Source organism: Capsicum annuum, chromosome 8, assembly GCF_002878395.1.
Source record: "Capsicum annuum cultivar UCD-10X-F1 chromosome 8, UCD10Xv1.1, whole genome shotgun sequence".
In the NCBI taxonomy this organism is placed as follows: Eukaryota; Viridiplantae; Streptophyta; class Magnoliopsida; order Solanales; family Solanaceae; genus Capsicum; species Capsicum annuum.
This window is the reverse complement of record NC_061118.1, coordinates 147,014,623-147,086,711: the sequence shown is the minus strand read 5'-3', so window position 1 is coordinate 147,086,711 and position 72,089 is coordinate 147,014,623. Positions and strand designations below refer to the sequence as shown.

Below are 72,089 nucleotides of genomic sequence, written 5' to 3'. Positions count from 1 at the left end.
TCATTTATTTAAAAAATATAATCAATGCCACAAAAGTTTGGACAAGAAGAGTAACATATATTATTTGAAAACTATATAAAAATTATTATAAATTATAATATTTAACAACTTAAAATATCTAAAAAATAATTAATATGTTATATATTTTTTAAAAATATAAAAGAATATATTAATCACAATAATTAACAACATAAAAAATTTAAAAGATTTAAAATATTTGGCTGACTCCCGTAATTATATCAATGACACTTAAATTGGAATAGAAAAAAAAGAAATTATAAATTTCAATAATTTAAAGGGATAATACCCACGAAAATACCTGAAGTTTGGTTGGATTACCTGTTGACACCTAAATTTTGCCCTCCACGACTAAATTTAATCCCGAGTTTCTTCAGTTTTTAATAAACCAAAATAATCATTTCATCCAAATAAAAAAAAAACTTAAAATATTTTTCGTACATGATTTTGTCATTTTAAGTAGCGATTATATACTCTCGTGTTCAGTTATACAAGATTATATAATTTGTTACTTAAATATTTATTTTACAAAATATCGGATTTAATTAAGGCTTATCTTGAAAATAAATTCAAATGATTAAAATCTTAATTTAAATATAATTTATTCTCAAAAATAATTTATTTGGATAAATATGCATTCATTTTATTAAATCAAGCTCGGGATAAAAAAAAGGAATTAAGTCATATCGAATTTTAATTTAATTTAGCCAATCTATAGATTTGACCATGATTGAAAATTGGTCATAATTGCAATGCAATTCGTCAATTAATTTTAATTTGGTCAAAATAAATAAATATGGCTAAATTTTAAATTCCAATTGGGGTTATATTTTAAATAACCCCAAAATTCTCAAGAACTGTCATAACTTTTACCCAATTCCCAACAAAAAATAAATTCAAATTGTACTATCCCCCCAACTTTGTCCTTTTTCAATTTTGAAATTCAAATATTGTACTACATTGTTACCCCCCCTCCCCCACATTATCTTACACCTCACCTTATCTTTAATTTTTACATTCCAAAAACCCCCTAAATGCTTTTTCTCCCACATTGGTAGATGATAAGAAATAAATCTCTATCCTTTCCTATAAATACTTTTCTCCCACATTGGTGGAAAAGGAAAAAAAATACCTCATTCTCTCCTATAAATACTACCACTACTTTGGTAGAGAGGGGGGGGGGGGGGGAGAATGAAGAAAAAAAAAGGTTAGAAAGGTGAAAAAATCCTTTTGAGCAAAAATAGTTATTTTTATTTAGTAAAAATTTTTTGTTTCATAAAGTTGATCAGCTAATCAAAACTTTTGAGTTGCCGGCGACGTTCTTCATTGGTGGTTGATTCCAACGAAGCTCGTAGTCTCGCTTTGCTGCCCCTAAAAGGTAAACACACCTTTTTTTTTTTTTTAATTTTTATTTTTATTATCGTTTTTCTCTTCATTTTTTTTCTTCTTCGTAGTTCGTAGATATAATTTTATTTGTTGGAATTGTATGTTGTAGATGGCCTTGAAGGCCCTAGGACGTTGTGGTGTCGATATTCTAATTATTTTCATGTTTATGATATAAAATGAGCTAGCAATAGTTGTATGTGTCTTTTTTTACTGCATTCTTTGATTATTTTGGATAAAGTTTCTATCTTTACTTAAAAGATGTATTTATGCTTTTTTTAAACTCATTGTTGTTGGATACATTTGTTCTTAGTATATAAAGTTATTTTCTTTATGTTTAGAAGAATAGTTAATGTTGAATGTTTTGCCTTTTCACCTTATTCTTTGATTAGTTGAATAAAGTTTAGATCTTTACTTGAAAAACGATACCCATGTCTTGTTTAAACTTATTGTTGGTAGATATATTTGTTTTTAGCATGTAAAGTTATTTCCTTTATGTTGAAAAGAATAGATAATATTGATTGTTTCTCTTTTCTTACTTTATTCTTTGATTATTTTGGATAAAGTTTAGATCTTTACTTGAAAAACAATACCCATGTCTTGTTTAAACTTATCGTTGGTAGATATGTTTTTTTTTAGCATGTAAAGTTATTTATTTTATGTTGGCAGAATAGTTATTATTATTTGTTGCGCCTTAGTAAAAATAGTAATTAGTTAAGTTAAGAATTTGTCATTTGCTTACTAATTATTTTAATGGATTTCAAAACCCTCATATAAGATATGAAGTGCTAGCTTTATTTTTCATCTAAGATGTTTATTCTTCTTTGTTCGCATGTTGTCTTTTCAAAATGACAAGAAAGTTATAATTTTTGCGTCTAAATAAAATTATTTGGATATTTTTGACTCATGCATAGTATGATTGTGAAACTTTTGCTTTGCATTTTTTATTTGTTGACTCTCATTCTTGTGCAAGTGTGCTTATTCTTGTCATTCAAAAATTGGTTCTTGATAGTTTCTTTTACTTTGAAATATGTCACTTTTATGCCTTGAACATATATTAATTTCTTTATCTTTTCTTTGCATGCAAAAAAAATATATCTCGAGTTCAAATGGACTCCTCTCCTCCTGCATTTCGTAATGGATAAATGAGGCTCACCCCTTCGAGTTAAATTCGAAGTTTAAACCCAAGGTCCATTACATGGCGTGCGGGTGCTGAAAGATAGACAAAGAAGGAAAATGGGTCAAAACCCATTGATAAGGTCACTAAAAGACTTGAAAAGTCTCAATTTTTATTATTGTCTTCTTTTTATTTATTCATTTAGTCATTTATTTATTCATTTATTTCGGCCTCGAAGCCAAAGTTGTATTTAATACAGGTGGAGCAAGACTCGAGCCAAATGCTCAAAAAATAGTTTAGGACAGGTGAAATAGGTTGGAAGCCCAACTAGACTAGAACAGATCTCGTTGATTTGGGCCTAATGGCCTAAATCCTTTACTTTCTCCTCCCTTCCTCTTTTATGTGTTTATTTGTTTATTAGTTTTGTTTAGACTTAGTTCAAATCCCTACTAAGTCGCCTAAATCTATTTTACACAAGTTTTTTTTTTTTTTTGAAAAAATCAAATCACTATTTTAACAAATTAATTTTTTCGAAGTTAATCAAAAGAGATTTTAAAATAGTCCAGATAACCGCAAGTTAGCGGATGTTTTAGGTGCCTAACACTTCCTAAAACGTTAATAGGAACCGCTTATCTAGAATCTCTAACTTAAAACGATTTCCCTGTTTTGAATCGTTTAAAGTATTTATAAAGGTTTCTTAATTCTTTTTCAAAATTAAGTGGCGACTCTCAAAAAGTCAAAATTTCGTCAAAACAGAAATGGCGACTCTGTTGGGGACCTAACTAGGTTCTAACTAAATGTTTTATCTCGTCTTTGATTAACTGTTTATGTGTTTATGTGTTTCGATTATGTAAAGTTTAATTATCGCATCTCATGACATTTCCTGCATCTTATAAACTGTTTTGGAGTTTCGTGGAAGTCCCAGCCCTTGTTGTTCAATTCCAAAATGTGTTGGAAATACGAACAGCATGAGCCTAGGACGACCCTTGAGAACCAATGTCCAAGCCCACTGTGGACACCGAGGATAGAACGAAACCAAAACCCTATTTCATGTATGAGCCTAGGACGACCCAATACCTGAGCGGGGTACTGGGCCCATTAGAAAACCTGCCCTGCGTCTATTGACCCTGAGTCAATTATAGACGAACCATATTTATGTGTTGAAGAAAATGTATTCCTGTCTAATTCAATCCATTATCCTTTGGGGGTCAGGAAAAAGCTTGATTTGCTTACTTTTGTAAGAAGAATTGAAGCAAGATAAGCAAGAAATTGATCGATTTGAGAGGTTGCATCTAAGGCACAGTTTGAACGTCAACGGATGTCATCAATAAAAGAAGTAGACGAAGCTAAGAAGGCAAAGGTTGATAGAAGAAGCACTCGAGAATTAGTATTTTCTATCCCCTGTGTGGGAACGTGTCTTATTTCATGTTATTTAACTTTTCCTAAAGATTGTATCCTTATTTTGTTATCGTTTGTAAGCACTTATGCCCTTTTCGTGTCTATATAAGTTGGAGGTTAATGGATTGACTTCGAGGAATCATATAGTTTCTTCAAAAATCGTTAGGCCTGAACCCTTGGCTCAAAAGGGTCACCCTAGCCAGGATACGCGTTATTATAACGTTTTTGTGTGATATAACTATTTCATGTGCGTATGTTTGAATCAAAGGCAAGTTTATCCACTATGTCCTATGGACGAACTTGGCTATGACTCAAACAACTCTATGTGGTTATTTCATGTCAAATATTTTTCATTATTTATCATATACGGAAACTAACACATCTACCTTTGAGTTGTTAAACTTTACAGATAATAGAAATTACTCTGTGTTGATATAAGCTGACAGAACATCCCTACTTCACCCGATCGAAAGCGCACAAAATCTCATCCTCTGACCATCATCCAGAAATGACAGGAAATGATGAAGAAAGCGCACTGACTATCCGAAATAATGTGATAGCGGAACAGAATGAGATGATTGCGGAACTTGCAAAAAAGTTAGAAATACTTCTGGAGGAAATAAATCAAACTCAAGATTTGGCTAACTTGGCCATCACCGTCAATGCCCCTGCTTCGGGGGGACACGGGAATCCACTCCAAATTCCTCCCCTCAGCACCCCTATTCTCGGGGATCAGCCGAATAACGTATCGTCCGTCTCTGCTCCTCCATTCATCCAAAATACCAATCATGAAAATAACCCAGATGCCTACCATCCGCAAAATCCATCTCTAACCCCACAAAATCCGTCTCCAAATACATTCCCAAATCCTCAAAACACATTTTCAAATCAACAAAATGCAATCCCAAATCCGCAAGATTCACTCCCAAACCTCCAAAATATATCAAATCTACCTTCAAATCCACCAAATTCATTTTCAAATCCTCAAAATCCTTCTCATATTCCGCCAAACTACTCGCAAGGTCCACGGAACCTTCCCATTTTCCAAAATGTCCTCCCCACTTACCAACTAAATTCCCCTCATCCGCAAAATTAAGCCTCCCTTCCAAATCCTACTCACGCCATTATATCCCCTGATATCTATAATCCCCTTCCTCATCTCGAGATATACCATTACGAGGAGAAGGAGAAAGAGTGGAGGACCGAGCATGAACTGAAGTTGCTAGCTATGAATGAAGAGATCATGAGGATCAAAGAGTCTTATGGAGCCAGGGACCACGACGGTTTGGGGTATGATGACTTATGTGTTCACCCGGGAGTAGACCTACCAGATGGGTACAAAGTCCCTAAGTTTGAAATGTTTGACGGTACCAAAACCCCAATGGCATATCTGAGAAGGTACTGTGAGTAACTGGTAGGGATAGGGAAGAACGAGGCATTATTGATGCGCCTATTCAGCCGAGGTTTAAGCGGTGAAGCCTTAGAGTGGTTTATATCTTATGAGCCAAAAAGATGGATTGGTTGGAAAGCATTGGCCAAGGGTTTCCTTGACAGGTTCGCATTCAACATTGAATTAGTCCCGGACCGATATTCACTAGATCGGACAAAACAGAAGAATGATGAGATTTTTCGAGACTATGTTTTTCATTGGAAAAAAGAGGCTGCTAAAGTACAACCTCCCATGTCTGAGGAAGAAATGGTATCAGTTTTCTCTTGTGCACAGGAAGGAGAATTTTATACTAGGATGGTATCCGTGGTCCGAGCAACTTTCACAGATTTAGTAAAGATTGGGGAATCATTAGAGGAAGGCATCCGAACAGGAAAAATTGCCAAAACCCCAACATCATCTGAATTTTTTGTATTTCCAAAGAAGAAAAGAGAGGATGCGACTGCGGTCTCTACTAATTCTGTTGATAAGTTAAAGAGGAAATTCAAGCCTAGAAATATTCTTTCCTCATCATCATCACCAAGTTTTCAGCCTACATTCTACGCTCAACCCCAATGTCAAGCTCCAAATCCAAATATTTTACCCCAGTACCAAGTTCCACAACTAAATCATCAGCCTCATACTCAAGCTACTTTTCTAAATAACCAAATAAACGTCCAAACGTCTCCAAATTATCATCAAGTACCTCCCCCCATAAATAAGAATCATTATAACCTTCCACGTCCAAAATTTGAAAAGAAACCTCCCCGAAACTTCACGCTGCTAGCTGAAAGTCGTACCCAGCTCTTCGAAAAATTAATGAAAGCTGGTTATTTGCAACCGATCCAGCCAAAGCCTATCGATCCCAACTCCCGGTTTAATCATCCCGATCAAAATTGTGCCTATCATTCAGGAGCAGCTGGGTACAGTACCGAGGATTGTATTAACTTAAAACATAAGATCCAAGATTTGATCGATCAGAAGGTCATCACACTTCAGTCGCCGACACCAAATGTTAACAGTAATTCGTTGCCTAACCATGGGGGGACTACAGTTAACATGATTGAAATAGAGGGTGAATGGGCGTCTAGCAAGGCCATCACTAAGGTAAATCCAGAAGGACTCAGAAGAATGGAGGAGGTGAAAAAGATAGACAAAGTTGCGGCCGCCTTAAGTAAGAATTAGGAAAGAATTATCAAGCCTGTTATGGTCCCAGAAAAAGCTTTTAAGCATGGAATAGGGTACCAACCAAAAAAGGAAGATGAGATCAAAGATAATTCAAAGGAGAGTCTGTTTAGGCCCTTGCCGCTCTCGTACCAGTCATTTCCCATACATGAGATATCAAATGATGATGGTCTTGGGGATGGGATAGGAGACCTATTCGAATTATGCAATGCTCTACCAGATCATTTTCCAAAGTCTGATGGGATGAAGAAGGTTGCACATGGAGAGGCTTTACAAGATTGGGCTTCCACTCTGCTCCTAATTCATCGCCCATCACGATAGATGAAAGGGAAATTACTAATAGTTTTTAAATTTGGTGATGATCCGGAGGAGGCCCCGTGATCCACCCTTTTATGTCTGAAATTTTTATTTAGTGTTTTACAACTTTCAAAAAGGCATGGGCCTATATTTGTGTGGCTCATAAGCCATAGTTTTTATTTATTTTTCCAAAAAGCCTCCCTTTATTTAAGAAGTTATTTTTTAAATATGATTATCTAGCATGGTTTATTTTGGTAGCAATAGTTTAAAAATCTGCCAATGTCATGTCATGTCAAGGGTCAGACAAATAAGGCAAAGGAAATAATGATGAACAGAAAATGTGATGAAGAGCGGTTAGTAGTAGATATAGAGGAATGTGAAAATCAAAAGAAGCCCAACCTGGAGGAGCCCTAATCCTACCTGAGATGGATGGTCAAGAGTGGACCAAACCAATCAATTCTGATATGGTAAGGAGATATCATGCTTGAAAGATGTTATAGTTTTGTTTCTTGGCTTATTTGTAATCGCCTTTATAACAGTATCAATTTTATGATGTGTAATCGCCTAGAACCCTTTCCTTTTATGTACGAACTACGTTTGACCTGAATTTTCAATAATGAGATACGTAGGCGGCCTATGTCGGCTTCGGTCAACCCCTTAGAAAAATTTACCATTTTCTTTTATGTACGAACTACGTTTGACCTGAATTCTCAAGAATGGGATACGTAGGCGGCCTATGTTGGTTTCGGTCAACCCCTTAGGAAAACTTATCCTTTCTTTTTATGTACGAATTACGTTTGACCTGAATTCCCAAGAAAGGGATACGTAGGCGGCCTATGTCAGCTTCGGTTAACCCCTTAGGATAATTTATCGTTTCTCTTTATGTACGAACTACGTTTGACCTGAATTCTCAAGAATGAGATACGCAGGCAGCCTATGTTGGCTTCGGTCAACCCCTTAGGAAAATTTACCCTTTCCTTTTATGTACGAACTACGTTTGACCTAAATTCCCAAGAATGGGATACGTAGGCGGCCTATGTCGGCTTCGGTCAACCCCTTAGGAAAATCTATCCTTTATTTTTATGTACGAATTACGTTTGACCTGAATTCCCAAGAAAGGAATACGTAGGCGGCCTATGTCGGCTTCGGTCAACCCCTTAGGATAATTTATCGTTTCTCTTTATGTACGAACTACGTTTGATCTGAATTTCCAAGAAAGGGATACGTAGGCGGCCTATGTCGGCTTTGGTCAACCCCTTAGGATAATTTATCGTTTCTCTTTATGTATGAACTACGTGATGACCTGAATTTCCAACAAAAAGGATACATAGGCGGCCTATGTCGGCTTCGGTCAACCCATTAGATTTTTCTATATATATCCGTAGCGTAGGCCTGAACTAGGTTTGACCTGATTCCTATTTCAACGGGATACGTAGGCGCCCCAACGGCTCGGTCATATAACCCTAGGAAATGGAAACTGGGGCAGAATTTTCAAGAAGAAATCTCGAAAATTCACAAGAGAAGATCGACATCCAACAAAGAGAATGAAGATCAACAAAGACTTCAGATCCACTCAGATTGGTATTATCTCAAACAAGTTTAAGCTGGGGCAGAAATTTTAGGGAAGACCTCAAAATTTCCACCAAATGCCGGAACATATTCCAAATTCCCCAGCACCAGAGGTTAAAGCTTTGGAAATCACCAACTGTAACAAAGTCTGGGTAGACTCAATTTTTGGCTATGATAGAACTACTTGAAGAAACCATCCATCGGATATAGTCAGAACCGCGAGGAAGACGTTCATTGAGCTAGTACATGACATGACTGACAGAAATTTTCTAAAATTTTACAGAAGTTTTCAAAATTATTTTCAAAATTTAAGACTATTTTCAAAAATCTTACGACTCACTTACTTAGTACTTGCCTAGACATCATTTGAGATAGAGTGTCAGGGTGGAAGTCTCAATATGGTGGAATGCCCAAGAGATGGCAAGAAGCAAATCCTTTACTTTCTCCTCCCTTCCTCTTTTATGTGTTTATTTGTTTATTAGTTTTGTTTAGACTTAGTTAAAATCCCTACTAAGTCGCCTAAATCTATTTTACACAAGTCTTTTTTTTTTTTGAAAAAATCAAATCACTATTTCAACAAATTAATCTTTTCGAAGTTAATTAAAAGACGATTTTCAAACAGTTCGGATAACCGCAAGTTAGCGGACGTTTTAGGTGCCTAACACTTTCCTAAAACGTTAATAGGAACCGCTTATCTAGAATCTCTAACTTAAAACAATTTCCCTGTTTTGAATCGTTTAAAGTATTTATAAAAGTTTCTTAATTCCTTTTCAAAATTAAGTGGCGACTCTCAAAAAGTAAAAATTTCGTCAAAACATTACCAGTTGAGCATACTGAACTTTGCGGGGGTCCTATTACCCCCCAGACTTTTTTTTTTGTATTTTAATGGCATATATCTGCCACTTGACACACTGCGTGTGATTAACGCGCATTGAGCGCGTGAATAGTGTTAAAAACGTTTTAATTTTTTTTTTGCCAAACAACCCCTTAATTTTATAATTATTTAAATTTTTATATTTTTATTTATTTTTTCATTCTTTTTTCTTTTTAATGGAACTCGAAAAATCATGAATTTTTTTTTCATGTATGGAACTCGGAATCTTTCCGAATTAATAGAAAGATTAATGGTTATAATTAATGGAAAGATTTTTTCGAATCTTTCGAGTTCCATTTATAATTTGAACTCAAAATTATAAATGGATTCGAACTCGGAATTATAATTCGGAAAGATTAATGGTTATAAATAATGGAAGATTTCGAATTAAATTTCATGTATGGAACTCGGAAAATTCCTTAATAGTTATAATTTAATGGAACTCGCTGATTGAAACTCAATGAATGATTCGGAAGATTCAAACTCAAAAACTCGCTAATTTAATCCCGAGTTCCATTAATGGAAATTGAATCTTCCGAGTTCCATTAACGGAAGATTGAATAGCTTCATGGACATTGAATCTTCCGAGCTCCATTAACAGAAGATTGAATAGCTTCATACATGAAATTAAATTTTTTGAATCTTCCGAGTTTCATTAATGAATTTTTCGAATCTTCCGAGTTCCATTAATGGATGTTGAATCATGAAATTAAATTTTCCGAATCTTTCGAGTTCCATTAATGAATTTTTCGAATCTTCCGAGTTCCATTAATGGAAATTGAATCTTCCATTGTTCAATTAGCGAGTTTCATTGAATCTTCCATTAATGGAACTCGCTAATTGAATCTTCCGAGTTTCAATGGAAAATTAATGGAAGATTCCATTCAATTATTTGAAAAATCTTTCTTCATAAATTCAATGGAATCATTTGGAATATTTAATATGGTTGTAATTGTAAAAAAATATTGAAACGTGATAAAATGGAGAAGAAACGACGCGTGTACTACACTTTTCACGGAAAAAACTGGGTATACGTTTTGAGGGGGGACTAATTCCACTTTAAAAAAGTTTGGGGGGAAATTAATTTCAATTAAAAAAGTATAGGGGGTAATAGTACCCCCGCAAAGTTCAATATGCTCCACTGGAAATTTGGTTAAACTTCAGGTATTTTCGTGGGTATTATCCCTAATTAAAAACTTAAATTATTTTACAAATATAATTGACTATCCATCGCACAAAAGTTTGGACAAGGAAAGTAATATGTATTATTTAAAAATTACATAAAAGACATTCTAAATTACAATAGTTAACTAACTTAAAATATTTTATTGTATATTTGATAATTATTATGTGAAAAGTAATATAAAAAATCACAATAATTAACAACTGTAAATATTTTTTAAAAAAATATAAAAATTTTGATTGTCTCTCGAAATTATATGGGTGTGATATTACAACTTAAAATATTCTTATAGAAATTTCACTAATCAAAATATAATAATATATATATATATACCTAACTAAGAATTTATTAATCAAACAAATAAAGATTTTAATTAAATGATGAAATTATATATAACATAAAAATTTTAAGGATCAACAATGGACCGTGCTTAGCACGGCATAGCCACCTAGTCTATGTATAATTGAGTTTGAAGTAGCTTCAAAATTTCAAATCCAGAAAGCATGAATGAGAGAATGCACTCATATCTAACCGATCAGTTTATATTTTGTAAAGTTGAAAACTTAGATTTGAAATCTCAAATCATTCTTTTTTTTTAGAATTTGGGATTTCATCTTCACGAGATGAATTCGCATGTAAAAGAATTAATCTCATTTTATGATTTTAAATCATGAGCTGGAATTATATGTCCAAAAACTAGTTAATTATATTTATGATTAATATCTCGAACAATTAATACTTCATTTCTTGCATTTTTGTAGAGTTCATTATATTAGCTCGTTCAAAATAGGGTACAATTACAATCATATTGATAAATATTATATTTGATTTGATTTCAACAATTTTAAGATCGAATATATTAATTTGATTTTGAGAAATAACTGATCCATACCAATGCTTGAACATCCCAAGGTACGGTTATAGTGGACAGTACAATTGTCCGCGAGTCAGCATGTTAGCATAGTGCATGAATACATCTCACCGCCCAATTTAAGCTTGAGTTGATTATTGATCCGCCTATTTATCAATTTAATTTATTTTAATCTAATTTAATTCAATTCATTCAATTAGGCTTATATGTAGCGCAAATTGACTCATTAAAAAATCTTGTCAAGCTATTTTATAGTATCTTTTTACTTTAACATTATATAATCATAATAAAACAAAAAAAATAATCGTACTAAATACTTAAAAAAGTAAATAAATCAATTAAAAATTAGCAAAAATTGTATTTTGGTACAACTCATTTTGACTCAAATAAACTTTCACCCATTGAATCTTGACCCATTTATTGTGTATAATATATAATCATAACCCCCAAAAAAAAATAAATTTTTTTTACTAGATACTAAAAAAATTAAATAAATCAATTAAGAATTAGCAAAAATTGCACTACAACTCCTCAGACTTTGACTGATTGAATCTCGAGCCATTTATTGTGTGACCTATTTTGACCCGTCCAAATTACCCAATAATCCCAATTGCCACCCTTCCCATACACTACAAATACCCCGTACGATTATTCACAATCAAAACCCTCAATTGAGCTTTATCTTTTCCAAAAATCTGCCATGGCGAATCTGTACAAAAAAACCATGAGCATGGAAGAGAGCCTTAAGCGAATGGAGTTGCAGCTTCAGTCGTTTGTTGCCGACAACATGAAACGGCTCGAAAAGCTTGAAAAAGACCACAACCACCAAGTCACCTCCATCATGCATGCTTCCCTAAAATTTCCAGAATTTGACCTTCGAAACCTCAACTTCTGGATAAGGCGATGCAACAGCTTCTTCGAACTCTGTCAGATTCCAGATCATCAGAAAATGGGGTATGTTTCGCTCAACATTAAGGGAAGAGCTGAATGCTAGTATGCATGTTACGTTTCAGAACAACGAGGGTCGGTTGGTGTGACGTGGGAGAAGTTCTGTGTGGACATATGTCGCCGGTTTCGTTCTGAATCCATGGACGTAATGGACAAATTTGCCAGTGTTAAACAGACCGGAGATATGACTGTTGAACAATACCTAGAAGAGTTTGAGGAGGCTATGGCCGCTGTGGTTTCTGCTTATCCCGATATACAGGAAGAGTACTATGTGTCCCGTTTTATTGCAGGATTGAATCGGCTTATTAGGGTTATGATGGGTGTTACAACCCCTACAACCATCATTGATGCCTTTTTACAAGCAAAGCAACTGCAGGCTGATTAGCTTTACTTTTTTTTTTTTTTTCCGTTTATGTGAAGTTTAGAGTAACTGCAGGTTGAGTGTTAGAAGCTGATCTTTGTTTATTTACTTTATTTTGTAATAGGTGATGTCTTTTGAACACTTGGTGTTAAATCAATTAGATTATGACTGTTGATGGACAACTATTTTTTTTTTTTTTAGTTAATTTGGAATTGCAAATTTACCTTGCTCATATGACACTTTTGGCCGTTGGTGTAGTTTATCTTTTGGTTGGTGAGGTAAATCATTAATAAACCAACAAGAAGGTAAACTACACAAGTTGTATATGGGCTGCCAGTATAGTTCTCAATCAAACAGGGAGTGACAATTGAGACTTGAGAGAAACAATGGGCAACCTGGTGCACTAAAGCTCTCACTGTGCGTGGGTCTGGGGACCGACAACCCATTTTGACTTCTTTTTACATAAGTGTCATGATCATTTAGCTAGTGTGTAAAGTGCTTTTGATGTGAGGAATGTTGATAGAAAACACTTAGAGAGCAAAGTTGAGTTGAGAACTTATGTTGTCGACTGAATTTTGGTATTCTATCCTACAAGGGTCAACTTTGAATGTGTGTAACTTCTGGAATATATGGAAGTTTGGAGCTCAAGACCCACCAAATGGAAGATAATTGAGTCCTCTTTCCAATACCCCCAATTTTGCCTTAATCCGATACCCTAGCGAAAAGTTATGAGCATTTTCGCGAGCGAACCAGTGAGGGTGAGCGATAAGGGCATGGCACGCCCTCTGTGTTCCGCAATAAGAGCGTGGCATGCCCTGTATACTCCGCATTATGGGGGTGGCTTTGTGATAAATAGCCAAGACATAGTGTATAATGCTCTCTATGATGATGTTGACTTTGTCAACTACACATTCACCGTCTTCTCCAATTGACCAGCTATACTGGTCCATGTTGCCCGATTAGAGATGAATGCAATAATGGAGCACTATAGGCTGAGTTAATACTGTCACAGTAAAAGCTACAAGAATGAGTAGAATGCACTGGGGAACTGTAAATGATTGAGCAAATATTTTCCCTATAACTACATTTTACTGTACATATTTGGAATTCTCAAGTCTGAAGCCAAGTGCTATGAATATTTCTTGGCAAATACTGATTGTTGATTGATTACCGTACCCCATAGTTAATTTTTTGTTCATTTGGGAATTGTGATTTTACCTTGCTCATGACTCTTTTGGCTATTGGTGCAGTTTATATTTTTGATAATTGGGGTAAATCACTATCAAAGCAACTAGAAAGTAACTATACGTGGTCATTTTGTACACGTACTAAAATATCCCGAAATTGTAGTCCTGAACTAAATTATTCCATCTGGGAGATCAAATAAAATAAACCCAAGTTGAACGGGATAAGGTGGGATGTCCATGATTTAATCTGAAATTAAATTTATGTTGTGTTTGGTTGACAGTGTACATTTATCCCTACATGTACAAGTTGTATATGGATTGCCATTATAGTTCTCAATCAAACAAGGAGTGACAATTGAGACTTGAGAGAGAGGACTGTTTCTCGGTAAATGTATGAAACAGCCTTTGTCTGCTGATACAATTCAACAACATTGAGCAAAGAGTTTAATTTATGCATCAGCTAGAACCCATTTTCTCCATCTCAGCCTTTTGAAGTTTGTCTAAAATCAAGTAGAGAATGATGACTATTGGTGGGCACTGATTTTTTGTTCAGTTGGAATTGTGATTTTATGTCGCGCATGACACTTTTGGCTGCCGATATAGTTGATCTTTTGATAGGCAATGTAAATCATTAATAAAGCAGCAGGAAAGTAAACTACTATAAATTTACAAGTTGTATATGGGGCTGCCAGTACAGTTCTCAATCAAACAGGGAGTGACAATTGAGACTTGAGAGAGAGAATTGGCAGCCCAATGCATTGAACCTCCCGCTGTGCACGAGATCTGGGGACAGACGACACCTTTCTGACTTTGATGTCCACATCGACCAACTCTGAAGACATTTTCTCTTTTAATTTCTCAAAGGAGGAGTGTGAATTTCTATAACACGTCTGTGCTTTATGGGATGCCAATATTGTGCGTGGATGATGGGAGCGGAGCAGGAGCTTCCAAAATCTTATCACTAGTTTTCAAGTATGCTTCACAACTCATTAGTTGACAATTTATTTATGTTACAAAAACAATTATCTCCATGATACAGTTACTTGACAAAGTGTTTTGACTCGGTAAGACTATATACAAGATGCTACAATTTTCCTCATTACTATATCCATTCTCCTCTTCCAAAGTATAAAATAGGTTGAACAATCTCTACCTCGTATAGTTTTGTCAAGATCACATTCTTCAGGATAACTTATACTAGGTTTTAATGGGATAGAACAAATCTGAAATGGGGTCGAGCTCTTGTAATAGATTTGTAATTTGGCAGGTCTGGGGAAAGAGAAGACTCAAAGGAGGGGTATGAATGCTTGCTTGGAAATCAAATTCTTGAGCTTTATTATTACCCATCTAAATATTACTTTTGCTTCTATGTCGCACAGCTCATAGCTCCATGCTTGTGGAAATTGTGAAGCCAATAATTACCAACTCATTTCAACCCAACTTATTTCAATTCATTAACAACTAGGCATCAAAGATTAAGGAGAATTAGTCTCCTTAAATATCACAACTTACACATCCTTTACTTAGTTTAGATATAGTAGGAATCTAAATCTAAGAAGCCTATCGATCAGTTACGCTCATAATAAGGAGATGTAAAATATATCACGGTTCACGGAGGGACACTTTCCAAAAATGAAAGAGAAATAAATGAAATGTATAACTGCTTTCTCAGTGTGGAATTAAGACCCTAAGCCCAAAAGCTACATCCACAAATATTTTCACACAACAACTACAGAATCTTTGTACGATATGAATTTGTAAAAGCAATATGAGTGGAATATAGTTCAACATGTAAAGTTTGTAAATGGATTTTTGAAAGTTTATCCCGGGACTGTTATTTTACCCTGAAATTATACCGGGATTAGTTATGCTGGGATTAGTTGTTCTGGGATAAGTTATCCTGATATTATTTTTTAGTGGTTGTTTGGTTTGTGATACTAAAAATAATATATAGCGCATTGTTTGTAAAATATATTATTTGTTTACAAAAATACCCCTCACTTTAATTAACTTATTAATTATTTTTACGTTTGTCTTCCTATGATTTTTCTATGTGTTTAGTTATGTGCCAATACATAAGCTTTAAAACAAAATAAGATTCCATGTCATCCGACGAATATTTCTATTGTCAAAAGCAAACTTCAGTTTTAAACCAAAAGATGTCGATGTGTTATCTAAATGAAAAATGCTACAGGGGTGAAGTTAGTCGCCGAAAGTCAGTCTACTAGCAGAGTGAAGAAGAAAATGACAAGCAGATCGCAACGAATGGCCATTGACATGATTATTATTTCTAAAACTTGAGCTCATGTATTTGAAAATTAGATTAGGAAGAAAAAAAAAATACAAAAATATAGAAGAAAAAAATATATTTGAAAACTAGATTAAAAATATAAAAAGTGAAAATCAAAGGGTTTGGGGGTAGTTTTGTCATTTTATAATTTTATTCAAGGATAAATTAAGGTGGGATAATTTATACCACAAAATGTGTGTGATAACTTATCCCGGTACCATTATTAATTTTGAGATAATTTATCTCGAGTATTACCAACCAAACGATGCTTGAAATTACCCCCAACTGAAGTTTTGCATCGTTTGGTTGTTAATACTTTTGGTTCAAAACTGAAGTTTGCTTTTGACAATAGAAATATCCGTAGGATGGCATGAAATCTTATTTTGTTTTAAATCTTATGTATTGACACATAACTGAACACATAGAAAAATCATAGGAATACAAACATAAAAATAATTCATAAGTTAACTAAAGTGAGGGGTACTTTTGTAAACAAACAATATATTTTTATAAACAATCCACTACATATTATTTTTATTACCACAAATCAAACAATTAATAAAAAATAACACTAGGATAACTCGGGGATAACTAATCCCAGCATAACTTATTTTCAAACCAAACGACCTCACGGTATAAGTGATGGACTTGGATATTATTTTTGTTGCAACTTTCAGAAGTGGAGATGAAGAAAGTCTCTATAGACTGAGAAATTGCAAAGTGCGTGCCCACGTGAACTCTAAAATGGTGTGATTCATAGAGATATTCTGAAATCTGTTCACTTGATTCATTTCAAGATGGTTCCAATAAGTCGTTGAAAACCAGTACGAACAATAATAGTCTTGAAACATCAGTTCTAAATTGCTGAAAGGATATCTGGTGTAGGGTCTAATAAAACTCTAGGCTGAAACAAGAAATTCTAACCTTCAAGCAGAGTTTCACCAACTTATGAGTGATGATTACTCTGATCAGGTACATCATAAACAAGCATACACTTTTAATGAATATTTTGCAATGCAAGGGGAAAAGTGCGAGCTTTAATGCTTGTGGTGCTTAAGTAATTGCTTGAACCAATAGGCAGACATTTTCGGATATCGCTCAAGTGTTTTGTAGTCAACATACACTATACCAAATCTAGAAGTGTAACCCAATCTCCATTCAAAGTTGTCTAGCAATGACCATGCAAAGTAGCCTATGACATTAGCTCCTTCATCGACAAGCTTCTTTAGTTGGGCCAAATAGCTTTTGTAGTAATCAACCCTTTTGGTGTCATGCAAAGCTTCTGCAAGGGAAATGTTCCCTGCATAATCCATACCTGAAGTTCATTTATCGTTAGTCCGTAGAGTGATTTTCAAGTTGGTCTGGAAAAGTTTGATGACAAGTATACCATTTTCTGTTAGAATGATGATAGGATTTTCGTAGTGTTCTTTTACATAGTTGACAGCTTTGTAGAGACCCCAAGGCACAATGTAGAGCCAATAGGAGTGTGCCTATATGCATCAAAAATTAGAAATGGAATTAGCTAACGGTTAGGATATAGTACTTTTTAGGTACAAAAACATTAATTCCAATTATGTGCTTACCCTAGGACCAACCGGTACTCCCTTGCGATCATCTGAGTCAAGGCAAGAAATGAATTGGACTCAATAGAACTTGTTAAGTATGAAATCAGAATAATAGAATAACAATAACTAATTTTCCGCATTCAATATAAAAACAATGCCAATATTAATCCAAACTTGATTGAGTTGGAGTTCAAGGAATCGACCACTTCCTGTACAGATCAATTTTCACATTAAGCATACTTATTATCTGAAGTCATGACTTCGCCCATGAAGCGATAATCCGTCAGTACACATTACTTCATCTCTTCAAATCTATGTTGCTCGACTCTTCAAAAATGTTGCCGTATACTCGTGTCAGATATTTCAAGAATGCACTACTTTTGAACCATACGACACGCAACCGTCAAAATTTTTGATGAGTCCAAGAAACATAGCTTTAAGTGACAACCTGATGATTTTTCAAGCGCATATCAAAAAATAAACAAGTAAAAATCTTACTAGCAAATCCACAGTTCTGATCCTGCCGGTAGGCAAGGGCTTTTGGTTCGGATAGATGCTCATATGCATAGAAGGTGGTATAGTGGTTTATGCCCACATAATCGATTGATCCTTTGACCATCTTAACCTCTTCTGTTGTGAATTTTGGTAGTCGGTCTCCAACAACATTTTGCATGGTTTTAGGGTACTCTCCATAGACTAGAGGATGCAAAAACCTGTAGAGAAAGTCAAAGTTGAGTAATTAAGGAAACCAAACATCACTGAGAATTGACCACTACTCTATTAAGTAATTAATGTAGTGTCATGTTAGCAAATTCTCACCATCCCAATTCAAAGTCTCTTGCTCTTTGAGCTGCATAATTGTCACCTTTTGATTTAGTCAGTGGTTCGTACCACACAAAATCCAAGATAATTCCAAATTTTCCCTTTTGCTTCTCCTATGATTTTGCATTTAGAAGATGAAGTCAAAACTTGCTCCTCTTCTCCCAGTACAATTACCAGACAAAGCAACAACAAAATAATTTTAACTTCCATAATGACAAGTGTAAAAGTACTTGGCGTAATTACGTCACTGGAAAATTACAAGTAATCATCTAGATAAAGTGAGATTGGTAACCTTCATCAAAATTAGACAGGTTACCTACTACTCCGCCCGTCCCATTTTATGTGTCGTCACTTTCTTTTTGGTTCGTCTCAAAAAGAATGTCACCTTTCTTTATTTGACAACTATTTAATGGTATCATTCCTATTTTATCCTTAGTGGATCCCACTTATTAAGAAAGATAACTAAAAAGTAAACATTAAAATAACTTTAAGGGGGACTATTTTGTAAACTATACAAAGTCATCACTTATTTCTTAAACTTCGTGCTTGATCAAATGGCGACACATAAAATGAGATGGATGAAGTATTATAAAAGGCTAAAAATTGGTAATGGTGTAATTCTTTTTGACACTATTAGTGTACGTAATGTAAGTTAAAACTAAAAAAAAAAAAAATGATACATAATCCTACTTGATACTTTTCGCGATATCTACGAGCTGCTGCAGCATGACTCAAGATCAGATTATGTGCAACAATGTAAGGCTCAGTTGCAGAGTCCCCTGCTGTGCAGTTGCCAAATGCTTTGGAGCATCTTCCAGGTGCAAAGAATCCAGTGTCGTAGCCTAGATCAGCAACAACTCTTGGTTCATTAAATGAGAACCAATTCTTCACTCTCTCTCCATATGTCTTGAAGCAAAATTCTGCATAATCAGCAAAATCTTTCCTGCAAGATTTAAATGGCAAATCACTTTCGGAACCAAAAAAAAAAAGAAGCTAAAAACGTCATAAAACCTTATCTTGGGTAAATTTTCTTAATATTACTTACACGACTTCATGACTTAACCATCCTTTGTACCTATCTTGAAGTGCTTGAGGTAAATCGTAGTGATTAAGAGTAACATACGGGGTAATGCCTGCAAAAATAGATGTTCAAACTTTCCACATCGACTGGCAGAACCAACAATTTAAACCGATGGATATAGCCACAACTACATCAGCTTTTTGTTGTGACCATGTTCCAAATTATACAGGTGCGTCTGTACATGCTGCCCAGATGCTCTACATATCACATCTTAATTACGCACGTTCTCTAAATTTACCTCTTTTGAGCATATAGTCAATCAACCTGTTGTAATAAGTAACTCCCTTCCAGTTAATTTTTCCAGTTCCATCTACAATGGGAAAGTGAGACAATTATTTTTTTTTAGTGTTTATGCAAAGGGGTAGGTATATATTAAAGTTGACAAGAAAGGGCGGAGCTACGGCCACCGAAGGTTGGTCAGATGAACACCCTTCGTTGAAAATTTTTTTCGAGTATATAAGTTAAAAATAGATATTTATGGTCATATACATAATGTTGCACAACACCCTTGACAAGGTAGAAAAACATAGTCAAGAGTGTGCATTTCCGCATCAACAATTCGGGTTTGAATTTTGACAGGTGCAACAGTTCTTTATTATTATTATTTTTTTTTCAAAACAATTATTTGGCCTTGTAAAAAGAACGAAAAATATGAATACCCTTAACCAAAATTCTGGTTTCGCCCCTGTTGACAAATGGAAAGAGAAAAGGAATGATCAAATTACTTGGGAAAATTCTGGACCATGAAACGGAGAAACGGTAAGCATCAAAGTTCAGCTTCACCATTAGATCAATATCTTCCTGTACCCATAAATTAAGTTTGTCATTTTTCATGTCACAAAATCATAAATCTATCTGTGTGAGAATCTATCGAAAATAACCTATGTGCTTCAAGGTAAGGTATGGCCGCATAAATTCTACCCTCTCCGGGCGATATTCAGTATGTTATTATTGTAGTTGTAAAATCACAACTCTAACTCGGGTGCAATATTCCATTATCCATTAATTAATTCGTTAAGCTAACTCTACAGTTTAATGATATTCCTTCCGCTTCGTATTAGTTGGCTTTTTTAAAAAAAATATTTGTTTCAATTTAATTGTTCCTTTCATAAAATAAGAGAATATTATTATGTTTTTTCGATATTATCTCTATCAGTAATGACTAAATAAAGTATTTAAACTTAAATTTATATTTTTAAAACATACTCCCTCCGTCTCAAATTAAGATGACACATTGATTAAGAAAAATAATTAATAACATGGCTAGGTTACCATAGTACCCGTATTAAATGATGTTTACATTTTAATTTAAAGAAAAAAATAATTAATACAAAGGGTAAAACATGAAAAAAAAATTTATCTCTTCTTAATTAATGAAAAAAAGATAAATAAAATGAGAAGTTAAATTACAAAATTTAAAACGTATAATTTGGGACGAAAAAAATAATTAATAAGATTAATTTAATAAAATAAATTCTAATTAATTTTTTGTTAATGTGTGTGTCAAGTATGAAACAGCCTCATTGACCTTTACTGGTCCAATTTGAACTTTGTATGTCCTTTAGAAAACAACAATTGAATTGAACATTTACTATAATACTTCCTCCGTCTTATTTTATTTGTATCAATTTAACTTCATATATTGATTAATAAAAATAATTAATCTTATAGTTAATTTACCATAATACGATGTTTACATTTTAATTTGAAGAAAAATAATTAATACAAAGGGTAAAACATGAAAAAAAAATTGTCTCTTCTTAATTTGTGAAAAATAACAAGTAAAATAAGAAATCAAATTAAAAAATTTGAAACAAGTAAAATGACACGAATGGAGTATTTAGTATTATTAAGTCTGAGAAAAAGATTTGAGAAATAAGTAATTAATATTAAGATAAAAAATAAAAATAAATAATTATTTTTTTAATATATTAAAAGTAATAAGTAAAAGTAAAATTTATTTTTGAAATAATAAATAAGTAAAAGTGAATAGAGAATTTTCGGATCGATCGTTATATTGAATTCTTAGTTCTTCTATAATTATGCTATCAAATCCCAAGAAAGTTATTTAGCACTAATCATTTTGTCTATCAATATGGTTGGTGATGGTTCAAAAGAGACTTTCACTAAACACAATTTTTTTGTGTGATTTAATTAACACACTCAGAATTTACACCATCAGCTATAGTAGCTTATTTGATTTACTTTTTGCCTTTTTTAAATTGCTCCATCTACTTGCCACTCTTTCATTATTTATTTATTATTTCAATAATAAATTGTACTCTTATCTCTAACTTCTTTATTTTTGTATTTTCTTTAAAAAAATTATTTTGTAGTTTTTCATTTAGTCAAAAATTTATTGGAAACAACCTGATCTCTATCCTCCAGAGGTATTAGATGAAAGGTTTGTGTACAACTCACACTTTTTAAATCTTACTTGTCATGATATACTGAATATGTTATTTTCATTGGTGAATTTATAGGCAAAATATGAAGCACGTGAACATGTGGTTCTTTCGTAAAATTAGATATTTGATGTATATATACTTTTAAATCAGTATGATATAATTATCTGCTAACCTAATGCTATAAAAAAGCTAAATGGTTACTAAATATCAAATCATTTAATTCTCACCTGATACTTGTTTTTCTTTTCTTTAGTGATGTATTCATATTCTAAAAGATCATAAATTTACCTCTGAAATTGTTGTCACAAGGATGCTATTTTACTCTTTTGACTTTTCTTTTAAAAAAAGAATTTAGATCATTTTACATTCAATGACATACCTTTAAAGTCATAGAAATACGATGTAGTAATTAAAACAACAAATTCGAAGAGTACTAAATAAATTCGTGGCCATTGGCCACTTTGATTTAAAGAAAAATAAAAAATTTAAGATTTGTTTAGTAGAATGTATTAGAAAAAATAATGCACGAACTAATTTTATGTGTAGATAGTATATTGTTTGGTACACTCTATTTGATATTAAGATGTGTATAATTAATACATAAAAATGCATGGTATTAATAATGTAGTAGATTTTAATGCATGCATTAACATAGTTGAAGACACAATCACCCCTCAAAATCTTTTCCACATCCAAAGTATTTTTATAAAGAAATATTTTTTAAAAAATATTATGTAATGCATGTTAATTATTTTAACTATACCATATCAAACACTCCATAAAAAAGAATCTTAGAATAACTAATTAATACAAGCAAAACTAATACTAGAATTATTAATACACGCATTATTAATACATCATATTTTACACTATTCTTACACACCTGGTCAATTAACGATCCTAAGAGTACTTTTATTTGATATGTGCCAAAGTGTAATTGTTCTCTCTATTAAACTTTTTATATCTAGGAAATACGACTATACATACAACTAAAATAGAACGTCCAGAAAGTGACAATGCAAACCTTACTATATATTATCCTTAACATTTAAACCTTGTAAGACATAAAGTTTTTCCTTTGTCTATGTCTCGCACGCAGCCAAGCGGCAATTGACCATCGAAGGAAGGTGAAATGCAGGGGCGGCTCAAGCGCATAAGAGGCCTAAGATTAAAATCAAAATGGAGGCCTTAATTCTTTACGTAATTTTTTTTTTTTTATGAAGTCTATTACGTTCAATCTCTTTTTGTGACATAGTATTCTAGATAAATCAAACTTATTTGAATTATTCTTTTTTATATAAAAAAGAGTAAATATCCTATTACCTCCCTGAACTATACCCAAAACGGCAGAGACACACCTCAACTTAAAGGGGGTCCTATTACCCCTGAACTAATTAAAAGTGTAATTTTGACACCCTTAGTGCCTATGTGGACACTTCAGTGCGTTGTGCCACGTATGTGCCACGTAGGCACTAAGAGTGTCAAAATTACACTTTTAATTAGTTAAGGGTGGCAATAGGACCCCCTTTAAGTTAAGGTGTGTCTCTACCATTTTGGGTATAGTTCAGGGGGTAATACGGTATTAGCTCTATAAAAAATTTATTTTTTTTACAAATAATATTTAAATCTTTTAGAAAAATCTATAATCTATTATTATTAAAGAAAAAAAAATGAGGCCCTCAAATTCGGGGGCCTAAGGCGGTAGCTTTTTTTTATAAGGGTAGAGCCATCCTTGGTGAAATGGCTATGATCTTCTACTCTTATTGTTTGTCTGGATAGATTTATTTTAGGTGTTTTTAAGTAGTTTTGTAATGTATAGGTAAAAATAAAAAGTAACTATAAGCATTTGTTTTGTGAAAATAATTATAAGTAATAAGTCATAAGTTTTTTCAAACCGATTCTTAATAAGATGTCTCAATGGAATTTGAGCCCGTAAAATGCAAAAGCTATTGATAGTGATGAATTCCTTCTTTAGTAAATTATAAGCTAGTGCAAATTTAAATTAATTAGTTGGACGATTCTGATTTCCAAAAAGTTATTTATACTAAGTTAGTGATCGAACGTCGTCACTGCAAAAGAACGGGGGGGATATATGTGGGGAATATAGAATTTTGAACCTCTTAGCTGCTAGGCAAAAGACACATTCAGCTTACTCTATAACGGTGGTACTGATCCGCAGAGACCTCTCCACTTGCATTGTTTGGTTCACGTCCTGTTTTAACACCAAGAAAGAGCTCGTAATTAGATCAAAATCGTCCAAAAAATCATGATACATACTAGAAGAAGAATTGTTTACATGTATGTACCAGGTTGTTTGATGAAAGTGTCCCAAACACTAGGTCCACGGCCATCTTTGCTAGCCGCACCTTCTACTTGGTATGCAGAAGTTGATGTTCCAAACACAAAACCCTCTGGAAAGCTGTCTCTGTTCAACCCTCCGGTGTCCAAACCCACCGTCTCTGCTGGCAACAGTACATTATCGCTCCGAATAACTATTACAGTCAGAAGAAAAAACAACCATGGAGTGGCTTTGATCATTATCTCAATTTGTGAAAAAGCAGTGGTGAGTGGAGTGTAGGATCAGGTGGGATGATATATATATATATATATACATGGTGTGAGGCAATTCCATTTATGGAATAAACTATATCATGCCTGAAGAATTAATCTAAATAACCGTCCACTCAACTAATTAAACTAATATATTCAAAGATTGTCCATAGGGAGGTCTCACATCACCTTATATATATAAATATATCTAAAATTTTATATTTTTACTTGTCCAATTTAAACTTTTTATGTCCTTTAGAAAACAACGATTGATATGAACATTTACTATAATATTCATATTAACTGATATTTAGTATTATTAAGTATGCGAAAAAGATTTAACGAATAAGTAATTAATACTAACGTAAAAAAAATAAAAATAAATAACCATTTTCTTGATATATTAAAAATGATAAGTAAAAATAAAATTTGTTTTAAAATAATAAACAAGTAAAACAAATCGATCATTATATTGAATTCTTAATTCTTCTATAATTATGTAGTCAAATCCCAAGAAAGTTATTTAGCCCTAATCATTTTGTCTATCTATATGGTTGGTGATGATTTAATTGAGACATTCGGAATTTACACCATCAGCTATAGTAACCTATTTGATTTACACCAATATAGATTGTGGTGCAACGGATGGAACTGTTCCATCCTTGATTAGAGGTTGAAGGTTCAATCTTGGATATAGAGAAAACTTTGTTGGAAGAGCAACCTCCGAATGGGGTCCTACTCCAATGCGAATTCGAATTAATCGGGCTCCAATGTAGGTACCGGCCACCGAATGAAAAATAATAAAAAAAAAGACTTAATTTACTTTTTGCTTTTTTAAATTGCTCCATCTACTTGCACTCTTTCATTTTTTATTTATTATTTCAATAGTAATTGTATTCTTATCTCAACTTCTTTATTCTTGTATTTTCTTTAAAAATCTATTTTATAATTTTTTATTTAGTCAAAAATTTATTGAAAATAACCTGTTCTCTATCCCTCAGAGTATTAGATGAAAGGTTTATGTATAATCCACACTCCTCAAATTTTACTTGTGATGATATATTTTGTATGTTGTTGTCATTGGTGAATTTATAGGTAAAATATTGAGCAAGTGAACCTGTAGTCTTTTCGTAAAATCAGGTACTTAGTGTATATACATTTTAAAATCAGTATAATATAATTATCTGCTAACCTGATGTTATAAAAAGGCTAAATGATATACTTGATTAAATATTAAATTATTTAATTCTTACCGGATACATTTTTTCCTTTTCTTTAGTGGTGTATTCATATTCTAAAAATTATAAATTTACCTCTGAAATTGTCGTCGCAAGGATGATATTTTTCTTTTTTGACCTTTTTAAAAGAAAAATGAATTTCAATCATTTTACTTTCAAATATGACATACCTTTAAAGTCATAGAAATATGATGTAGTATTTGAAACAACAAATTCGAAGGGTACTAAATAAATTCGTGGCCATTGGCCACTTTGATAAAAAAAAAAAAAAAAAAAACTTAAGGTTTGTTTAGTTGAATGCATTAGAAAAAATAACGCATGTACTAATTTTGTGGGTAGATAATATATTGTTTGGTACACTCTATTTGATATTAAGATGTGTATAATTAATAAATGAAAATGCATGATATTAATAATACAGTAGATTCTAATCAGTGGCGGAGCCAAAATTTTCATCAAGGGATTCAAAATCGAAAAATATAGACACACGAACTAACCGAAGGGGGGTTCAACATCAATTATATATATATAAAAAATAATTTTTACTATATAAAAATAGTATAATTTTTTGTCGAAAGGGGTTTGGATGATCCCCTAATCATAAGATGGCTTCGCCACTAATTCTAATGCATGCATTAACATAGTTGAAGACACAATCACCCCTCAAGATCTTTTCCATATCTTTTCCATGTGGAGAGTATTTTTGTAAACAAATACTTTTTTCAAAATTGTAATGCATGTTAATTATTTTAACTATACTACATCAGACACTGCATAAGAAAAATCTTAGAATAACTAATTCAAACAAAACTAATACTAAAATGCCTAATGCAGGCATTACTAATCATCATATTTTGCATTATTCTTACACACCTTGTCAATTAACGACCCCTAAGAGTACTTTTATTTGATATGTGCCCAAGTGTAATTGTTCTTTTAAACTTTGTATATCTAGGAAATACGACTATACATACAACTAAAATAGAACATATAGAAAGTAACTATGCAAACCTACTATATATTATCCTTAACAATTAAACCTTGTAAGACATAAAGTTCCCAATCAAATAGAGAGTGACAATTGAAACTTGAGAAAGAGAATGGGTGCACTAATGCTCCATGGGGTGCATTGACAGACAACACCTTTCGACTTTGATGTCCACATTGACCAACTCTTGAGATGTTTTCTCTTTAAATTTCTGAGGAGTGTGGGATTCAATAACACACCTGTGCTTTGTATGGCTGCGAGCAGTGTTTACATTATTGCCATATTGGGCAGATGACATAACTTTGAAAATTGTAGGACAACTTAGTATAGCTTCTTGTGATGAGGATAGCATTATAAACCTTTGGTGATCTGATATTGTTTGTGGATGATGGGAGAGGAGCTTCCAAAATCTTATGACTTAGATTCCAAGTAAGACTTAACAACTCACAGGTTTGACATTTTATATATGCTATAAACAACTATTTCCATGATACAATGTCACGATCAGATTTTTTAAGTCATGATGGTGCCTACTTTAACCCACCAGCAGGCAAGCCAAGCCATAGTCCGAAATGATAAGTAACGGGCTAACAGGCAGAGACCAAATAAAGAATTATGTATAATAATAATAATAAGTAAAAACTAAGAAAGGAACATATATATTATATCAAAACGAGATGAGAAAAATGGACCAACTTATAATGAATTCCTCCCAAGACATGATAAGGTCAGTACTAGAGCCACTACTAAAAGGTACCTAGCGTACTATACAACTCATCTTTAATTTGATGCCAAAATATTTCTCCCCAAAAACTACTACAAATATATGTATATAGGTACAGTATAAGCAAAACATAAGAAACTTGCAGATGCCTTTTGTTGAAAGGTTATTATTGAATGACACTATGTAAGCATGGATACTAATATATATATATAAAAAGATAAGCATTTGTCCAAAAGTCCAATATAAGGACAAGTGTGCGGCTGCCCATTTCTCTTTTTGCTATACAATAAGTAATATTTTTACATCGCATAAATATTTGGATATTGCATAAATTTGTGATAAAATAATAATAATATTTTGAATATATCATAATTAATAGAAAATTATTTCTAACAAAACCTCTATTATATAATAATAATATTTTCACATTTCTAAATTTATTATCTTCGTTTAAAATATTAACAAATCATAAAAGTCTTATTATAAAGTAAGATAAATATCTCATGACAAAGAATTTTACAAATCATGCTTCAAATGCTAAAACCATATTCCAAGCATAGCATTATATCACATCCATGCTACAAATTTACCCAAACTAGGGAAAAGGCAATAGGATTCTACAAGGGTATTAAATAATTCAACCTACGGGTCCAAAACCCTATCTAATCTCCAAACTTATATGTATATTCAATAGTAAGTCATTCTATCCAATATCAATCTTAACATTCACATTCACACGCAATATATATCATACATCATCCATGAAGAAGAGTAGACAGAAGCCTATCTCAAGGCTAAACCGCAAAATCACACTTCAAGCACCACATGCTCGTCTTCACTTTACAATCTCCAAAATGTCATTACACTATCAAAAATATAATCTACTCATCAATACGAGTCTAATGATACCCATATTGCACTATTGTGCTTCGAGTCCAAAAATGACACCAAAAATTTCAAGTGGGTCCCACATACGGAAATCGTGTTTCCGAAGTCAACCCAATGCTCATCTACCACCAAGGAAGCATAACCATCACTTTATTGGTGAATTTTATTGTTCTTGACCCAAAACCCCAATTTAGCTTAGGGCTTGATTTAGCCCCAAATTTCGTTTGTTTGTACGAGTTATCGCCGTTGATGTGTGCATCGTGTGGAGTAGCCCTGATTCGGAGACTTAGAGTGAGCTTCTGATGTTCGGAGTATTACTTATCTCTCTCCTATGTATTAGACTAGCTTCTAAGTTGTATTCAGAGGTAAGTTGAATCAGTATATTTCTTCTTGATATCTCACTTTTGTACTCTTATTATGTTTAGAAACTCTTGATACCACTAGGTTTTGGGATTCATCTATGTATTGATCTTTATCTCATATATTCTGCATTCTTTTCTTATGTTATTAAGTAGTCCGTTACTAGCCGTTTCAGACTACAGATTGACTTGCCTACTAGGGGTTATGATAGGCGTCATCGTAACCTGAAAAGTTGGATCGTGACATACAATTACTTGACAAGGTGTTTTGACTAAGACTATATACAAGATGTTACAATATTACAATTTTCAGAAACATTTCATGTACTTGCTCTTTTGATTTCTGTCATTACTATATCCATTCTCGTTTTCCAAAGTACGGATACTGACACTATGCACTTCAATACTGCATCATAAATAGTAGTCATACCAGGCTCCTTTGCTTAAGCTATAGGATATACATCAACAGTCTTCATATAAAATAAGCCGAATCAGCTTTCCCTCGTCAAAATCATAAATTGTAGCATAACTTATAGGTTCTAATTGGATGGAACAATTCTAAAATGAGGTTGAGCTCTTGGTAAGACTCGTAATTTGGCAGGTCTTGGGGAAGAGAAGGCTCAAAGGAGGAGAACAATTCTTGCTAGGAAATCAAACGCTTGAGAATATTTCCTTTCTTAATAATCCTCTAGCTTCTATTTCTTTTGATAACCATGGTATCGGGGCCAGCTTGCGCACCTCGACCAACTCTACGAGATACCTGTCATCTCCCACCAGCAACAGTTATCTGGGCCAGCTTGTGCACACTTGTCATCTCCCACCAGCAACAGATATCGGGTAACTCTGTCCACCAAGGCTAGAGCAAATGGGAAGAAATCACCTAATGTATGTCTCCGTTGGAAATTAAACCTGAGACCTCATGGTGCTCAACCCGCTTCATTGAACCACTAGGTCACACCCTTGGGTGCTATTCCTCTAGCTTCTATGTCGCTCTCATAGCTTCATGCATGTGGAGATTGTGAAGCCAATAAGGCCAAATCAGGTTCCTCTATTTTCTTACTCTCCGGACAAGTATAGTTTTGTGCGTTGCCTTATAATGTTGTTCACAGCCTTCAGATAATTGCTCCGAGTCATGACTCAAGGTCTCTGAGAATTGTACCACCAGAACCAGAGGCGGATCCAGGATCCGAACTCACTGGGTGCCAAGTAAACTTATCGATAATTCAATCGGATTATTTATCTTTCCGGTCTATAGGACAATTAACAAATTAATCAATAATATAAGAACAGTAATACAATGACCAAACTTAAATTTTTAATAATATTACTAATATCATAATATTCATAATTCTTTACAATTGCCCACGACGAGTTTTCATATTCTGAAAACGATCAATGATGACATCATTACTTACATTTGCAAATATATCACGCTCTATGTAACATACTAAATAATCATTTAAATATTGATCACACTAATTTTTGTCCTTCCCTACATTTTTGTATTAAGTGTCAGTCTTTTTGGCCAAAGTTTAGAATTGATATATAATAATTGATATGTGTATGAATATATTACCAAAGTATGGATGAGAGAGATTAAATTATTTTTAACAACTAATGAAATTAAAAAAAAAAGTCAAAACAATAATTAATTATTTAATTAAGTCAACTTAATTAGCAGCTAAGTCAACTTAATTAGCAGCATGTGCTTGAGCTGCACGATTGCTCCCTTACAAAATTTCACAATTTGCTTCAAGAAAAGAAATAATAAGATCTTACCTTCTTGCAAAGAAGATTCTTGGCTAGGAATGATTGATGAACAAAGAGGAGCAAGAACAAGAATAATTCACAAAAGAATAGTCTTGGGACTGATGTGGAAAATGGAAAGCCAATTGAAAATAGTGTGTAATGTTATTACACTCTTTCGGGTCATTTGAATGTGGCTAGGCCTGTCTTTTATTTTTGCTATTTTGGGCCCAAGGCCTAACAATAGTAATGCTGCCAACAGAGGTTGAACTCGCAACCTTTGAGCCCTTCAAAACACTTCTCTACCACTTGCTCTAGATATCATTTTATTATTGTGGATGACAGATTTATTATTTGATTATATCAGTGTATATACCTATATAGAGAGAGAGTTTCCGTCGAAATTTGCGGGTGGCGTGCCACCCCACGGCAATGAATAGATCCGTCCCTGACCAGAACCATATGTTGTAGGGTCACTTAGAATTTCTAATGGGTGTGGAGAATTCAGGAAGGTTTTTGAAAGCTTTCCTAATAAATGCACAATAATGGGTGTTATCTAGGGAATAAAGGCCACTGCCTGGAGGAAGCATAGGGTGAGGCTAGATGACTTCTCATCGAACGGGATGATGAATATCTTTCCCATTGGAGAGTATAACTACACAAAGCTAAAAGTAACATTGAATTGTAAAACTTGGTTCTTTTATTTAATAGATGGGGTTTTAAGTAGCTTCAAAATTTTAAATCTAGAAAGCGTAGATGAGAGAGTGTACTCACATTCTCATTCAGACAAGGATGAAATCTGAATGTACTATTTAAACATATGAGGACTTGGCCACATGGTTTGTGTAGTTGTATGAAAATGCCCTCGAAACAACGTCTCTGTGCATCATCACACACTGCACATGATTCTCATCCAAACCCAAATCATTGAGCACCTTTGACTACCACAGAACACTATGACGATCCAAAAGTGACAACTGGTAGAAGAGAGGATGGTTTAACGACCTTCCGAGTTAGCAGAATTAAGTTGACCAGAAGTGAGAGGCTTCCTCCAAGAGAATGGCCAGTAAATTGAAACTTTGCCTTGCCTTGTCGCCAAACCTCTGCAGTTGCTCCATTATCTCTGGCATGAATTGGTCATATTCATAAATTCCTCGATGAACCAACACATCCATTTCCTGTGACAAGGAAATTATTTGATGTTGATTCAGTTCATCTTCTCCATAATTATAAAGACAAGAATACAGAGAGTCACTTCTGATGCCTACCTCAAATTTTCTGAGTTCAAAGAAGAGATTTGCCCGCCATGACGCCAATGAGTCTGTAGCCTGCATATTGGAGGAATGATTTTCACTTATTAGACTTGATGAGAACAGCTACAAGCAGGAAGAATTTCCTCAAACGCGATGTACATTGAAAGGCGTGAATTGTTCTAGGTCCCTCTTTGAATAAATGGCTAAATATCGAAGCACAGCCATTGTGACCTTATTTATGATAATCTAAGGGATAAGAAAGGTGTTTGAAAGGCCTTCGTTGGTTAGCATAGGTCAAATTCTGGAAATTTTTGGGGAGGTTCAGGATAGGCTGCGATTATAGTAGGCAGTAGAGTTGTTGTGAGTCAGTTAAAAACTGCAGTTCAAATTGACTGATGAGAATTTTTTATATATTTTTTAATTTAATATATTATTATATCTAGTCATAATAAATATTTTTTATTAAATACCAAAATTTTATCAAAATTGGACAGACTGAATTATCTCATCATACCTGGCAAACTTTGATGGAGTAGAATCTTGACCCGTTTATTATATTAGACCCGAATTGAGTTGCCCAAATTTACTCCAACCCTCCCAATTGGCCACCCTTGCCATACATCAGTGCTACAAATAACCCGTATTTTTTATTCACAATCGAAACCCTCATTTGATCTTATCTTCTCCAATTATCGGTCATGGGCTCATGGCGAATGTTAACCAAAAACCTATAAGAATGGAAGAGGCCTTAAGCAAATAGAGTTGAAGCTTCAGTCGTTTATTGCCGACAACATGAAACGACACAATCAACTCACCTCCATCACGCATGCTCCCCCAAAATTTCCAGAATTTGACAGCTGAATCTTCTTCGAACTCTGTCAAATTCCAGATCATCTAAAAATGGAGTATGTTTCGCTGAAAATTAAGGGAAAAGCTGAATACTGGTATGCATGCTATGTTTCCGAAAATGGAGGATCGAGTGGTGTTACTTGGGACAAGTTTTGTGTGGATATTTGTCGAAGGTTTTGTGCTCATCCCGTGGACTTAATGGCCAAATTTACAAGTGTTAGAGAGTACATAGAAAAGTTTGAGGAGGCATTGTCCGCTGTGGTTTCAGCCTGTCGGATTTACAGGAGATGCGAAGAAGGAAGACCATGAGTTTTTCAGTAGTCAACTTTCAGGCTTGGTTAGCTTTTCTTTCTTTTGTGTTTCGTTTCTCTGATATTAAGAGTAGCCGTAGGTTGAATGTTAGAAGCTAATCTCTGTTTATTTACTTTATTTTTTAGTACACAATATGCCTTCCGTAAATCAAATAGAGTATGATAATTTTCAATTGTGATTTTTTGGAAATAGCCTATCTATCTCTGAGGCCGCGTTAATCGCGTGCAATCTATCCTGCTCAAACCTCACTTTGTGGATTTGGAAATATGATTTTACCTTGCTCATGACATGTGTGGCTGCCGGTGCAGCTTATCTTTTGATAGGGGAAGTAAATAATTAATAAAGCAACAAGAAGGTAACTATGAGTGTGCAAGTTATATATGGGCTGCCAGTACAGTCCTTAATCAAACAGGGAGTGACAATAGAGACTTCACTGCTTCTCAGAAAATATATAACTAAACAGAGACAGACTGCTGCGTATCTCTGCTGATACAATTCGACAACATTGAGCAGAGAGTTTAACTTGTGCATTAGATAGAATCCATTTTCTACAAGCACCACTTCACCTTTCGACTTTCTCTGTTTTAATTTCTGAAAGGAGGAGTGTGGGTTTCTGAAGCGAGAAGTATTCACATTGCCACAATGGGTAGTTGACAAAAGCTTGAAAAATGTAGTACACCTTTGTATAGTTTCTTGGTTGTGATGAGGATAGCATTATTTGGTGATCCGATATTGCGTGTGGATGATTGTGAGAGGAGCCTCTGAAATCTTATCGCTAGCTTTCAAGTAAGACTTAACAACTCACAAGTTGACAATTTATTTATATACTATAAACATTTATTCCTTGCTACAATTACTTGACAAGATGTTTTGACAAGGTAAGACTATGTACAAGATGCTACAAATTAACAATTCTCAGAAAAATTTCATGTACTTTCTCTTGTGATTTCTGCCATTACTATATCCATTCTCATTTTCCAAAGTATGGCTACTAACACCACACACTTCAATACTGCATCGTAAAAGTAGTTATACCATGCTCCTTTGCTTATGTGCACTTTGTTGCTATAAGGTACATTGACAGTCTCTTCATATAACAAGCTGAATCATCTCTCCCTCATATAGTTCTGTCAAGAATAGAGGTGGCAGGATAACTTATTGGTTCTAATTGGATAGAACAAATCTGAAATGAGGTTGAGCTGTTATAATAGATTTGTAATTTGGTAGATCTGGGGCAAAAGAAGGCTTAAGGGAGGGGGTATGAATTCTCGCTAGGAAATCAAACACTTGAGATTATTTCCTTTCTTAGTATTCCTCTAGCTTCTATGTTGCGCTCATAGCTCCAGGCATGTGGAGATTGTGAAGCCAATAACGGCCAAATCAGATTCCTCTGTTTTCTCACTCTCCGTACAATTAGTTTTGTGCGTTGCCTTATAATGCTGTTCACAGCCTTCAGATAATTGCTCGAGTCATGGTCTCTGAGAATTGTACCTCCAGAACCATATGCTGTAGGGTCACTTAGAATTTCTAATGGGTGCGGAGAATTCAGGAAGGCTCTGAAAGCTCTCCTAGTAAATGCACAATGGAGGCTGTCTAGAGAATAAATGCCACTGCCTGGAGGAAGCAAAGGGTGAGGGGTAGATGACTTCTCATCAGGCTGGATGATGAATATCTTTCCCATTGGCGAGTATAACAGTTTCTGTAAGAATAAGCACACATACCAGGGGGGGAGGGGGGGGTTAGATTGTTAAACAAAGCTAGAAGTAAAACTGGATTGTAAAACCAGGTTCTTTTATGTATTAGATGGGTTTGAAGTAGCTTCAAAATTTTAAATGTAGAAGCCATGTATGAGAGTGTACTCACATTCTTATTCAGACAAGGATGGGATCTGAATGTACTATTTAAACGTTTGAGGACTTGGGCCACATGGTTTGGGTAGTTGCATGAAAATGCCCTCGGAACAATGTCTCTATGCATCATCACACACTGCACATGATTCTCATCCAAACCCAAATCATTGAGCACCTTTTGACCACCACAGAACACAAATGGTGATCCAAAAGTGACAACTGGTAGAAGAGAGGATGGTTTGACGACCTTCCGAGTTAGCAGCATCAAGTTGACCAGAAGTGAGAGGCTTCCTCCAAGAGAGTGGCCAGTAAATTGAAACTTTGCCTTGTCGCCAAACCTTCGCAGATGCTCCATTATCTCTGGCATGAATTGGTCATAAATTCCTTTTGCAGCTTCATAAATTCCTCGATGAACCAACACATCCGTTTCCTGTGACAAGGAAATTGTTTGTTGTTGATTCAGTTCATCTTCTTCATAATTATAAAGACAAGATTATAGAGTCACTTCTGATGCCTACCTCAAATTTGCTTGGTTCAAAGAAGAGATTTGCCTTCCATGACGCCAATGAGTCTGATCCCTGCAGTTCACACATGGATAATTTGTCAATCTGGATGGAAGTGAATAATATCTAACACGTTTTACATTTTGTATGACACTCTTCCTTTCTAATCCATTTCAAAAAGAAATGCACCTTTCCATATTTGGAAATATATTCTTTAAAATTTCCATTTCACTCTTAATATCAAATGGAGGGAGCTTTTTTTCAGTGTCCCACTTTGATTGCAGATTCAATTGTTTATTGAGCTGTGCTATTTCGATATACTTCTTCAAGTACCTTTGTTTGTCATCAACTTTACTAGAAAGGAGTTTACCTGAATAACAAAAGAACGAGTATATGTGGTTAAGTCATCACAAATAAACCACTCGCAAGGTGAGGATTGAAGTGATTGAAGGTCCCTCGCTGCCTCCAGCTTTTGTTTCTCATCAGCAGCAACCATTGTTGTCATTGTTGATGCAGCTACATATGCAGCCATCTCTGACTTGTGTACTCTTTGTGAAGAGTTATCTTTTTCATCTGCTGAGCACCGTTTGTTAACTCCCAAGGTCGCATCATCAACTACCAATTTTGACTCACTGCCAACTGAAAAAAGGTCCTTAGCACGGGAATGGACATAAGATGCTGCCGAAGCTGCTATATCATAAGCAACTAATGGCTGAGGTAGACGCTTGTGCTCAGTTTCCTCTGTTTTATCTGGATTAGGCACTGAATTATCTGATGATGGAACTGGAACACGAACTGAATCCTTGTCGAACTTGGCTTTGATAGCCATAGCTTCTGCTTTTTTCACCAAGGAAGATGTTACGAAGTCCAAACCATAGCATCTTTCTAAATCTGTGGCCTGCATATTGGAGGAGTGGTTTTCACTTATTAGACATGACAAAAACAATTGAAATAGATGACTTTTAAGAGGCGTGAATTGTTTTAGGTCCCTCTGCTTAAATGGCTCTTTCACTGAAGTACCACCATGGTGACCTAATTTAAGATTACCTAAGGCAAGTGTTTTGGGGACGGTCATGGAAGGTCTTCGTTGAGCACAAGAGAGGGTTGCCAAGGGAATCTACCTACCTTGTTCTACAAAGGGCCATTACAGGATAATTGGCTATCATGGTGGTCTGGAAATAGGATTAGCAATCAGACTTTCAGAAAAAGAAAAATATGCACAAAAAACCTTATACATGTCAGCAATCAGACTTTCAGAAAAAGAAAAATATGCACAAAAAACCTTATACATGTCCTGGATAAGCGAACAAACCTTGATCTCGGGAATAACATAAGCCATGTTGCACAAGAAAGCCAGCTTAGAGAAAAGCTTGGAATCTGACCAGGAGACTCGCCTTAACAACCCGGAGAATGATTCTCTATCCACATTCATCTCGTCAGCTGCATCCTCCTCCTCCTCATAGTCTACTTCACAACCTTCCTCCTCGCAGTCTCCACCGCTATTTTCCATGTATTCTTCAAGTATCTCTGCATCATTCTTCTTCTGTTTCTCTATCCAATTTCTCCTTAGCTCCACAAGCCTTCGAATCCAATTGGACCTTCTTGTCTCTCCCTCAGCCTCCATCCCATCATTCTCTCGATCATGATCATGACGAGTCTCAAAGATAACGCCCTCTATGTTGATATCCTTACTGGTCTCGATATCAAACAGGAATGACCGAAGAGAATCAGGGAGGAACGAACTTGACAGCTGAAGTTTAAATGGACCTCCTGTAGAACTACTATTCAATTTTGGCTGTGTTTCTGTACTCTGGATACGACTTGCACGACAAGTCAGGTGGTTTTCAGAATACGATCTTCTCATTCGAGCCTTTTCACGACTCCCTTTGCTCGAAAAGGACCTCCGAAAGTAGTCTTGCTCCATCCACGCATCTTTAGAGCTTTTATTCACAGGTGAGTTCATTATGGACACACAACTGCACGCCATGATTGCCAAGAGACTTGATCACTTCTTGTGGAGACCTAAAACCTACACATTAGAAGAGAGAATCAAGAAGAGAATAAAAAACAGTTCTCTTGGAGGCTTGTTGAATCTAAATAATAAACGAGATCAGGGTGTTATAAAGAAGCTATTCATGACAAAAGTATGCTTTGTGCACAACGAACACATAAAGGATGATTCTGTTCAACACCAACAAAGCACAAATAAGGACTTTGAACATGACTAATTTATCCTTAGGTAGCTTGCCTGTTCTCTCAAGAGGCTATGGGCATAACAGTAATTGTACCTATAATGAGACACTAATCCGTAATATAGTAGAATTATAGAGTTCAAAGCTAATTAATATTCCTCCTTGGAATTTACAACCGTTTCGTATTAGTAAACCAAAATTTGACTTAGATCTCCAAGGACATATGAATGGCTTACATAGGTAGAGAACAAATTTGAGAAAATTACTAGATGGTTCATGAATTTAATTGGAAAAATTACAAAAACTAACATCCTTAAGACTATAATTACAATAAATAGCAACATTTTTTCAAAATTACTACTTATAGCAAAAGTAGTAATATTTTACCCACTTCATAGTAATAGAAAAATATGTATTTTTCAGTTGTGCATATGTATTTATGAGTAATACATATATATATATTTGTATATGTATTTATATAGCAACATTTTACTTAAATACAAATACAATTTGCTATTTTTCGTAATTATGAAATTGTTGCTATAAAAGTTATAATTAAGGCTACAGAGTTGCTATTTCTGAAATTTTCCCTTCATTATCTATCCATGTCCGGCATCCCTGTTGCGTCATGCATTGTGGAAACTACATTATCCTTGTGTAGTTCACACGAAAGAGTTACTTAGTACGTACCTTGTTAAACATCAAAGATTTGTTTCCGGAGGCGCTCAATATAATTGATAGCCCAAAGCCAAAACTTAAAATAATATAAGTACGAAGAAGTAATATTTATGTACTTTTTTTTTTTGAAATTCACTTTTTATACGTGTTTTTTATATGCAACCTATAAAGTTATCCATTCAAGGATATTTAATTCTTTCAAATATTTCTTTTCATGGATAAAAAGTTATTTAGAAAAGTTGAGTTTACAATAGTACTATATAAAACATCGAAAAAGGAGAACAAATGTACGGGAGCAAAAGTATTACTCTAAGGGAATCCGAATTAGTCGAGCTTCAATGCGGGTATCGAACACCGAATGGGAAACCAAAAAAAAAATATTACTATAAAGACGTTGTCAAATTATTTTTAATCAAGTAACTCGGTCAATGTAATAACATTTTTTTCCGGGGGATTTTAGTAGCTCAATTAATTAGTTATCTAAATTTTCACATTATAGGTGAGAATTCAATTCCCCACATTGTAATGATAAAAACTTACAGCACCTGATGTATACAGATTAAAAAAACAAGAAGAAAAAAACAAAAGAAAAAAGAGAGTATTAACATTTTTTTTTAATTTAAATGAATGTTGCATCTTCTTCTGCATTGCTAATTGATACCCCATCCATCCCATGATAATTCATCTTACTAAACATATATATCCCAAATTATTTGATCACTTACTAAAACAGATAAACATAATGAAAAAAACATAATGAAAATTTTCTCACCAAAATTAATATACTCTTTGAAAGCTTAAACAATTAATTATTTTTATGTCCATTAATATGGATAAAGAATATAGTAGTAAAATTAATTATATCATTTACGATTTTTAAGCACCATGCTCAATGAAAAGTGATCAACTAATATGGAAAGGAGGGAATAGCATAAGTAACACTGTAGTATTTATTAACACTTTCAACACACGTATACTGAACGTCTGAAATTAGTATGATTAAAAATCCATGAAAAATAGTACTCCCTTCGTTTCTTTTTAGTTGACATTTTTTTTTAAATATTTGTTTTAATTTAGTTGTTCCTTTTGATGAAATCAAGAGTATTTTGTTATATTCTTTCAATGCTACCCTCAACATTAAATGACTATATATTTACTCAAATTTATATTTTTAAAGCATAATTAATAAGGCTAATTTAAAAAAATAAATTTCTAATAAATATTTTTTTTAAGGGATACGTCAAGTCAAAAGGGTCAATTATTTTAAAACAGCGGAAGTATTTATTAAGAGTTAAAAGGATGACACAAAAGTGGTGATTTGATAAGAAGACAGAAATTGAAGTTTGGGTATGGGAACATAAGCCACTCCTTAATTGACGAAAAATTTTATGGTGGGTGAAGTGTGCCATGTCATATTTGTATGAGGTTCTCATCAATTGACAAGTGCATGTTGTGGGTCCATGCATGTTATTATTATTCTTCTTACTTCACCTTTTTTTAATGAGCATGTCATACTTTTTATTTTTAAATTTGTTTATAAATGATATTTAATTTCACAAAATCAAATAAAACAGATAAATTAGGGTGAAAAAATAGTAATGTCAACCTTGATCTTTTTTTAATTATTTGTAGTAACTAGAAGAAAAATAAAAAAGAAATAAAAATATAGAGTAAAAAATACCATCCATTGGGTGATTGAATTTTTCGATAGTTGTAGGTGAATATTAAGATTTGAACGATTGAAATACTAGATATTTAATTTGAATAATTTTTAACTTTGAATTTATCATACAAAAATCTTTTATATATATAAAATCTATTTAACTTTCAAATTTATCACACATAAATCACTCTTTTATTTATTTATCATATAAAAAGCAATCCAATTTTAAATTAACACAAAAAATATTTTTTAAAATTTTTAAAAGTTATTTATATAATATACTATACAAATGAATATATTATTAAGGGTAAAAAAGTCAAATTGTATTTCTTAAACAAGAGAGGATTATGAAATAAAGAGTGACTTGATAGAACAAAAATATTAAAAGTTATTTAATTATTTTTTATTAAGTCTATTTTAATATTTTGTCCTTGTAATAATTAAAAATGAGATTGATTATGTTTTTGTAAGGACTTAAAGAAGATTTTAAGGTGCAAAAATTAAAAAATGATTAGGTAATTTCGCTAAGTTGAATGGTCATTTAAAGAATTAACTCAATGAGTAGAAATCTTAAGTTATAAAATCTAAAAATTAATTCAAAAAAGTTAAGAAAAAAATGACATCTTTTAAATATAACAGAAAATACTTTCAAAAAAAGGGTAACTTACATAAATTTCTGAATCTTTAAGTGATATTACATAAAATCTCGATTATTTTGTTAATTACATTTTATCTCAATTTTTGAAATGGTGATACATATAAAAAAAAATGATACATTTGAAACTAACAAAGGTATTTATTTAAGGAAATAATAAATTCTCTTTTATTCATTATATTTTTTTATTCAAGGAAAGATATCTAATTTTTCTCTTTTTTTAGATTTAATTTAGATGTTTTAATTATGTTTCTTTTTTTCCGTCTTTAGTTTTTTTTAGATTTAATTTAGGTGTTTTAATTATGTTTCTCTTTTTCCGTCTTTAGTTTTATGTAGTTAAGAATTTTGTGTTTCATACGGATAGCAATTCTAATTCAATTCTGCTTTTAGTTTTTTTTTAAAAAAATATTATTACTTTTGTTTCCTACACTGACTAAACCATTACCTTCCATTATGAATCACCCAATAATTAAAATAAATAATTGTATCTACCATATGAATCACCATAATACCATATATATCACTGATTAATGCCATATGAATCACCCAATAATTGAAATAAATAATTGTATCTATCATATTAATCATCATAATACAACATGTATCACTCATTAATATCATACAAAATGTATCGCCATAATACCCATATAATGATATCATATTTATCATTCATATGAATCACCATTAAAAGAAATAAACATGTGTGAATAACTAATAAATTTATATATGTATCAACAATTTCTTTTTTTAAAAAAAAATGGAGAGATTTTAGTGGAGGAAAAAAAATTCATGCATTAATGGAGGAGAAAAAAATCAGGAAGGAAGATGATTTAAGCGTTAATGGAGGAGAAAAAATCAGGAAGAAAGATGAATTAATTGTTTATAATAATAGAGATATTTTAGAGAAGAAATATTTGAAAAAATAAATAGCTTGAATGAGTTAATGATGGAATAAAAATAGAATATGAGATTTTGTTGAAATGTATCAAGAGTAAAGTTAAAAATTGAAATTTGACGTAAATTTTTAAAAAATAAAAAATATTAGATAATATAATCTCGTAAGTTTGAAATTTATGTAATTTATTCTTTAAAAAAAAAAAAAAACAGAGAAGAGGAGCTGATGGAGGAAAATAAAGGGAAAGAGAGTGCTGACAAAAGGGCCCACAGAGACACTTGTCGCAAATATATGGTACCCTCCCAACCATTGTAAAATTTTCCCTTAATTGACCACATATATACTTCTGCAAATTCCTATACATCCTCGGACTTATCGTCAATGCTATTTGCTACGGTTTATAGGTCCATAAGTTTCCCTAACACCTGATTATTATGTTCCATTACAACTGAAATTTCTATGTTCTCCCTCACATATACTTTTGGATAAATTATACAAATCTTATAATTAAAGAGATTATATTACTTAATATCTTTTATTTTTTTAAAATTTACATAAATTTTATTTTTTCAATTTTACTCCTGATACATATCAAGAAAATCCCACATTCTATTTTTACTCCACCATTAACTCATTCAAGATTTCCTTTCCTAAAATATCTCTCTAATTTTCAACAATTAAATCTGATTTTTTCTCTTCCATTAATACTTAAATCAACTTCCTTCCTAATTTTTTCTCCTTCATTAATGCATGCAAAAAAATTTTTCTCTACTAAACTCTCTTCGATTTTTTTTTAAATAATCTATTGATACATATATAAACTTATTTAGTTATTCATACATGTTTAGTTTTTTAATGGTGATTTATATGAATGATAAATATGATATCATTATATGGATATTATGGTGATTCATACGATAAATATATTTTGTATGTTTTTTTTTAAATAATCTATTGATACATATATAAATTTATTTAGTTATTCATACATGTTTAATTTTTTAATGATGATTTATATAAATGATAAATATGATATCATTATATGAGTATTATGGTGATTCATACGATAGATATATTTTGTATGTTTTTAACGGGTGATACATATTGTATTATGGTAATTCATATGGTAGATACAATTATTAGGTGATTCATATAATATTAATGAGTGATATATATGGTATTATGGTGATTCATATGGTAGATACAATTATTTATTTCAATTATTGGGTGATTCACATGTTAGATACAATTATTTATTTCAATTATTGGGTGATTTATATGTTATTAATGAAAGATAATGGTGTAGTCAATATAGGAAACAAAAGTAATAATATTTTTTTAAAAAAAAGACTAAAAGCAGAATTGAAACATAATTAAAATTAAATCTAAAAAAACAGACTAAAATTAAAGGCGAAAAAAGAGAAAAAAGACCAAAAAAAAAATAATATTTTTCATAATTAAAGACGAAAAAAAGAAACATAACTAAAATACCTAAATTAAATCTAAAAAGAGAGAGAAATTAGATATCTTTCCTTAAATAAATACAATGAATAAAAGAGAATCTATTATTTCCTTAAATAAATATCTTGTTAGTTTCAAATGTATCACTTTTTATATGTATCACCATATAACATATGTATCATCATTTCAAAAAATAGGATAAAATACAATTAACAAAATAGTCGAAATTTTATGTAATATCACTTAAAGAATTAAAGATTCATGTAATATCACTTAAAAAAAGTAGTTCGGTGTACTAAGCTTTAGTTATGTGTAGGGTTTGGAAAAGGGTTCGATCGCAAGAATTTATTGTACATACCACCACCTTACATTTTTGCAATGGGTAGTTTTCAAACCTTAAACCCGTGACCTCTTGATCACATAACAACAACTTACCAATTAACTCCAGGACTCCCCTTCATATTTTTACTAACTTAACTTTTTTTAATATTATTATATTTATATGCATTATTCATCAATACGAGTGTACTACTTCAAACTAATTAAGGCTAAAGTCATCGATAGACACTCAAACTTATTGTCAAAATTCACTTAGACACCTAAACTAAGGCTTGTTCCTATCAGACACCTAAACCCCCTGAATTTTGTTTCAATTAGGCATTTTGTACCTATGTGGCACTGCGCGTGCAGTGCAAACACAGAGGGCGCGTGAGAGTTATTTTTATTAATTCACGAATAGAAAAATGCCAAATGGCACTGAGGGCCCCAAATTTTTTTAATAATTTTTTTTTTTTTTTTTAAAACACTAAAGGCCCCAAAACAATTTTTAATAAAACAAAAAACATTAGAGGACCCAATTTCTTTTTAATAAAACAGAATTAAAAAACAAAACCTCCCCACAACCCCCCTCCCCCGATACCCTGACTCATCTTTCTCCCGATCTTCTTCATTTTTTTTTCTTAAATTTTAATTTGTTCATCTACCATTAAAAGCATGCCAAAACCACTTCTAATTTCTAACAAATAGCTCCAAATCTGATTTGTAAGCTCCTTAAAGTGTAACCATGCTTTTGAAACAACACTCAACCAAAATAATTTAGAAACCTCACAGTCTGCAAATTCAAACTCAAAGCTCGAATGTTCGTCAATGGAGTTATGTGATGTCTTCTTCACGAGATAACTCTCTAACCAATACAAGTTTCGAAACAAGTTTGAGATGGTTGTAATTTGATTTTTGAATTACAAATTTGAGATGATTGTGATTCCAAATTTGATTGTAATTTGATTGTTGAATTCCAAATTTGGGATGATTGTAATTTGATTGTTGATTTACAAATTTGAGATGGTTGTAATTCCTAATTTGATTGTAACTTGAGTATTTAATAGCTTTGTTATTAAAAAATAAGTAAAGAGTGGAAGAGGGGGAGGGGGGGGGGGGCACGGGGGCCGGGGGAACTAGTTTTTTTACTTGGGGTGGGGATGAAGAAGATGATAGTCTTCTGGGGGTGGGGGTGTTGCGGAACCTACTCTTTTTTTCCAGTTTTTTACTTAGGGGATGAAGAAGACGATCTTCTGGGGTTGGGGGCGGGGGTGTGGGGGTGGGGAGGGTTAATTTTTTAATTTTAAAATAATTTTCTTTTTCAGAATTTTTGGATTTAATTGGATTTTTAACTTATAATTTTTTAAAAGAAATTCGTTGCCACGTGTTTTTTTAGTATTGGCCGTTTTTGGCATGTCAGACGAGTGTATCACACACACTCTATGCCTGTTGCTAATTAGGCAAAAAATGCCTAATTGAAACAAAATTTGGGGGGTTTAAGGGTCTGATAGGAACAAGGCTTAGTTTAGGTGTATAAGTGAATTTTGACAAAAATTTGAGTGCCTATCGATGCCTTTGGCCAACTAATTAATGTACTCTTTCGACATGTTATACATGTCAAAAATTACCAATGTGGAAACTTTTTTGCCATTTTACAATATTATGCAGGCGATCAATATTGTTTACACTCTCAAAAAGAACTAATTTTAATTTTTAAGGATAAAATGAGAAAATTTTAGTTAATACCATCTTGATTTTGTATATTAACAAGTAGTTTGGGACAAATAACTTGAATAATTTGATTCGGACAAGTTATACCAGACGTAGTAGTATTGCCCTTCATAAATGAACACATGGAAGTAGTGGTGTACGCAATTCGGTTTAAGTCAATTTTTGTTTAAAATTAAAAACAAATTAATGTAATTGATTTTAATTTATTAAAAACCTAACCAAATCAAATATGATATGTATTTATTTGTTTGGTTCCGTTTTAAGTTATTAAAAAGTCTAATGGTATTTGTCGCTCTATTTTTCATTTCTACAATAAAAAAAGTTCCACTCCTTTCCAATTTATAACTGTTATTACTCTTTTATTATAGTGTTTATAATTTTCACAGATTGTCAATTGAAAACCATCGCTCTGCCTCGCCGTTGAGGTAGTGGTGTGCGCACATTCTACTCAATCCAGATTTCAGGTTGTAAGAACACACTAAATATATTGTTGTTATATATTTTCTTGGATTATGAAGAAAATATCTTAAGATCTTGTAAACTTGCTTTAATCAAGTGAACAAAGGTTATAAGAAATACAAAAAGAAAATATCCAGATGAATCTCATAGTTGTTTCTTTAAACAAATGAGTTTAAATTCATGATTTTCTTTTAAGAACTAGCTTAAGGTATAAGTTTATTAACCAATTAGAGATGAATAAAATTTTGATCTGAATTGTATATAAATTACGTAAAATTATTTATAAAATAATATAATGTAATATATAATCATGCGTATATAGTTTATTGGTTAGGTTTGGTATTTTCTTCGATTTATTTTTAATCAAATCAAATATTATTTGAATTTTTTTTTAATTTAAAAACTAAATCAAATTAAACCGAGACTACTATCAATTTATTTGATTCGATTTTTAACTAAATCGTGAACACCCCCTACCGACAAGTAGTGACAACTTAAAAGGAGGCTCCTTGATATAGAACACCTATTTCCAGAAAATTCTTGCTAATTAATTGGTATTTCTTCAGTCCAATTTGTATCTTATATCCAATATTAGTTAAGTATTTATTTATTAAATTATTTCTACTAAACATATTTTATTTTATAATCGTTTTGGGTCAGCTTGCACACACCTCGATTAATTTCACATAATACCTACCCTTCCACCAGCAACAGATACCCTTCCACCACCCTTCCACCAGCAACAGATACCATCATGTAACTCTGGTTTCGATTAATCATATTTTAGAAACTTAAATCTAAATACTAGTACTCATAAGTTTGGAAAATGTTTGCAATAATAAAGAAGTAAACAAAAAAAAATCTATTTTTAAGAGAGTTGTTTCTTGCTACTTCTAACAAACACATACTTCTAATTTAATTTATCTTACTCAATAATCCTTAGTTTACCTTGTCTCCGGAGAGCAATTTCATTACGCTAGAGGACCAAACAATGGTCCGGTAACTTCTAGAGCAAAACATATAGGTATATAAAAATTAATTATGTCTTAATTCGAATTAATTAGAGTCGATTTTATGAATTTTCTGCTATCTATTTTGCCCTAGAGCCACACAAATTTTATTCTAATAACATAATTAAAGTAATCAATAAAGAAATTTGCCACAAAAGAATCTCAATGTCAAGTATTTTATTTTGCAAGATATTTTTATTAATTTCTCTTTATTGTGACACTTTAAACACCTTGCGGCTTACAATTATGATTTCAGTTCAACTACTTGAGGAAATAGCTCATTAATGCTTCAAAAATTTGGTACTACTCCCGTTCGAAATGGTTTTATGTTTTTTACTTCCTCTATTTTTTTAATTGCTCTATTTTCATTTTCAGAGTCAAACGATACAAACTTTAATAAGCATTTTAAGATGTATTTCTTAATCAAATTTAAAAAAAAAAAAAGTAATTTATAATACTTTTCACCTAATTTTTGAATACCTAAACTTTAACTTTAAAAAATTAAATTAATCTAATCTAATTTAAATTTGAAACTAGTCAAATTGACTTATGAAAAACGAAGGTAGCAATTAAAAAAAATGAAGGTATTATATTTTTCTAGTTTTATGTCTTTTTAATAAAAAAAATTCTATTTGAGTGCAAACGATCACATTTCCTCTCAAAATTATGATTTTCTTTCTCCTTTTTTTTCTCTCTCTTTGTTTTTCCTTTTTAAAAAAATCTACAAAGGAACTTAATGTACTTTTGAATCAGTCAAACTATATACGTAGTTTATTTACAGCATCTAACACTCAATTTCACTCCAAAGCATGGCACATAAATAAACATGACGATGGTACTCATTTCCAATAGTAAATGAGAGCATTAAAAGTAGCCACACTATATACTGTATGTTATTGAAGTGAACCATCTACTAGCAAACTATAACAGCATTTAATAACAACAACTCCATCAAACATTTACTCCAAAAATAGACCACAAGACCACAAACAACATACTAAAACAAAAACAATTTTTTTTTTTTTTTTGTCATTTCTGAACAATTCAATGTACCAGCCCACATTGAAAAAATTATGGCAATTTAAAACTCTAATTAGAAATATATTTTAATAAACTAACACTAAATAAAATTTAATTAGAAATATATTTTACTAAACTAATCTTATTAATAATATCTATAATTTTAAATTTTGATTACTGCTACTTCAAGTAGTTATTTATCTCGGAATAATTAATCTCAAAATTAGTTATCCCATCAACCAAACATGGGATAAAATAATTCCACAATTTATTTCAGGACAATTATAGCCTATACCTCACACCAAAACGACCCCTAAAGTTAAACTTGTGGGATATAGACTGTGTGTTGTTTATATTTGTGGGCTATTTTTTGATAACAGATTAACAGTGATTTATTTGTTGGCCATTGTATAAACTAAATCATCCAAAAACATAGACTATAATATATAAATCGAGAAAACATATGTTTTTTTTTAAATTAGTAGAAAGGAAAAATTAAAGATACAAGTACACGCAAAAGAAATAAATAAATAAATAAATAATTTACCTGGAATATTTGAAAGATTGATTCAACGATTGCATACGGTTCGGCACGACTTGTTAATTCAAATCCCAAAATTTCGATGAGAAAGTCGCCGGAACGGAACAGATTAGCCAAAATGCCGTCAAATCAAATCGAACCCATCGCGTTCAACAGAGGAAGACACTCTTATCAATGCGTCTGCAAAAAAGGGAAGATTTATTACTACATTTTCAGCTCCAATAATGTTGCAAACTTAATCAAAAAATTCTACCACATTTTGATCATAAGGGAGAGCAGATTGAATTTTATACACCTGAAAATAAACTGTTGACATACAATGCTGGTAAAACTCTCCGGAGCAACTTCAAATGTCCAGCTTCCACAACTCCGATTGCGAATTCATTTTATGCATAAATTGAATCTCAATTGCTGAACCAGTCAAATCAAAAACAGAGGAAGAGAATCCGATCACTCTTATCTGCCAAAGAAATTGGTTCACTAATTACGCACTGGAGATCCCATCAAAACTGTGTAAATTTTTAAAAAATTGTTCACAAGTATAAGACTTAGGTGAGTGATGAGAAAAGTGAAGTGGTTTGGTATATTTTTCATGTGCGGAGAAAACACATGAACGAACACCAAAGATCTTCACTCTCTCTCTCTCTGCTCTCTGCTAAAGAGAGTTTGTGACATTTTACAAGGGAAGTAGTATTATATAAGAGGGGCATTGGCAGGGTGCAGTGGCGGATCCAGCTCACAGTGTGGGGTTCATTCGAACCTCGAAAATTATACTATATATACAAGCTTAAAATTATTTTTATTTATATATAATTAACGTCGAACTTTCTTCAATTAATTATTTCGTTCACATTTTTCGATTTTAAATTCCTCAATTAAGATGCTGGCTCCGCCACCGACCGGGTGGAACAACAAAAACCAGCCTAAGAGAATCTCGTCACGTGGTGATTCAAGTACTCATCTTCCATTTGAGAATCTTCACCTTTCACTTTACTATTTTAACCTTGACATTTAATTCATTTCCTCATATTTAATCAAATTTTGAAGTGTATTCTTATGATACTTTTATAGGAAAAAAATTCAATCATCTATAATGCTTGTACTCCCTTTGACTCATACTGTTAGTTGTAATATTCGTTTTTCAAAGGTCAAATTATATGAAGATTGACTAACATTTCTGGAATATATTATTTCATCAAATTAACACATAAAAAATTGTAACTTGTAATATTTATCATATAATTTTTGAATATTTACAAATTTAAATATATGTAAAAATTTAAAATTTCCATGAAACGAGGCCATTGCAATTAAGGAAGCTTATAATTATATGGTTTCTTGTTCATTTAGCTAGCTCGAACGTGCCATTCAACCTTTTAACAACTAAAATTCCGTAGTACCATAAAGAGAATGAATATTCAGCAATCATACATGCTCGTGATTGATTAACATTGCCATACAAATCTTCTTTAAAATGACAAATTAAAGACATGTACATTATATTGAAATCAATTCATATAGCATAAGATTTAGGCCTAAGATTTAAATACGTTACAGCCTTGTTTTTTTTCTTTTTCCAACAAAGAATCTATGTTGATTTTATACATAAATATTTATAGTAGTTGAGACTTTCCTTTTCATAGATATTTTAAGTCGCTCAGGTAAAAAAGAATTCATTATATATCCACCTTTGTGTTCTAATGATCGAGGGGAATATAATATTTCTATATTCAGCCTATAAAGAGATCTATATACTTTTTTAGCTTCAACCTATGTTGGAGATCCAAATTAAATCACATTTAGTAGTGACTAGCTGGTAAGTGATCAGATACTATAGATCCACACAAGAGGGGCTGCATTCTCCTCGTAGGGTTTTTGCCATATTTTTGTACTAAATTTGAGTATTAATTTTCATCAAAGAAAAATTAAAATAATATCATGATTTGTTTACTTTTATTTTTCCTTTTAAGAAAAAATATAATTCTCTTTAATATTTGACTAACTTCTTTCTTGAAAAAAAGTTTTCGGACCTCTATAAATAGAATATCCCTCTTCTTATACAACAACACAATAGCATCCACAATATAATCCCTTAAAGAGTCTTGTTTAGAGAGATTTCTCCCAACAAATTTATGTTTTTCAATATTAATTTTCAACAGGGGCGGACCTACACATACTTTTTGGGTGCTCCGACACCCACTAAACTCGATGCGGAATAGGTATAATTACATAAAAATATATCCGAAAATAAGTATAAATTATATAAAAGCACCCACTAAACAAGAAGTTGGTTAGGTGCGCTGCCATGTTGAGGTGATTTTTTATTTTTTTCTGTAGTAAGCACCAGGGGCGGAGCTACCCTTTATATAGGGGGTTCATCCGAACCCCCTTCGACGAAAAATTATACTATATTTACATAGTTAAAATTATTTTTTATGTATATATAGTTAATGTTGAACCTCCTTCGGTTAGTTCGTTGTTCACTTGTGAACCCCTTTACTGAAAATCCTGGCTCCGCCACTGATAAACATCCACACTCCTTAAATCCTGGGTCCGCCACTGATTTTCAATATATAGGTCGCCTAACCAAATAATATCAATAATATATTTTTAATATATTTTTATTTATTGTCTGAATTATCGTCTCTATGATTAGCAAATTACAAGCTTCCGCATAACGTTCAACCAATCTCGAATCCAACATTCTCCATCTCTAATTTCATCCTAGTTTTAAGGTTGTTGATTCGAGTAACGAATGTACCATACATTAAGAAATTCTTTTAAAATAAAATGGAAAGGGGTATTTTAGTCCGGAAACAAAGATGGTCGTATTTTTCTTTTCTAATTAGAGTAAATAATAAATGACATAGATAGAAGGGCCTGCTGTTGAGTCGGTAGAATTAGAACGCCAAATGTGCGGTTGCATGCAGCGGAACACCGGTGTCTCTCGCCACCCGGCTAATATTTGCTCATCATTCCACATACACTTTTTTAAACTTTTCCCAGTGTCAGCCAATTAACCAAAATGCCCAAAACAAACCAAAAACAAAAAGAAACAAAATCACTTAATCTGTCATTCTTGGAAACCATGCAAAATCTGCCATCAAAACGTGTCAACGTAACCCACATTGGATTTTTCTGAATTTGAATCGAAGTAGTGCACGTCAAGTATCTTCATAGATGAATCCTCTACGCATTTGCACTCATTGTTCACTACTTGTCGCTAAAATTTGTCTTTTGTTCTGATGTGAACGGTAGACGACTGACTTTGAAAAATATTCTAGGTTTTTATAGAGCAGAATGAAATTAAAATCGATATTTAAAATCAACAAAGCGTTTCAGCTACCACTTCCAATTATAGTATACATACTGGTTATTGATCATTGTCAGTGGCGTGTATAATATATATATACTTTGGGTAAATAACTCAGTTTGTACATGAGTTTCGATTTAAAGTTATAGTAGATCTAATTATGCGAGATGAATCTATAATAGATATGCATATTTAATGTTGTGTTTGTATAATAGAGTGGATTCCTAATATGAATAACTCCTTCAATAAAAAGGATGATTCTTTCACTGTTCACTTTTCAGTTCGTACTGAATCTGCCGATTAATTAACGTGTTTCAATTTTTCTTTCAATTATCGAGTGAATAATGTTGTATGTAATAATTAATGATGTACGAAAAAAGAATGTTCATATACTAATAAGAAACTGAATTGAAGAAACAAATAACTTAATGTCCATATAATTAATCCTATTCTTCCAAGTGCTTTTAAAGCAATTAAAATTCTAGTGTTTATGGCATTAAATAAGACCATCCTCAGTTGTTGCTCATAAAAGGATAAGTAGCTAGAGAATTAACTAGAGATTTTTTAACCATAGTTTTAGTCCTTACCTAACTTGATCTATAATGTATTTTATATAATTTGGAAGTTATGTCTTTTCCTTTTTTTTTTTTTTTTTACTTAAACGCCCATATGTCTTTTGATTGTTATTTGATAAAATTCGATTTGCCGTTGTGTTTGGAGCTCAAAATGTAGTTGGAGTATTGATCTGGTAAGATTTGAATGGTGAAAATCATATAACAAAAATAACTCATCATTGTTGAATATTTGAAGATTTAGATTATTTTTGAATGAGAATTGCAGCTGAAAGTGGCAGAAAAAGTGCATCTGTAAGAATGGAGAAAAACAAAATCAATATGGAATGTTACATTGATTTCTACTTTCACTAGAAAAATCATTTTACTCATCCCGAAGGAACTTGTTTTCAGAAAATATTTTTCAAAAATTATAATAAATCGAACGTTGACTAAACTGAAAAATACTTTTGAGATAATATTTTCCTTACCTCTCTTGTTTGGCTTTTTTAATGTCCCTATTTCATTTCAACAAAACATATACGAAAACCGACCCTCTCTCAAAAGTAGGAGCAATCGTGCAAGACATGAAGTTGGTTCAATTTGGTTAGAAATTAGAAGATAGTGCAATCTTGTTGCTTACACGATAGCTCGTACGTTCGATAGGAAGAAATAAGATGAAGGCTCATATGACTCTTGTTTAATACGCTAAACAGCCCACTATTCCTTAATAGAGTTTCGAAAATGAACATGTGTTTTTTTTTTGTTTGCCCTTAATTTAAATGGAGCCCAATTAAATTGTCCAAAGGAAGAAAAAAAAAACTACTTAGTATTCATATGTTTCAGAATTCACGCGAGGTAATAACATGATATCCATCAACACAAGCTACATTTCTACAGATTTATATTTTTGGCCAGAACGCGCTACAACCTGTTTATAAAATTATCTAACCATCTACATAAATAAATGCAGTACCAAGAACTTTATAGGTTCTTTGCCAAAGTATAATACTTTGCATATGTTCTGTAGTAACTATTGAATCTAAAGGCAAAGCATATGAGCTTTGAATTCTGGTATAAACTGTGCCCAAACCTGCAGGGAACACGTCCTCTTCCAAGTTAGAAGATGAGTGTTGTCGCAGCTTTAGTCTTGGTTGGATACTCCTCCTCTTCCTTCTAAACTAGGTCATTGCATCAAAATCGAAAATCAAGATCCTTGATTCTGCTCTTCTAACTGCAAACACCAATACTCTTTAACAGTTAATGTAAACGCATCGCATGCCTTCATGAAACTGATTACTGTAATAAGGGAAAGGAACCCAAAAAAACCTAGTATTAATCTACAAGGGAACATCTACAAAAATTTGCTACCTTGTTATGTGTATAAAAGTTGTTATTTTAGGAGTCACACGTCTCTATCCTATTGACATGAAGACGAGTTAGGTAACATGGACTGTCACACCCCAAAACTTCACTAGAAGTGTTTGGTATGCGACGTTCGGTAACTCAATAGGGTTTAGATATGAAATAGCAGAATATTAAATCGTATTCCCTTAAACAAGCATATATTTTAATCAAATAAGACTTGAAGCAACGCGACTTTCACTAACTAGCATAGGAAATATCTTGAGAAGTACTCTACCAAATATAAAAGCATGGAGAGTGACCTATTTTACTTCATCGTTAAACTTGAATTTTGGATAATTAATTAAGTCAGATATCAGAGTTACAACTAAGTGCAAATACTGAGTTACCACTGTGATCAAACAGATGAAAGTACAGTGATCTCAACTCCTGTCTTTTTTTTTTATAATATTTCTCAAAATCAATGACATTTTTGTGGAAGTGATGAGTCGCCATATCAAAACCAAAATAACTCCTTGGTCATAACATCAAGCAAAGAACTTAAATGGAAGTCACGCCAGAGATCCTAATCTAAACGTCCAGCAAAGAACTTAATGGAACATGCTGCTCACTTGTAAACTCTTAAAATTGTCTAAGCTAAATAGATAGAGCCCTTCCCATAGGACTGAAAACTGGAGACAAGAGACCTGGGTTTTTTTTCATTTTTTTTAACCGTTAAAAATAGGATTCTACTATAGTACAACTGAAATTTTAAGATAATAAACACTATTCAAACAAGAAAAACAGAGTCCTCATATATCTTTACTTAGCCATCATCACCAAAATACATCTCAATTCACCGATAGGTGGTTACAGGACTTAAATTAGATGGAAGTTATCTTAAACTAGCACATTATCCTAAATTCAAAGAATCAATAGTAGTTCACACATGAGCAAACAAACTTTAGAGCAATTAAGTTTTCCTAAAGCATGATATCTAAAACTAAAAGAACCACAAAGCATTAAGTGATATTATTTAAGTTGGTCCTTACAGGAAACCATAGTATGCAAGAATATTTCTCAAAACAAGCAACAACAACAGCATACCTAGTGTAATCCACAAAGTGGGGTTTGGGCAGGGTTTGGAGACCTTACCCCTACTTTGGAGATAGAGAGACTGTTTCCGCTAGAAGGTTTGGCTAAAATCTCTTTGCCCATAGTGAATGAGAGAAGAATTGGTAATAGTTTTTGGTCAAAGACATGACAATCCAAAACCAAACATCTAAAGATCTAGACAGCAAGGAAAGGGAAGGCAGGAAACTAGCATTACCTCACTGACAGATATATTATGCCTGTGGTACCATACCAATGAAGTTCACATCATCAAAATAAGCAGATATATATTCTGCAACGCATTTAATGTTTCACTTATCATCGGAAGCTCATGGTTTCCTTTTCCTTCTCTTGACCTTCTCTGGGAAACGTTCTATCGGGTCTAAACGTACTTCACGTTGCATCTCTGCCCAAAGGTCTTTAAAATGGTCACGAAATCCTTCCTGAAACCAATCCTCAAATTCTTCATACAATCCTTTGTTGCTACCATTCCACAACTTCCTTAGCTTGGCACAACTATCAATCCTTATCTTCCTGATCCTCATCTTGTTTAAAAGATTGCCAACCCGCTTAAGTCCCAACGACTCAGGCTTCAAAATGCTAGCTGGTGAGGCTGCCAAGAATTTCTGTACAGATTTTAGGCAAGGCAGAACTTTGCCTTCAAGCAAAGAACTAGCAAATACTGCCACCCGGCTGATTTCATCTTCGATTGGCAAACCATGCAGAGGGAGCTTCCAAAGATGAGGGCCAAAAGTTGGACTCACCCAACAGAGGACCTGATCATTCATCGGGTCATAATAAGGTTTTGGATCTGAGAGAGGTGCAGAAAAACTGCATAGCGATGGAGCATACTTAACGAGCCAATTCTCTTTCACACTAGTTGCTCCTTGGATATACGGCCTTCTTGTATGCAGTAGCTCAGTGTAGACTAAATATTGTGGAGCAGATTTAGCAATCGATGACCTTCGATGGAGGAACACAGTTTCTTTTACCAAGCAAGCCTGATATCGAACTGCATGAACTTTTCTGTCAGATTCCGATAAGGATGAAACATCCTTAATGCGTTTAGCAACCCTGTCCGCCCAGCCAGCACAAATAGCTTGGCCCAAAATCTCCTCCTCATTCAGTTGAAGAGGGCATTTGTTTGAAGGAATCCTCCATGCACATTCTACGTCATCCAAATTACCATGAGGCCATGAGAAATTTTGCTGCAACTCACATAATTTGGAGTTAAAAACAAGATTAATGAGCTGCTTCCTCAACTTGGACATTTCCTCCATTGTTTTAAAATGTAATGTGTTGTCTTTGCAGAATTCCAGTGGTTTACCAGAAAGTTCAAAACATTGTAGAGCATATGCCACTGTCAAAACATCACTGCTGGGGTTTGAAAACTTTGCACGAGACACTCTAGCAGTTTCTTTCAGCTTTTTTATCCTCATTTTCTCCTCTTTCCCCAAGTCTCTCTCACTTACTGCTGAGCCTGGTTTCTCATCCTGTTTCAAGCCATCAAGATCTTTATTCTTCCCTTCAAACTCCGTAAGGAAAGGATTTGACAAGCTCAAAGCTGCAGCTGCTGCAACTGCATAAGCGAAGACTGTGTTTGCGCGGGAATAATCCTTCACCTTTTGCATTATTTGTATTACTGTAAGGAGCATACGGGAGTGGCGAGGACTCATAGGATATTGTGCCATGGCCTTCCCTAGAGGTGTAAGCCTTCCATTGCTATCAAGTGCTTCAAGAACCTTTAAGCAACGCTCTGCTTCAACTAAGGCAGTTGGCTCAGGAGGAGTAGGGAAAGGGAAGTTAGCAACCTGAAATAACAACGGACACATGAATGGTGGTAGTCTATAAATAACAAGAGAAATTACATGCAGAATCACATAGAAAAGAAATCTTCAATCTACTTGAGATAAGCAAGTAAAATGAACTATGAGTGATTTTATTCCTTTTTGATTGGGATGGGGGTAAGGATGTCGACCAGCCAATAGTTTTTTTAATCTATAATTTTTTCTTGTTTGGGTAAGGGGGGAGGGGAGGGGAGGAGAGGCTGACAGTAGTTAGACAGCTTAGAGAACTCCTCAAAGGGCTACTTCTCCACAAGACTGTTTCCAATCTATGGGACTCCAAGAAACCACAACAACATAGTTCAGTATAGACCCACATGTGGGGTCTGGAGAGGGTGGGTGCATGCAGACCTTAACCCTACCCATGAAGAGGTAGAGAGGCTGTTTACGGTGAACTCTTGGCTCGAGTATTGAGGGCCATATTGCATTATATAATAAAACATACAAAGGAAGAAGAGGACAAAATCTTACATTATCTACCAAGATAATCATATGAAATGGTAACTATTAACTAAATCGTAATATGAGCATATTTTTTACAGTAACATGATTTAGATTAGTCCCAATTGCACCAAACCAGGTCCGCATTCTCCAATAAGCCCCAATAAAATGAACTGCCAATAAATAGCTGAAAATATGAACAACGCCATTCCACTGAAAATAATGGTATATCTAAATTTTGATAAAAGAAACATACACGTTTCTCAACACACACACAAAAAAGGAAAAAAAGAAAGAAGGGACTATATTCTGTTCCATAAAATCCATCAATGGAACTTATCCAGAAAATGGAATCCTTTGATGGAATTCACAGTGCACCAACTTAAGAGGCATGTCCTAACAGCCTCGACCCCTTTTTGGAATAAGTTGCCGTCCTATTCCCTAAAATCATTAAGAATAATAGCAGAACTACAGCCCAGAAGTTTTAAGTAGTTCAGGTGGAAAATTATAGTTTGACATTTCACTTTCAACTTTCAAGCACCTTCAAATTATATGTTACACAGACCTGCTAACATTTACTTGACCAAGAACCAAGAGCATAGCATTTCACTATTGGTTTTGTATAAGGTTATCAAGGAAACTGGTACTAGCGTGTGGAGACCAAGCAATTCATAAAACTGTTTCCTCATGCTATAGTGACATTCAACTTGTGAGCCCTCCACCCCCACTATCCAAACACAATACATGTCAATAGAATGAAAAGGAGGAAAATGCTCACACTGAACTCAGATTATATAAAGTATCAATAAAACTCAATGTCCCACTACACGAGTACTTACAATTAGCAGGCTGTTTAAGGTACCATCAAACAATCAGTATAATTCAGACTTTTGAACAAATTAAATATTGTGGATTTAAATGACTTGCTGAGTTGTAAAATTCCTTTACCGGAGTCTCTGCTCTAAAAAAGAATCAATATAGAGATACTAAAGAAGCATAACGAAGGCGATAATAAAATGTACTAGGAGGAGGATATACACAAAAACCAATTTAAAACTGATCAACAATTAGAAACTCTAAACCTCTTAGGCCTCATTTGTTTGCACTTAATGGAGGTCTGAATCTGAATGGTTCAGACTTCAGACCATTAAGTACATTTGTTTTTTATTATAACTTTAGCTCTTACTAGGTCTGAATAGGTCTTATTCATACAGATCTAGAACCAAGTCTTAATAGGTCTGAAGAGGTATTCTAGTGTTGGATAATATTCACCGTCAATCTATTCATAATCATCAGTCACCACCACTAACCACCCGTCACCGCCACCATTGTCAACCACCACCACCAACCACCTCCACCATCACAACCACCATCGACAACAAATATCGCTACCAACCACTATTGTCAACCGCTATTACACCTACTACCTCTATTATTCTAATTATATTCACCGCCACCACCGCCGTCAACAGCACCACCATCATCAACCACTACCAGTCAATCCCTCATCTATCACAACTAGCACCACCGCTAACTACCACTAATACATCACAATCTCCCCACATTCTTCGGCCGCCACTACCATTGTCACTAGTAACGCCACCTCTACCACCACTTCAACCACTATCATCGCTACAATTTATCTCTACTAACAATCATCTCCACCATCACAACTAACAACATTTTCAACTAGCACCAACACATCATAAACCATCATGCATTCATTTTTCAGTCATCACAATCAACACCTCTAACTACTAACATCAAACAACATCACATCACAACCACAACCACCACTATCAATCACCACCATCATAATAGTCATTACAATACCAAACATCACAACTATCACCACCAACATTATTAATCACTAACATCAATCATTGTCACAGCAACCATCATTATATCACTAACATCAATCATTGTCACAGCAACCATCATTAGAAACTATCTCCACTATCACTAACAAACATAAATATTTTTTTTGAATCAAATAATAATTTTGTTGTATTAAATTGCATACTTTTCTAATATAGAATTAATTTTTTATTTGAATTGTATTTTTTATTTTATTATATATACAAATAAAATTTTTTTGCACATTCAGATGTTGAAAAACAGTCTTAATCATTCAATTTTCAGATTTAGAGACAACATCTTAATCATTCGGATGTGCATTCAGATTCAGAAGTCTGAATCTTAAAGAAAACAAATGCAGCCTTAGACTTTAACAGTACATGGTCCAAGAACCTCAAACTCTCCGTGCAATGGACAGAATTTGTATTTTTAACAGATATGCAGGAGTATTAATAGTTTCCAACTCGAAATCAACTGATTTCTCAGGTGCTAATTCTTAGATGGCTTTATAACGTGCAAATTCAAGCCTGAGTCTCAAATATGAGGAGCAAAACATGAGTTGAACAACCAGATTAAGTTACAACATCTAGTAGGAAGTTCTCTTTGCAGCAAATTTTCAGGTAACATCAGCTAGCAACAGTCAAACTATCCAAGCAAGGTGCCCATAGTTAAAACAATTGGTCCATCAAAGAATTTGTGGTAGAAAATTAAAGTCAGTAAGACACATCTTCAATGGTGGTGACTTTACAAATACTAAAAATAATAACACTTTAACCCAGTGATGGAACATAGAAGAGAACAGCCTATCTCAAACAAGATACTTGCCTTATCAATATGCATGGACTTCAGAAGTAGGACAACACCATCAACTGGTACTTTCAGTATTTCTGCATTTGAGAAGTCAAAGAACATGTCATTGAAGACTGCAGAAGAATAAAGCCGATAACAGTGCCCAGGACCAGTTCTTCCTGCTCTTCCTGCACGCTGAGCAGCTGAAGCCTTACTTATAAATTGTATTTCATATGCTTCCATACCATTAGAAGAGTTGTACTTTTTGACCTTTTCTCTTCCTGTGTCAACCACATATTTTATACCAGGAATGGTCAATGAGGTTTCAGCCACATTAGTGGCCACAACAACTAGGCGTTCTCCTTCCTTGACCTCTTCAAACACACGAAGCTGTGAGGATGCCGGAAGCATAGCATAAAGAGGTAGAACACACATCGGACCAGCACAAGTCCCATTAGCCCCAACCCTAACCTTGCCGAATAGAAGTTCAGATTCATTTGAGGCCGTCCCTTCTTCAGTAATAGGAACAAGTTCCTTTCCGCAGGAATCGGGTTCTGATGTCCTTTTACTGGTCAAAGCTTCAAATGCATCCTTCAGGGATGTTAGGGTTCCCTCCTTACCTAAGACATCTAACTTACCATCAGAGCGTGGAGATTTTTGGTTTAGCAGCCCTGCATCATCATCACTATAAACATCCAAATCACTATCATCTGCTGAATCATACGAAATTTCTGAGTCATCTTCATAAGATTCACCATGATCCTCATCATAGGAATTAAAGCGTTCAGTTATCTCATTTACGGAACTCCTTTCAACATCAAATGCCTCACTTATCTCCTTGTCAACCTTTTCTCTGGTGGTATTCCCTTCAGATACCAAAGATAGCTTATTATCATCTTTGGAAGCTCTATCAACTATCTCCTTAGAAGCTTTGCGCAACTTTTGACACAAGTATTCAACTTCCCTTTGCCCTGTCACAAACACAAGTATACCACCAGGCGGCAATCTCTTGTGAATTGACAATATCTTTTTATACGCTTGGCCAACATAGTCCACCATCTCAGTTCTCTTAGAGAAATGAATAGTCACTGGATATTGGCGAGTGGGGACTTCCATTACAGGGGGGGGATGACAGAAAATTTTTCTGCCAGACATGAAGTCCTCAACTCGAAGTGTAGCACTCATCAGCACAAGTTTCAGTGGATAAACTCTCTTTTCAGGGCTTATTGTTTGTCCTGAAAGAAGCTTCTTCTGTTGTTCCTCATATTCTTTCTACAGATAAAACCACAAATGAAAGGAGTCAAATTAGAAAAAAGGGAGAGAGAGAGCCAGAGAGAAAAAAGGAGAACAGGAGTCTTAGATTAACCACTATTATTTTTAAGGTCGCCTAAGAATAAAGAAATGACAACTGACTGCATGAAGATGGCAAACCATTTTCTCACCTGACGTTCTCTTATTATACGCGAAAGCATACCGATTAGTATATCGGTGTTCAAGCTCCTCTCATGAGCCTCATCCAAGATTAAGACTGAGTAACGCCTTAAAAGAAAATCATTCTGCATTAAAGTTGGAGGGTCAGGGAGAGAATATCATCGTAAGAAGAATATACAAACTTGCTTAACTAAATAAAAATTCAAGAAAACTAACAACAGGAAATTCAAATTGCTCAAAGGATACTGTGAGACGGCAGCAACAACTAAATCTTTGCAGTCGCATCACTTTTTAGTTTACCCTTATAGCATAATATATCATAGGAGCAACCTGCCCTTCAAAGACAACCCTAACATGACAGTTTCTAAGACAAGTAAGATGAGTGATCATTTTGCACTGCTACAAATAGCCAATATTTATGTCATTCATTCCCTATCTCCCCCTAATAAACAAATAGAGATAACATTACAAATCCAATCCTTTGGACATAACCCTTTTTTTAAATTATGTTTAAAAGAGGTCAGTATATAACTTCAAAAGAACCAATCTTTATGAATAAGTATCATTCAAATAGGTGCATTTCCTCTTTGAACGAAGAAGAGAAAGGCCTTGCGCAGACACTCTTGATCCATGTTTGTCGCTGTAGGGTAACTGTTATTTCATTTCACCGATTTTTTGCCAAAATTCATAAAATTATTTACCTGTCAAAAAGTAACTGCAACATATACGAATTTATGCAATTGGAATTTTTAACTCACATCTGAAAAAGCAAGGTCAACAATGTGCGTGTTCAATATTTGATGCTCACAAGTCACAAAGCACAAGTTGACAAAGAATAAAAGAAAGCCATATTGAAACATCTACAATGGACAAAATGGAGCATGAACTGACTATAGCATGTAACGTGATATTGCCCCTATCAAACAAGTAGCTTCATGCAGGAGAGACCGAATACAATTGGAACCTGAACCTAATCCGTTCTTTCCTTCAAATGACACCGAAAGGATATTTTTATGTACATGTTAGGTTTTCATTCCACATTATTCAATTTAATATGTAAAGTGAAAAAATGTATAGGTGCGTCTAATCATTGTTTCTCCCAAAAACATTAATAATTTTGTAATGAGACCTCACACCCTGCAGCACAATAATCATCTATTGCAGAAGGTTAAAAACAAGAACAGTAGGATTATAGTTGCATCAGACGCATGCTTTGAACTGCATCCCGATTTTACAATTGATCCCACTTCTGAAGAAGTAGCTTCATTCAGGAGAGACCGATTACAATTGGAAACTTAATCCGTTCCTTCAAATGACAATTTCGTTTTATGTCCTTCTGTGAATTGCTCAAACAAATTTAAATTATTTCAAAGTGTACATGTTAGGTTTTTATTCAACATTATTCGATTTCAAATGAAAATTGTAAAAATGTCTAGGTGCGCCCAATCATTATGTCTCCGAAAGATAATTATATTAATAATTTTGCAATGAGACCTCATAACCTGCAGCACAATAATAATCTCACAACAGAAGGTTAAAAACAAGAACTGTGTGATTATAGTTGCATTCACAGACATGCTTTGAATTGCATCCCCATTTTACAATTGATCCCGCTTCTGAACTTTGCTTGGCCATTAAAGTGCTTACCCCTGTCTCTATATGTTATCTCAACCATCAAAGGAGCCACTCATCCAAACAGAAGCCCATAGTGCTAAGATTTTCCATTATTGGATTTAAAATAGATCTGAACTGAGCGGAATGGAGATAACGGATTCATTAGCCAACTCCAGCTAGTTACAAATTAAGGCATAGTTGATTGATTGAAACGAATCTGTGGCTTCTTTGAAAGTAAAATTAATGAGGTTTCGATTCTTTAACTATTTATGGTATTGCCCTAATTTTCTCAACCTTTTCTTACAGATTTAGCACTGACGTAGTGTGTACCCCTTTAAGATGTGCAAAAGGATGACAGTAATGACACAACACACAGCACTTATAAGACAGGGACGAAGATTTCAATTCACCTATATACTAATACTCAAATCTTACCTGCAGTTCACGAAGCAAAATTCCATCTGTCATGAACTTTATCGAACAATTGTCTCCTATCCTCCTGTCATGCCTAACTTGGAAACCAACCTCTTTGCCAAGACGAAGACCAAGCTCAAATGCCACTCGCTTGGCAGTTGCAAGAACCGCAACACGGCGTGGTTGAGTCACACCAATAATCCCACCACGACCATTGGAATGATTTGAACCATAGCCTGCTTCATAAAGGAACTGAAAGATACCAAACAAAAAGCAAGAGATAAAACCACTAAAATAAAATTGAAAATTAAGGAAGAACGAAATACAACTCTATTACCACCAATGGAAGGAAAAGGAAGCATATAGAACAATAGAATATCTCACCTGTGGAACTTGGGTTGTCTTACCACAACCAGTCTCACCACAAACTATTACACAAGTGTTGTCATTTATAGCTTCCATTATCTCCTGCTCCATCATGACTATCGGCAGATCGCTCCTGTTATTTTCAACCTCCTTTGGTCTTGAAACATGCACAACAACTGGAGTTGTTAAAGCTCTTTGAGGAAGACAGTTAGCTGAGTTGCTACTATTGCTCAGACTGGGATTTTGGACAGCCTTGGTATCGTCCTGCTCAATATGAAGAAACCACACAAGAACACGGATGACATGCATATAAAAGAGCCTTAATGGAAATGAGGTACTATATCTGTGGCTAACACAAACTAAAAGGAAGTATAAACAGAGAGTTAAGCAATACCATTGATTTCCTCCTTTCATCATTATGACAATCAGAAACGGGTAGGCGATTTAGCTGATAATCTAACTTTAAACATTCTGCAGTACCATCCTCTTCTTGTTTAATTCGCACAGAAGCACCTCTACTGCATACTAAAAGACCACTCTGACAAGTCAACTCTAGAGGAGACCCTGGTATGATGGGTGCATCAGTTGGGACTCCACCTTCTCCTATGGAGGAGTGCAAAAGATTACCATTGACTATTGGACTCGGCTGCATTTCTTCAGAATCATGCAAGAAATCACTAGATAGGTCATCGACAGTCCTTTTCTTGACTGGTCGATCTGTATGTGGCACATCTAGCCCTGCCCTAGAAAACTGCATTTCTCTACTACGTTTTTCACGGCTAGTTTCACCCTACCACATTACAGGACATGATTTTAGAGCTAATGTCTAATCAGTAAGATATGAAGTATAATCGAGATGGAATACACAAACCTGACCCAAGTTCCTTGAAGACCACATAAGTGAATAAAGATCATCTTGAATCCGGTGCTTCCTGAAATATGAATTATTTATCATTCTCAGGAAAAAAAGTTCTTGAATCCTTAAAGTGAAAAATTGTTCAAGTTAGATGAAGCAGTTCTTACTTCAAGGTCTTAATGCTTTCTGCTAAAAGGATTGCCTTCTCTTTGTCTTCCTACATTTGTCCAATCTGAATTATTTGAAGTCTAAAATACAGTAGTTGAAAATGTAAGTACTCCCTCGTATCAATGTTGCTTGATTTCTTCAAAATTATAGCTTGGTGTATGTTGAATCCTCCAAAACTTAAGCATTTTGGAGGGTTCAAGCAACATAGTTGGGCTCGGAGTTTAAAAAAGTAAAAGAACTTCTAAATCTTCTGGTGTTAAACTAAAGATACGTAGAATGTACCAAAATCTCCTTTAATCTTGTGCTCTTAAACATATCACGTGGAAAGTAAGAATCAAACAGTTACCAAAAAAAGAAATAGGCATTCTCTTAAAACAAACTAAAAAGTAAATTAAGACAAACAAATTGAGACAGAGGAAGTAGTAATAAATAAAAGAACAATGAACATTCGTGGACCGACTAACCTCGACTTTCTTCAACTTTTTCTTCTGCGATTGACTTAACTTACTATTATTATTCTTCGTTTTAAGCTTTTTGGACACCTAATCAAATATATACTAAAACAATCAGTCATCTGCAAATACTGACTACATATAGAGGACATTAATTTTCTATTTATACCTGTCTTTCCTTTTCTTTCTTCTTATTCTTCTTTTTCTTGTCTGGCAATATAATTGCATTGCTGTCTTGATCATTCAAGCTAATTAAGAGAAGAATAATCAACATATTTTACAATTAATAACCACAAAAGCTTCTAAATTTACATTCTCAGCTGAAAAATTTACCTCCAGATGTCTGTATCGAGGTTAATATCTGTACTACACTTCATTATCAAGAACCAAAAAAAGAGTCACAGAGTAATATAACGGCAACGGCGGCTCAAGGGCAAGGCAGGTGAAGGCACTCAACTTAGGATTGAAAGTAATTAACGGTGCATTTTTCAGTAATAAGGAGGAAACTGGAACTCAGGCAGAAATAATTGACGGAGCTCCGGCGGACGACGTTAAAATCAAACGGATTCCGGTGAGTTTACGGAGCTGGTAGAACTGCTGTGGAGTTATGGAGGGTAATTTTTGCTTGAGTGAGTTGTGGCGGCTAGGGGATACGGGGTCCCTTTTTGAGGATTCGGGTCGGGTTAGTATAGGTGGGTTGGATGGTTTTGAAAAGGGTGGGTATTTTAATTAAGGGAAAATTAAGCATAATGTTCATTTGGACATCTAAATTACTAAGAAGTAGTTTAATTATCCACTTATTACTCCATTGAAAAAAAAAAAAAAAAAAAACTTTAATTTGTGTTGAAGTCTCCCTATTTTTCCCTTGCACTCTACTCTCTATGTCCCATATTAGTTGGTCGACTTACTAAAAATAGTTTGTAAAGTTTCTAAGAAGTCCTTTAAGGGATAAATTAGTAAAATTACTTTCTTATTTGTGATTTCTTAATATGGGTGGAAGGAGTACCTACTTCTTAGCAAATTATGAAATGATGAAATTTTCAATATTATATATTACTATTGTATTATAATTTCTTTCTGAATTGTCGATTTTGCTCGATTTATAATGTAAGTTTGTTATGTATGTTTGTCTAAGAAGTATATCGGATTGTATAATTGAATCGATGCATTATTTATATCTTATTTATACATAGTATGTATAGTGCATACTCTGTGTATAAAGATGAATTTATACTGTATAATAATATATAGAAGTGTATATATATTGAAGAGAGTTCTATAATGACTTGAGAAAGAAGCTTGCAAAAATAACATCAGCTTCATGAAATTCAATGGAAACATGTATTGAGTGTTTTAGATGTAAAGGATTACAATTATGCTCATTGCAAATTGTTTGTCTGGTCAATACATGTATAAGTATATTTTTATCTCTATAAGTGAATTAGTTGCACTTGAGCTAAGGATCATTTTGTAACAGTTTCTCTGCCTTCTATCTTTACGAGGTAGTAGTAACGTCTGAGAACACTCACACTCACACTCTCCTCCCTAACTTCACTAGCGAAATTTCACTGGATGTGTTAATATTGTTATTGTATCGCTATTAAAATAATGGCCTCGGGAATTGGGCTATATGGATTGGGTTATGCAGTAAAAAACCTTGTGAAAAGAGCCCATGTTACAGCCCAAATTCCTATTTTGAAGAGGACATATGTGAGGGTTATACACTAGTTGGGCCGTAAAAGTACTTTTAGTTTTAGGCCTATTTTAAAACATGGGCTTTTGTTTCCTTAAAAACATAAGTTTCCAAGTTTTCCCACATATTGTCGCTCAAAATCATAAAGTGTTAATTCTAGGGGCAAACAACATCAATCTCGAGAGTTTGGAGTTTAATTGCAAACGATCTCAATATTTTGCATATTTACTGAAAATTTTGAGTTTGAGTCTGTCGAGATACATAATTAGCTTCCGATACATCCAACGCTGATACATTTTTTTTATTTATAAAGATACTTAATTAGCTCCCGATATACTTTTTTAATTTTGGGTCTGTCGAGATACATAATACATCCAACGAAGATACATCTTTTTTCTTTATGAAGATACATAATTAGCTTTCAATATATTTTTTTTGATTTGAGTCTATCGAGATACATAATTAGCTCTTGATACATTAAGGGCCCGTTTGGCCATGAAAATTTTCCCTTTTTTCTGGAAAAAAAATCGGAGTTGGAAATTGTGGTGTTTGGCCATGAAAATTTCGAAATTTTTTTCTGAAAAGGAAAAAGAGATTTTTGGTGTTTTCACAAATTTTCAATTCCAACTTTTATTATTATTACATATAACCCTAATCTTTTAAATTTTTACATAAAACTCTCCTCACAACATTATTTTTTCAATATTACGTATATAACAGTTTTAAAGAATAAGATAATTATAATTTCAAACTTAATGTTATCCTAATTAATATATATCTCTCTTTCTCTCTCATCATTATTTTTCTCTCATGTTTAATTTTCTTCCTTATTTAATACATTGTTTTACTGGTGATGATCCTAATTACTAGGGGTATTCATGGGTTGATTTGGGTCGGTTATTGTTCAATACTATAACCAAACCAACTTAGTCGATTTTAAAATTTCTAAAACCAAACCAAAAAATAACTGTCGGTTTGGTTCTTGTTGGTTTAGTTCGGTTTGGTTAATTTTTTTTCGGTTTATAACTTTAGCTAATCATAAAAGTTGATTTTTTTTTAAGAAAATTCAATCTAACATATCAGATGTTAACCGAGTGTTGTATCTCAACCTTAAAACTAAGATGTCAACTGAGTGTTATACTTCGGCAAATCTATGAACAACAACATATGAACACTTTTAAAAAAATATTTTAAAACTACATTTAACAGAATGATATAATAAATCACCCAAAAGGTGAACACATAAACTTCTTGCTCAACAAGGTTCAGAAAAGAAAGTTAAATTAATGATTGTCTCCAGTCAAATGAATCTCAGCTATAAATTTCAATGTACAACAAGATGATATTTTCACAATTAGTATCATTTGTCATTCAAAGTGCGAAATTCATTTAGAATCTCATAAGGTACTATCAGCTGGATGAAGACATGACTTGATGTGTTACGACTAAAGTTGAATCCTGATTAAAATCTAAAATGTAACAAATATATATATATATTGTATTTATGAATAATACATAAATAATTATAATATATATATATATATATATATATATATATATATATCGTTTCGGTTTGGTTATTTTGTCGGTTATTTTAAAGTAAAACCAAACCAAATCAAATTATTATCGATTTTTTAAAATTCAAAACCAAACCGAACCTAACCACATATCGGTTTGGTTTGAATCGCGGTTCAATTTGATTAAAAATCAAACCATGAACACCCCTACTAATTACTATAGTATAATAATAATATTTTTTCTGTTGTGATACGTACGTTTAAGGAATTATAGTCATGTAATTAATAATGAATAATCATTTTCTATATTTATGGAATTAATAAAGTTGTAGCAGATTAGTTTACCACTGTCACAAATTATTCTCATTTTTAATTTGATTATATATATTATGGTGTGTACATCTTTATTATATTATTCATATATAAATAGTTCATACCATATATATGCTAAAAATATAAATCGGTGATACATATTTTTCATAAAAAAATATGTCCAATTTAACAAATTTGTACCTTAAACTGCAACTGCTACCTTTATATACCATAATACTTGATATCTTTATACACAAAGTATTATATTTATATCCATAAATATATAAAATATTATATTTATAACAGAAATATACAAAGTATGTTATATATAAAGTTTATACCACGCATATACCATATACACACATATATAAATATATAAAGTATTAAGAAACATACTAAGCATATTTATAACATAAATATACAAAATATGTTATATATGAAGTTTATACCATGTATATACCATATACACACATATATAAATATACAAAGTATAAAGAAACATACTAAGCATATTTATATATTTATGGTATATGATATAATATACCAAAAATATGCAAAGTATGTTTTACATAGATATAATTTATTCACACATAGTAAAATCTTTTATGTATAAGAAAAATTAAAGAAATAAAGTAGCGGCGCCCTAAAATTTAATAACAACTCATCATTTCCTAATTTTTAGGAACGAAAAATAAAAGAAATAAATTCCTAAAAAAATAAATTTGTTTGAAAGATAATATTTGTTACCTAAAAAATAGAAAATAGTGATTTGTTAATATAACATCCATATTTAAAAATTTCAAATATGAGAAAACGGCTATTAATGTAAATATTATATATGTCATAATTGAAATTCATTAAATATGGTCATGTATATGTAATTATTTTTATAAAAGTGGCTAATTGTATTTTTTTTTTTCATTAGTAGGTAAAGTTTAATTGGGTGATTTTGATAGTTTGTAAAAGTTGGAGCATAAAATCATATTTTAAAAAGTTTTTTCAAAAGTAAAAAAGAAAATTCAAAAAAGACATGGTCAAACACAATTCCAACTCCAACTCCAGAAAATTTTAGTTTTCATGATCAAACGACTACTAATTAAAATTTTTATAATTACTTTGCAAGGTTGGAAATTTATGTAAAGGCGTATGTTTATGTTATTTTTCCTAATTCTTGCCCTTGCTCATTTTGATGAAAATTTGTAGACTAAAGTACTCTTACTTTTTTCGAATGGCATAAGTATCCCCAACTCATGGAAATACATGCCTTCGATCTTCAAAGACTTACGCCCACTAGGCACAAGTTCAGTTGTGCAATTTTAGCAATCACCTCGTTTAAAGGATATTCGTGCAATTTTATGTTCATTCATGTATATTTGTTTTTTTCTTTAAAAAGGCAAAACAACATATGTCTCAGAAAATATAGCTTCAATCTCTGAGCACAACGATAAATCCTGAATATACTACACAATTCATGCATTTTTGTTTTTTTTTAACAAGTTAAAACCTTGTTGAGTATGACTGAAGGCATAACTTGTGGAAAATTATAACATGAAAATATAAACTTATATCCTTCGAAAAAATTATTTATTCTTTATGTTAGGGATATTTTGTCCACTTATTTTTTACTTAAAGTATTAAAAAGTAACAGTTAAAGACCATCAAATTTAAGAATATGCCTAAAAACCACCAAAAATAGAGATAATTATGGGAATGACCCATCTGGTTCCTCATTATCTTCACTTTGTTTTCTTTCAAATATATCAATTTTCGATCTGAAATTAAATGAATGAAAACCAATTAAACAGAAGCATTTGTGCGAATGATCCTTCAGAATAAAATTCTCTTCAATAATTCTTCAAATTGCTCGTCCTTTCAATTAAGATTATTTTCCAAAATCACTAGACGTGAAATATAGTCAACCTAAACATGTAACTTAAATTCAGTCTACATTTGGCAATTTTGAGTTCTCCATTTACATTTTACACTAACTGAACTTTACTAAAAGGCAACATATAGTATACCGGGACATTAATTATTGATTCTATAAGATTTGTCCAATAATGCAACGTAACGAAAGCATAAAAAAAACCTTAACAAATGATGACCATTAATTCCTAGTGCTCAAAACTTTTTTGAGTGCCTTTTGGTTTGCTGTCCATCTAATAGGAACACATAATTTCTATTACCTTTTTGTTGAGATATTCAGTTAACTTTCCATTTTTGATGCTGCATCACTACTAAGTAACAGTTTGAAGATGAAGTAAGATAATTGCAGATCATTTTATTTATTCTTTGCAGGCACATTATCTTAGAGCTACTCTATTACTACAACAAAATAATACTAATTACGTCCCCTATCCGAGATTGGGACTGACGAAATGAGATCTATTAAAAAACTTAGTTTTTCATTCACAAGTCTTAAGTATTGCAAAAAAATAAAAATAAAATTAAATATTTACAATTTATATTAATATTTGAACATTAATCTTTTTCAACCCTTTTGTTTGAAAAACAACAGGAAGAAAAAGAGAAAGCGATTTAATTTGGACGGTCATTAGGATAAGGTTTAGGTAGGCCAAACTATATACTATCCCTTATGCAAACCAAATAAAAAAATGATTCATGTCAATTTCATGAAAGGAAAAAGTAAAAACTTGTGTTGTAAAGAACCTTTGTCCATATTCAGAGAACAAGAATTATCCAATTAGAGTGTAACACGATAACTTAGCAATATAATTTGGATGTACTTATCATAGAAGTAAATTTACTGGACAAATTCCTTGGCATGCATGGTAAATTTGGATGCTTTTGCACTTTTTCATAGTTGAAGTCTACTCATGTTTCAACTTGGTACTTATTATTATTTGAAAAAAGAACTTCAAAACAAGTGGGCAACCCTTTTTAGAGCTTCGTTATAGTCACTTTTGTTTAGTGATGGTTGTAACTTGTAGGACCAATATTTTATAATTGAAAAGCTACATAAAGAGACAAAAATATCAGATTAGTTATATATTATGCTTCACATCGATCTATAAGGGCATTAGTAGATATTTAACCCTCTGTATTAAGTTTGAATCGATCAGAATATTAATTTTAGTAATAACATGCATGCATGTGGATCGGAGAAATATAATAATACGGGGTGGAATATTAAAGATTTTAAGAGTGATTTGGCACTCTTGGTTAGCTTTTCTTTATTTGATTTTTCTTCTTCTGCCTTTATGCGACCTAATTATGTGCGACGTCGATGAACAAAATATCGTCGTTTGGTATACCAAATAAGGAAGATAGTCCCGAGATAAAATTTGAGATTAACTTAATTTATGCCATGTTTGGTATAGGTATAAACTTTCCAGAACTATTTAATCCCACCATTTTAGATATCATATGGAAGGTGATATAAAATAGTCCAATGAAATATCCTAACTCATGAAATACCCCTACTTATCCCATCAAGTGTACTAAACGACCCCATAAAGTATATACTATCATCATACAACAATGACACTTTGTATCATAAAAATATATTGACCTTCCCTCATTTTTAGAGAAAATGGGTAAATTGTCAAATAGTCAACTTTCTAGTACTACTATGATGATTCTTGTTATGATTCGGTAGAAATAAAGCAAACCACAACCAAAATAATAAACAAGAACACACAGATTTACGTGAAAACCCTTGCAGGAAAAATTACGGGCAGAGGCAGAGGACGTTTCACTATAATGGGTCGCACCGCGAAACTTTCAGGGCCCACTCAACATAATTCGGGTCACAACTCTAACAATCTCCACCTTGACAGGAATTATAATTTAGAACTCAAATACATTTCAAGACAAACTCTCCACCTCTTCCACAAAAGCCTCTAAGGGCACATCTTAATAGTTAACACCAACCAAGTTCAAGCAATGCTCAAACTTGGCACTTGGTAGTGTCTTAGTCATCATATCAGCAATGTTATCATGGATACTAATCTTACTCACCACAATATCACCACGAGCAATAATTTCACGCACAAAATGATACCAAACATCGATGTGCTTTGTCCTCTCGTGAAGATAACACTTTGATTGTCGCAAAAGACCGTAGTAATCTGTAAGTCTTTCCTAAGTTCACCAAACAGATCCTTCAACCAAATAGCCTCCTGGAA

General features: G+C 33.1%; 3 protein-coding genes across 10 annotated transcripts; all 3 read right to left on the bottom strand.

Annotated features, from left to right (window-relative positions):
- Positions 1 to 16,870: 16,870 nt before the first annotated feature.
- LOC107879260 (beta-glucosidase 44) lies at positions 16,871 to 24,619 on the bottom strand. Its single transcript, XM_016726334.2, has 11 exons — positions 24,290 to 24,619; positions 24,137 to 24,195; positions 20,301 to 20,376; positions 19,814 to 19,885; positions 19,540 to 19,627; positions 19,185 to 19,437; positions 18,492 to 18,607; positions 18,171 to 18,385; positions 17,691 to 17,722; positions 17,495 to 17,597; positions 16,871 to 17,422 (listed from the first exon to the last, which is right to left on the bottom strand). Exons 1-11 carry the CDS (start codon positions 24,519 to 24,521, stop codon positions 17,145 to 17,147), a joined length of 1,524 nt encoding a protein of 507 aa, XP_016581820.2. The 5' UTR covers positions 24,522 to 24,619; the 3' UTR covers positions 16,871 to 17,144.
- Positions 24,620 to 29,002: 4,383 nt separating this feature from the next.
- Positions 29,003 to 48,902, bottom strand: LOC107839315 (phospholipase A1 PLIP1, chloroplastic). 6 transcript variants are annotated; one of them, XR_007043549.1, is made up of 9 exons: positions 48,162 to 48,853; positions 47,873 to 48,046; positions 36,556 to 37,272; positions 35,614 to 36,141; positions 35,259 to 35,318; positions 34,754 to 35,170; positions 31,745 to 31,804; positions 30,510 to 31,654; positions 29,003 to 29,979 (listed from the first exon to the last, which is right to left on the bottom strand). XR_007043549.1 is itself a non-coding variant. In XM_016682747.2 (8 exons), the coding sequence occupies exons 3-8, from the start codon at positions 37,228 to 37,230 to the stop codon at positions 31,499 to 31,501; spliced, it is 1,896 nt and encodes a 631-aa protein (XP_016538233.2). In that variant the 5' UTR covers positions 37,231 to 37,272; positions 47,873 to 48,046; positions 48,162 to 48,853; the 3' UTR covers positions 29,003 to 31,498. The 6 variants fall into 6 exon arrangements, 4 of the variants coding, with proteins under 4 accessions (XP_016538233.2, XP_016538231.2, XP_016538230.2 ...); XR_007043548.1 differs by having other exon boundaries at positions 31,251 to 31,654; XM_016682747.2 differs by having other exon boundaries at positions 29,003 to 31,654.
- Positions 48,903 to 52,538: 3,636 nt separating this feature from the next.
- On the bottom strand, positions 52,539 to 65,112 carry LOC107879259 (ATP-dependent RNA helicase DEAH13). 3 transcript variants are annotated; one of them, XM_016726333.2, is made up of 12 exons: positions 64,753 to 65,112; positions 64,589 to 64,667; positions 64,432 to 64,509; positions 63,967 to 64,016; positions 63,815 to 63,875; positions 63,338 to 63,733; positions 62,962 to 63,207; positions 62,599 to 62,829; positions 60,561 to 60,674; positions 59,155 to 60,390; positions 54,405 to 55,998; positions 52,539 to 52,964 (listed from the first exon to the last, which is right to left on the bottom strand). In XM_016726333.2, exons 1-11 carry the CDS (start codon positions 64,794 to 64,796, stop codon positions 54,517 to 54,519), a joined length of 4,017 nt encoding a protein of 1,338 aa, XP_016581819.2. In that variant the 5' UTR covers positions 64,797 to 65,112; the 3' UTR covers positions 52,539 to 52,964; positions 54,405 to 54,516. The 3 variants fall into 3 exon arrangements, with proteins under 3 accessions (XP_016581819.2, XP_047250460.1, XP_047250461.1); XM_047394504.1 differs by lacking the exon at positions 64,753 to 65,112 and having other exon boundaries at positions 63,967 to 64,047; positions 64,589 to 64,644; XM_047394505.1 differs by lacking the exon at positions 64,753 to 65,112 and having other exon boundaries at positions 63,967 to 64,031; positions 64,589 to 64,644.
- Between the last annotated feature and the right edge of the window lie 6,977 nt (positions 65,113 to 72,089).

What these genes read in the sequence shown, in the direction of transcription:
- LOC107879260 (XM_016726334.2), bottom strand. Translation starts at nt 24,521, where the DNA reads ATGATCAAAGCCACTCCATGGTTGTTTTTTCTTCTGACTGTAATAGTT. An exon ending in TGGTTAAGTCATGAAGTCGT is followed by an intron (nt 19,438 to 19,539) that starts GTAAGTAATATT and finishes TAAATCTTGCAG; the next exon opens with GAAAGATTTTGCTGATTATG. An exon ending in GAGTACCGGTTGGTCCTAGG is followed by an intron (nt 17,598 to 17,690) that starts GTAAGCACATAA and finishes TGATGCATATAG; the next exon opens with GCACACTCCTATTGGCTCTA.
- LOC107839315 (XM_047394507.1), bottom strand. Translation starts at nt 37,230, where the DNA reads ATGGCGTGCAGTTGTGTGTCCATAATGAACTCACCTGTGAATAAAAGC. An exon ending in ATGTTATTCCCGAGATCAAG is followed by an intron (nt 36,142 to 36,555) that starts GTTTGTTCGCTT and finishes TCCAATATGCAG; the next exon opens with GCCACAGATTTAGAAAGATG. An exon ending in CTCGTTCTTTTGTTATTCAG is followed by an intron (nt 35,319 to 35,613) that starts GTAAACTCCTTT and finishes TGTGAACTGCAG; the next exon opens with GGATCAGACTCATTGGCGTC.
- LOC107879259 (XM_016726333.2), bottom strand. Translation starts at nt 64,796, where the DNA reads ATGAAGTGTAGTACAGATATTAACCTCGATACAGACATCTGGAG. An exon ending in AGAAAGAAAAGGAAAGACAG is followed by an intron (nt 64,510 to 64,588) that starts GTATAAATAGAA and finishes ATATTTGATTAG; the next exon opens with GTGTCCAAAAAGCTTAAAAC. An exon ending in ATGAAAGGAGGAAATCAATG is followed by an intron (nt 63,208 to 63,337) that starts GTATTGCTTAAC and finishes CATATTGAGCAG; the next exon opens with GACGATACCAAGGCTGTCCA.